This window comes from Triticum aestivum, chromosome 4A, assembly GCF_018294505.1.
Source record: "Triticum aestivum cultivar Chinese Spring chromosome 4A, IWGSC CS RefSeq v2.1, whole genome shotgun sequence".
In the NCBI taxonomy this organism is placed as follows: Eukaryota; Viridiplantae; Streptophyta; class Magnoliopsida; order Poales; family Poaceae; genus Triticum; species Triticum aestivum.
Genome location: NC_057803.1, coordinates 596,997,900 through 597,069,988, shown reverse-complemented (window position 1 = coordinate 597,069,988; position 72,089 = coordinate 596,997,900).

Genomic DNA, 72,089 nt, shown 5'->3' with positions numbered 1-72,089 from the left:
GTGCAGCAATGCTTAGCTCAGTGTCAACAATGATAGATCTCATCTGATCAAAAGTAGTTAAGAGCACAACAAAAGGCTATTGACTTTAAGGTCCATCAACTCGGTGTACTTTCATTTTACCGGTTTACAGAGGCTGTCGTAAACAGACTACACCGAGAGCAAGTGTTGTTGAGAAACCTGCCGACATTTTTTTTCGATAAAAGGGTCACATGGCCCCCATTTTCATTAAGAAAATATAAGTCTAGATACAACCACCACACCACTTTTTTCCATCAGACCTGCTGCATCACCTCATCAACTGATAAGCAACCTACATCCTAGACATATAACCATATCTACAGGATGCCAAATCACCCACTACCGGAGAGAGAAACCTGCCGACATGAGGCGCACGTGACACATTAGTCGGCAAGTGCAAGTGCAACTGCAAAGGGTGAGCTGAATCAAGCCTTTATCTACTACGGAGTAATATTTAGGTGAGCGGTGAGCCTGCAAGAGCAAGATCAACCGGCCCATGGCAGGCAGCAGCATGTGAAATGATGAATCAATAACCTCTGCTGATTGAGATTCCGCTGCCTAATTTGGCCTCTTTGGTGCATGTCTGCCGAGTAGCAATCCGAGTGGCAGCACTGAAGAATTGTTCGTATATTCCCTTCAACGGCATGCAACCGCCTAGTGACCACTAACCACAATAGTGTTTTTACTGCTAACAGCACAACTTATTAGGAAGTAGACAGAGAGAGTGTACATAACAGCTCCAGCAAGAGGAGAGAAAAAGTTGCTGACTTCTAAAAGAAATGCTCATATGAAATGTGAACAACTGTAGTAATCGGGATAATTAAATATTGCTGCTATAGCTGATGAAATATTACTACTATGACAAATGACAAGAGGTTGTAAGCCAAGGCAATCAGTTGCTTATCCTGGTTCCTTCATCTTTCCGGATGCAAGCTTTTGAGTTTACCAACAAAAAGGCTCATGTATGTACAATGTATGCAGATGTACACATTGTACAGTCGTTATCAGTCGTTATCAGGCACATATATGTGGTGATGGTACACGCCTCGAAACTATCGAACCAACATCGCCTGTCTTGAACTTGCATTAGATCGTCGTCCCATGGACTTGCGCCGACCCCGATGACTCTTCTAATAAGTAGCAAAAATCACAATTCTATGGTTAAGAAAATTACTAAGAAATCGCACACTTGTGATTTTTTGTGTAGAGTTTTACAAATAAAGAATATGATTGTGTGTGACACGGGGAAAAAACTGGAAAGATACACGTGTTAAACATTGTACATTACGGTAAGCTATAAACCGTATATGTGTATGGCGTGCGTGTAGTTGTTGGCGCGTGTGTAGTTGTTGTAACAATAAATTGGGCTGTTGAGATTGCATCTTATCTAGATTGTGTCTTGGAGATCAATCCACAGCCCAACAACCTGTTAATCTTGCGGCACCTCGCCTATATTAACACGCACGCGTCCCTGCTCAGTGCATACGCTTTAGCCTCAACTTTCTACATGGTATACAGAGCCTCTCTCTTCCAACGCATCTAGTATGTCATCCTCCTCCTCCTCCTTTGTCGCCATGGCCTCCCCTTCCCTCGCATCGCTTGGCCACACCATCACCGAGAAGCTCACCAGGGAGAACTTCCTGGTCTGGAAAGTGCAAGTCCTGCCGCATATCAAAGCGGCAGGGATGATGGGCTACATCGACGGCTCGATCAAGGAGCCGGCCGCCACCCTCGTCTCTGAGAAGGATCTTGGGGACGGGAAGAAGGAGATCGTCACCACGCCAAACCCGGAGTACGCCATCTGGGTCACGCAGGATCAACAGGTGCTCACGTTCCCGATTGCTTCTCTTTCTCGCGACGTTCTCATGCAAGTCTCCAACCACACTACTGCTGTTAGCATCTGGCAAGCTCTGTTCCAGAGTTTTTCATCGCAATCCAGGGCGCGTACCATCCAGCTCCGCTCCGCCCTGGGTAACACGCGCAAGGGAGACCTCTCGGATGCAGCATACTTCACCAAGATGAAGGGCATCGCCGATGAACTCGCCGCTGCTGGGAAGCCCCTTGGAGAGGACGATCTCGTCGACCAAATCCTCCAAGGTCTGGTGCATGAACCGGACTACAACGGTTTCGTTTCTGCCATCTCCACACGCACTGCCACGGACCAACAGGTTGGGCTCACGGAGCTCTTCTCGCTGCTCTTGGCGGCTGAGGCCCGCATCACCGCCCAACAGGCGGCCTTCTCCCCCCACCACTCCGCCAACCTTGCGTCTCGTGGTGGTGGCCGCGGCGGCGGTCATGGTGGTGGCGGACAGGGCGGCTACAATAACAACGGCGGCTACAACAACAACTCTGTCGGCGGTCGCGGCGGTCGCGGCGGTGGGAACCGCGGTGACCGTGGTGATCGCGAGCGATGCCAGATCTGCAAAGAAGAAGGGCACGGTGCGTGGCGCTGCCGAAAGCGCTACGACAAGAACTACAATAACAATGTCCGTAACCCCGCAGGAGGCGGCGGTGGCGGAAACGGTGGTGGCGGCAGAGGCAACGGCGGCGGTGGCAATTGGTATCTCGACACTGGTGCGACTGACCACCTCACCGGCGAACTGGAAAAACTGGCTGTTCGGGATCGCTACACTGGCAATGAACAGATCCACACTGCTAGTGGACAAGGTATGGATATTGCACACATTGGCCACTCGGTTTTATCTACTCCCTCCGGATCATTGAAACTAAATAATATCCTTCATGTTCCTAATTCTGAGCAAAGCCTTCTTTCTGCTTTTCAACTCATGAAAGACAATAATGCGTTTATTGAACTTCATCATGAAACCTTTTCTGTCAAGGATCAGGATACCCGGAGGACCATACATCAAAGCAAGAGTAGATGGCGCCTGTTTCTAGTCACCGGGCAGCACAGTGCTCCTCAACGGCAAGCACTTGGGGTGATCAAACCATCTACATCCCGGTGGCACAAGCGTCTAGGGCATCCTTCCCTTCCAGTTGTCCAGAAAATTGTTCGCGACTTTAATCTTCCCATGTCCAATAAACAGCATCATCTCCTCGTATGTGATGCATGTCAGATGGCCAAAAGCCATCAGGTACCTAATCCTCGCTCAGTTAGTGAATCCAAAGCTCCTTTAGAGCTAATTTTCTCAGATGTTTGGGGTCCTGGACCCATCTCTGTAGGCAGGCAAAAATACTATGTCAGTTTTATCGATGATTTCAGCAAATTTAGTTGGATATATTTGCTCAAAAATAAATATGATGTATTTCAGAAGTTTCACCTTTTTCAAGCCCATGTTGAACGATTGTTTAATCACAAAATTATTGCCATGCAAACAGATTGGGGTGGTGAGTATCAAAGTTTGAATTCTTTCTTTGAGCGCATTGGCATTACTCACCACGTCTCTTGTCCTCATGCACACCAACAGAACGGATCTGCTGAGCGGAAACATCGTCATATAGTGGAAGTTGGCCTCTCCCTTTTGGCACATGCGTTCATGCCCATAAAGTTTTGGGATGAAGCCTTTCTCATGGCCGTGTATCTCATTAATCGTATCCACAGTCGAGTCATCAAAAACCAAACACCACTAGAACGCCTCTTTGGTACTAAACCCAATTATAGTTTCCTTCGCATCTTTGGCTGTGCCGTGTGGCCAAATCTGCGCCCTTTTAACAAACACAAACTTGAGTTCCGTTCCAAGCAGTATACATTACGGTAAGCTATAAACCGTATATGTGTACGGCGTGCGTGTAGTTGTTGGCATGTGTGTAGTTGTTGTAACAATAGATTGGGCTGTTGAGATTGCATCTTATCTAGATTGTGTCTTGGAGATCAATCCACAGCCCAACAACCTGTAAATCTTGCGGCACCTCGCCTATATTAACACGCACGCGTCCCTGCTCAGTGCATACGCTTTAGCCTCAACTTTCTACAACACGAGGTATAGCACAACCATTGTTTTTGTTCATTTTGAGATTCTCACAAGTGTCAACCATGTTGATAATGTGTTAACGACAAGGGTGCATATATGCGTTCGTGTCTAGACGAGCATATTTCTGAGTGTCCCGATAAGCATGGCCCGTAGCACCGCTCGTTGGTTGCAACTAAGGTCCTTGTTTCATTCATAATATTGTATTAGCACTCTGTCACATTGGAATGAAAAGTCACTGTTTGACCCGCCAAAAAAAGACTTGAGATACAGTTTGGGAACTAGCTACTGTTCGAAGCTGTTGATGCCAGATCACATAAAATTTGAACAAAATCTTGCATGAAATTTCTCCCCTGAACTACTGTAGACTGTAGTTAATGGCAGCCGTTGCAGATGGATTCCGTTCCAAAAACAGCTCAGACGACAAGCTAGTAGCAAGACCCAAACACCACATAGGCCCGTCCAAATGAGGAGAGCAAGAGCTCCCCCATTGAGCTGCGTGAAAAGGCAAGCTCCTAGATCAGTCCGTCCCATCATTTTCAGTGCGCGCGCAGGCTCAGCCACTGCCAGTTCCGCACACCACGATCACTCCCAGTCCAGCCCCACTGTGGCTGCCGCAAGCCATGATTTTGCCTGTTCCCAGTAGCCAGTACTACGTGTATATGAGTCCAAGGAACTGAATTTCTGCGTGCTTGTAATTTTCTGTCTGAAAACCTGAATCCTGTCTCCCACATGGCGGGAAAAGGCATGCACGTGGAGTTCACGTGCATGGCTCTGCTAATCCATCAGCCAGCGTGCGTGCGTGCAGTGCAATGCTTGTCAACAATGATACTCAGGTGGTGTTTGGTTCTCTAGTCCTATGACTTTTTCTAGTCCCAACTAAAAAGTTCCTAGTCCCTAAAAAGTCCCTCCCTGTTTGTTTCCAAAGACTAAAAAGTCTCTAGTCCCTTCCTAGAGGTTATTAAATGACCATGTTGCCCATAATGTATAGAAAAATAACAATCAAACAACACCATGGGGTGGCGGGCCAATGGGTGCATGGAGGGGCATTGTTGGAAAAGTCTCAAAAAGACTCTCCTTGAGAGTCTTCTTCATTTAGTCCCAGATGCATAGTTTAGTCCCTAAAAAATTCCTCCCGTTTAGTAAAAAAGTCTTTAAAAAGGACTTTTTTTAGTCCCTACACAAAAAAGTCCCTGGAAACAAACACTCCCTCAGTGTACATCACCTCAGTGTACACGTGGAGTAGATCTGATCAAAAGTAGTAAAGCGCACAACAAAAGGCTATTGAATTTTAAGATCCATCAACTCAGTGTCACTACCGGAATCGCCCCCTATGCCGACAGCGAGGGCCGTCGGCATAGGCCTGAGTCCCGTCGGGGTAGACCTATGCCGACGGCCCCCGTCGGCATAGGGCCGTCGGCAACATATGTGTCGGCACAGCCAGGGAGGCCGTCGGCTTAGAAAAGTCGTCGGCATATATGATACGCCGACGGGGGCCGTACATCTTTGCCGACGGCCCCGGCTGTCGACAACTATCACGCCTAACGGCGGCCGCCGTCAAGTCTGCCCAATGACTGATCGCCATGTGGCACCCCTATGCCGACGGCCTAGCCGTCGGCTTAGTCAAAACCTATGCCGACGGCTAGACCGTCGGCATAGGGATGCCACGTGGCGACCAGCCGCTGCTCGTGGACCAGGTCTATGCCGACGGCCGGGCCGTCGGCATAGTTTGAAACTAAGCCGACGGCCAGGCCGTCGGCATAGTCCTTCATACAAAGCTCCCAGTAGCTGACACGTGGCACCTATGCCGACAGCGGCTAGGCCATCGGCATAGGTGCCACGTGTCAGCTACTGGGAGCTCATGCTAGTCCTATGCCGACGGCCTAGCCGTCGGCATAGTTTGCTTTTGCTTTTTTTTTTCTTTTTTCTGTTTGTTTTCAGATCAATTCAATTCAAATAGCAGCACATATCAGCAGATATATATGATGAGATAGACATATAAAACACAACGGGATATCATCCGGCACCATCACAACAATATATGCATAAGCATCATCACACACAAGTCTCTAAATGAACATCATCACAACCAACATAAGCATATAGAGAAGCACACAAGTCATCTAAATGATCATCACCACACACAAGTCATCTCAAGCATCATCACCACACAAGGATCATCGAGCACCGCGGAGGTCATCACCGTCAAGACGGCCAAAGCCCAGGTCGTCACTGCTAGCGGCAGCGCTACCGCCAAGACCGCCTCCGCCTCCATCTCTGCCTCCGCCTCCATGGATCAGAGTGGTCGGGCTCCGTGTCTCCGGAGTGCTGCGAAGACCACCGCCAACGGTAGATCCACATGTTCCCTGGATGTTGAAAAGACATATGCACGGGATATATGACTGTGTTGAAAGGTATGACATGCTTTGGGTGAATAGATTGGGGATGAACTAACCGGCGAGGGGCCAGCGCTCTGTGCCACAAACTCCTCAAAGCTCATCAGCACTGGTTGTGCTGGAGGGCATTGTGCTGGAGGGAACTGAGGACACCTGCCGGCCGCCATATCCTGAAAAGCCTGCTGCATCTGGCTATCCCTCTGCACTTGGTGTTCATAAAGCCTCTGATGCCACGCCATGGTCTCCTGGCGTGTGTACTCCATGTAGGCCTACGGTATGACATGATGGAACTCATAAAACTACTAAATGCGGAAAATGAAGTGAGCAATGAAGATAAGAGGGAAAATACTTACAGACTGTTGCTCCTGAAAGAGGGACAGTGTACTGGTCACTGGCTGGCTCGTGCGCTGGCTCAGGCTCGGGTCGATCCGACGAAGCTGTGTGTAGGAGATACTAGGAGTGATCACAGCATCGAGAACCGCCTCCCGACCGTGCTCCTTGGGCCCCATGCTCACCACCGCCCTCTCGTCCAGAGGCACTGCAATGGGGTCAGGTGTGTCAGGATGCAACTTCAGATACGCTTCGGAGTAGGCCTGCTTCCTCCCCGCGGTCTTCTTGCCGTAGTACTGGGGCTCGCCAGGCTTGGAGTCCTTCCGCGTATGGGCGATCTCCCACGCCTGCATGTCTGAGAGCGGCCGCTTCAGTTTCTCCTGCTGCACCACCAAACAGAGGTTAGTCATACATAAGAAAGTGATGGTAAATAGAAGAAGAAGAATGTTTAATGGGGTTAGTCATACATTAACTGCCTTGTGGAGATAGTGGTTTCGGTTTCCTTGAGCATGTACTCCCTCCGTCCCTCGGTTAGCCTTATTTTTGGTTCTCATAGCCGCCCAGGCTCCAGCCTCATCACACCAAAGATCCACCAATGTCGCCCAGGACTCGTCTTTTCCATAACACCAATTTGGACACACCTGCATAATAAAAGCATAATGGCATGTAGGTGTGTCCAAATTGGTGTTATGGAAGCATAAAGCATAAAGCATAATGTACCACAAGGTAATGAAAGCATAATATATGAAAGCATAATGAAAAATCTTTTATACTTACCGCCAAGAACTCGGGCCTCTCCAAGGTAATGCCCATCCTCCGCGCTTCTTCCTTGGTCATCTTCACACCAAGATAGTCGTGGTAGTATGTGGAGATGGCCACATAGCGCACCTCGTACTGCATCTGGCGGGACTTCTTCTTGCATTGGCGCAGCACGATCTGGTCCGCTCTAGCCCTGTGCTCCGGAAGAACTCGATAGAATGTCTACAATCATGCATGAAACAAGAATGGAAGAAGCCATGAGTTAAATCATTCATGAAACTAGAATGGACTTGTGCTTCTGAAGAGAACTCACCCAGAAAGTAGTGATCACGGCCTTGGCATGGGTCTCATGGTCCGCGTGGCGGGCCTCTTCCCAGTGGTCCCAACTCGTGGCCAAAACCTGACGGTCCGGCTGCCTGACTGGATCAGGACAGTACAACCCCGGCCAATATAACTTCAGCAAGACGGTGATGAGGCCGTTGGGAATACGGACCCCTTTAGAATATATTCAGTTGCTGCAAAAGAATGAACTATTAGCATGTGACAAGCAAAATAAATAACAACCGGAATAAGCATGTGACAAGCAAAATAATGAACCACTTACTCTTTTCCCGTGGGCTCAATGAGCCACTTCTGCTCCTCAGTAGCAGGAACCTGCTTTGGTAGCTTTGCATTGCCACGCAGCCACCCCTTCTTGTCGACCCCCTTCCCGTCACCACCATCATCCCCGCCACCACCCTCCTCCTCGCCTGCCTCCCCCTTCCCAACCTCCTCCTCCTCCTCCTCCTCGCCTGCCTCCTCCTCCACCTCCTCCTCCTCCTCCACCACCACCTCCTCCTCCTCCTCCTCCTCCTCCCTAGAGTGTACCTCACTAGAGGAGGGCCTCGAAGACAACACCCCTAAGTCGGTGAGGGTGCGCTCTTTCTGGCCGCGACCCCCTGTAGTGGCTCTCCCCCCAGCACCTCGTCCTCTAGAGGCTCTCCCCCCGCCCCCTCCTCCTCTAGGGGCACCTCTCCCTCGACCTCCCTGTGAGGAGTCATCGTCAAGTAGCCAAGGGGGAGAATTACGTGATCGACCACTCCGACTAGGCAGGCCGACGACCTTGCGTAGGAAACCCACGCCGTCGGCCTTCCCCTTGCCCATGTTCCATGAACCTGCATTGAAAAGAGAAAAAGCAATTAGTAAATTAATGAAATGAAGGAAAAGGCATGATAATAAACACATTAATAAAAATGCATAAAAAGGCATATTCCTAAACTATAGAAAAAAATATTTGAAACCTACATCTGCTAGAACCCATATGAATCATCACTGTTGTAACCTCTTTCTCGGTCCGTCTCATCATCACTATCAATCATATCATCTTCGTTGTCCGACAGAGGTGGAGGCTCTTCCTCGTCATCAGCGTCTTTGTTTAACTTTTCTAGCATAAGTATGTCATTTTCATTGACAATGGTCTCACCATCATTCCATGCATCATCGACGTTTGGGTCCACATTAACATCACCCAATGGTCTAGCGTCATCATTTCTAACCACATCATCATCATCATCATCATCAGGTCGCTCTTGATAGAACACTCCCTCGTATGTCATGGGGTTAATGTTGTAGTAATCGTCTTCATTCGGGTCTGGTAGCTTACCATGTGGCGACACCTTGAACACAACTTCCCAACCCTTTAGATACACTTTCTGGCATATGTAAGGCAGATAATATACTTGTGTAGCTTGGGTAGCCGCAATGAAGAGATCGGGTCCGACATAGACGGTTGATGGTTTAACTTCGACTAAACCAATGGAAGGCGTATGTTTTACCACCTCCTGCGGATCGAACCATCGGCATTTGAACACAGGCAGACTTAGGGTCTCACGCCCCTGGCGGAATTTAACCTCGTATATATTTTGTACCCTTCCGTAGTAGTCTACTGAATTTTGACCGGGGGTGTACACTCCAGTATTTATAGTTTTGGGATCGGGGCGGCTGTTTTGGTGCTCCTCTGTATGGAAGCGATACCCATTCACATCATACTTTTTACATGTCATGACGGCAGGGTCAAAACCCATGGAAACCCATCTCAATTCATCATCCATAGATATGTTCGGATCTTTTCCCTACAAGTATAATGGAAATTGTTGCGTGCATTAGTTCGGTTAACTAATAAATGTTGAAGTAGGTATTTAATAGGGGAGTGTGGAAAATTACTTTCTCCATGAACCAAGCAACAAATTTTTTACGTCCAGGGTTTCCATGACGGAGAAGAGTAAGTGCCTCCGCCTCAGTAGGAGGATTCACTCCCGTCCATTCCTCTTGAACGAAATCACTAAAAAAAGATAAGCGGTGTTAGACCGGGACTAAGTGAACATGAAACATGATGATGTGGAAGACATAAAGGAATGGTGTAGTGGTATTACCTCATCCACACTTCCTCAACTTCCTTGATGTTGTGCAAGATATAGAACATGAGGTCCTCCCACTCTTGTCGTGGCATGTTATAAGATTTCGAGGCCCCAGCCCTCCCACCTTGCGCGTTGAATAGATCAAGCCTGGGTTGATACTTGGGCTCTTCTATATTGTATCGAGGCACCTTGTTATGCAGATGGGGAACGTGGTCTGGATAGTATGATGTCCTGAGGTCTGACACCTCCTCTAGGATAACTGCCTCAGCTATGGAAGCTTCAATCTTAGCTTTGTTTCCACATTTCCGTCGGAGATGCCTGTTCTGCCTCTCAGGGCCGTACTGCCAGCGATATTGCACAGGGCCCCCCAACAATACCTCGTTCGCGAGGTGCAGAATGAGATGTGTCATCGGAGTAAAGAAGCCTGGCGGAAAGATCTTCTCTAGCTTGACTATCAACTCCGGTGCCTTCTTATGCAATTTTTCAATCACCTCTTTACTTACTTCTTTAGCACAGAGCGTGCGGAAGAAATGGCTAAGCTCAGCAAGCACTCGCCAGACATGCTCGGGGACATAGCCTCGAACCATCACCGGCATTATCCGCTCAATCCATACATGGTAGTCATGACTCTTCAGGACGGTCACTTTGCCCGTTGAAAGATTGATTGCCTTACGTATATTCAATGCATAACCATCGATGAACTTCAAAATTTGTTTCAGCCAGATAAGTACTTCTTTTTTTTCTAGCAGTTTAAGGACAAAGTCAGCATCTGGCTTGAACCAGTTTTTTCGACCGCCTGTGGGAGGCTTCATGTTCAGGCGTGGTCTATCACAAATTCTCTGTTGATCGGCTCTAGCTTTTACGTTATCCTTCATCTTATCAGGAATGTTGAGGATCGTGTGGAAAAGGGACTCTGCCACATTCTTTTCGGTGTGCATCACATCAATATTGTAAGGAAGTTTGAGGTCCTTGAAATAGGGAAGCTGCGAGAAGGGGGTAATGTGCGTCCAGTTGTGCGTCTCACCATATCCTTCGAAGCCTTTGGCTTTGGCTTTGCCTTTGCGTTTGACTTTAGGCTTGAGAGCTTTTAGCTGAGCAAGAACATCTGCCCCCGAAAATGTTGGAATCTCGGTTACTTCATGAACAACCCGGCCTTTCGTGAAGTTCTTCTTGTCTTCCCTGTCTGGATGGTCTGGAGGGAGGAACCGTCGATGCAGGTCAAAGGCTACATACTTGCCACCCTTACTCAGCCAAATCATTTGCAGAGCCTGCATGCACACTGGGCATGGCATCTTACCACTTGTACACCATCCGCAGAATAGAGCATAGCCGGGAAAGTCATGCATGCAATAGTGCAACCAAACTTTCATCAAGAAATTTCTCTGCAGATCCCGGTCGTATGTCAACCTCGGAAAGTACCAACAATGGTGCAAAGCATCCACAAGCGGTTGCATAAACACACCCAATTGCTTCCCCGGGTAGTCAGGCCCCGGAATGATGAGCGAGAAGAACATGGTCTTCCGTTGCATTAGGGCACCGGGAGGAGGATTGAGCGGAATTACAAACACAGGCCAGCAGCTGTATGGATTGGACGACATACCATATGGATTCAACCCATCACCTGATATGGCTATTCTACATTCCCAGCCTCGGCTGCTTCCTCGGGGTATTCTTCATCGAATGACTTCCATGCTTCCCCTCCCGATGGATGTATGATTTTTTTTGGATTGTACCTTATACCTTCCTTGTGCCACTTCATCATTTTGGCAGACTCCTTCGTGATGAAAAGGCGCTGCAGTCTTTTTATAAAATCAAGATACTGAAGAACCTTAACAGGGATGGTTCTGCTTTTTCTCATCATCCTCACCGACCACCTCAATGTACCGAGACGAACCGCACTTCCTACAGTACTTGTCATCCGCATACTCGTGCCTAAACAAAAGGCAATTCTTCGGGCAAACATCTATTTTCTCATAATCCATAGAGAGTGCATTCATGATTTTCTTTGTATCGTACATGCTTTTCGGCAGTTCATGACCCTCAGGGAGGCTGTTAGCCCATACTCCCAGGAATGCTTCGAAGCATTTCTGGCTACAGCCGTACTCAGCCTTGACTGCAATCAGTTGCGAGATGGCATCCAGCTGAGATATTTTCGCACCCGCATAAAGAGGTTTCTTCGACGAGGCCAAGACCTCCAAGAAGGCCTTTGCGGTTGCCTCCGGCTCCTCCGGTTCATTCTCTGAAGGTGTCGCATTTGCCGTTTCTGCAACAATGACATCATCTAGCATGTCCCTGACCCCGTCGTCCTCATATCCATCGATGCGTTGTCGTATCACCTCCTCTCTACCACGGTCCTGCTCGGCTATGTTTATCGGCGGCATGTCAAAGTTTGGCATATATCCGTGTGTGCGAAGGTGCTCACTCATGTCCGTCTGATTTCTACGATGACGTCTGGCACATCTCGCACAGGGGCATGGTGGGATAATTCTCATTGGACGACGGAATATCTCCTTCAAATACACATCGGTTTTCGCGATCCACTCTGATGTTACTCGATTCCGACGGATAAAACCACTGCACATCCACTGATTATCTGCCATCCTCTGCTTTTTTGCAAGCCACACAACATAATTAAGGATTCACTTAAATTAATCACATCAAATTTTCGGTTTCTACCGCGTTGAATCCACCTACATCTCTAATAGGTAAAGATGGGTCCTAATCCCACCCGAGGATGTGTAGATTGAGTACGTTCTCCATTCTACCCCGTTCCGAGACAAAATTTCGGCAGTACCTCCCCGCTGTTCTCCAAATACACGTCTCGGCAAAATGACGAGAGAATGTGCATCCGGAGAACAACAGGGAGGTGCCGCCGAAATCTTGTCTCGGAACGGGGTAGAGCATGAACAACGTACCCAATATACACATCCTCGGGCTGTCCGTGGAAAGTGCTGGACAATCCAAAAGAGCTGCGGTGATAAATATGCAATTGAATGCATATTTATCGATGCAACCCTTTCGGACGGGAGACCTAGGTTACGCGACTTGATGTGAAAATTTAATCTAGTTAAAAGAGGCTAGGAGGTGAAGGTGGATTCGTAGCTCACCCTCCGCTGTAGAGGAAGTAGTCGAGCAGCGGCAGGATCACGGACCAAACCCAGGCGACGAAGGCTCCAGGGAGATGAAATACCACAAAGCCTGTAAATTTTACCGAGTCAAAAAATTTGACGGCACCACATCACATAAAGCATTGACACTTCAAACTATGAAAAAAATCATATTGCTAATGACATCTAGTCAAGGTTTTAGATCATCATGATACTTCAAATCCTAATTTTCATCAAGTGTCAAATTTTGTTCTTCAATTTATTTTAGCAAGATCATCATGATAAAATAACTACTCATCAGATACCAATTTTGTCAACATCACAAAATGAAACTATAGCTATTTGACAACATCTCAAATATACCAATTTTGTTCTTCAAATTTGACAACATTTGACAACATGCATCTATCACATACATTTGACAACATTTGACAACATTTTTTTAGCAAGATCATCATGATAAAATAACTAACCAATATACATCAATCCATCCATTCATCCATACAACATGCATCTATCACATAACAAGCAGTAAAAATGCAAAAAAATGAAAAAAAAAAAGCTCATCGGGCCAGCCGGGACGGCGAGGCAGGGCGGCCGGGGCAGCGGGCGAGCAGGGGGCGGCGGTGGAGGGCCGAGGCAGGGGCGGCCGGGGTAGCGGGCGAGCAGGGGCGGCGGTGGAGGGCCGAGGCAGGGGCGGCCGGGGACGGGAGGGCCGGGCGCGCGGGCCGGCAGGAGCTGCGGCCGGCTCGCGGTCGGGGGGAGGCTGGTGCAGCGTTGGGGTCGGGGGAGGCCGGGGCGACGGCGGCTTCAGACGGCGACGGGGGAGGCAGGGGTGGAGATGGCGAGAACGGCGGGGAGGGGGGACGGGCGAGGGAAGGGAAGAGTGGCACGGGTGGAGCGGCGGCGGGCGGGCGGCGGGAGCGTTGCGGGCGGCGGGGAGCAGCGGCGGGCGGCGGCGGCAGCGCGGGTCGGGCTCGGGGGCGCGCGGGATCTGGCCGGGGACGAACGAGTGGAGGGGGTTGACTGGATATGGATAAGGCAACTATGCCGACGGCTAAGCCGTCGGCATATGTAGTGATGCCACGTGGCACCTATGCCGACGGCTTAGCCGTAGGCATAGTTTTTTTATTTTATATAAATTTTTTAATGTTTTATTATAGTTATATATTTATTCTTTTTTATTTTATATAGATTTTTAAAAAATTTTATAGTTATAATTTTCCTTTTTTATGTATTATTATTTCATATAGATTTTTTATTTTTTTAAACCGCTCAGCCCTCTCCTCTCCCGGAACCACACAGAGGGGAGGGGAAGGGAGGCGCCGAATTCGAGCAGCTTCGTCCGCCAAGGCCGTGGTAGATCCGACACGTCTGTTTCCCCCCTCCCGGTGCCGGCGGCGGCGCCGTCCTTTAGGGGGCCACACCCCGAAGATGCGTGTCGCCTCTTCGGACATGCCACAACACCACCCCGCATGTATGAGGGCCCGGTACGACGCTCCGGTGGCATTGCTACCCTTCAGGTCCCCCGTCCCGCCTAACCCTGTAGCGTTTGACCACGGGATCTAGCCCTTTGACTTTGCACGAACGGGCTTTGACCAGCGGACCTCCCCACCCGGTTGTGTTAGGTCAGACCATAGGAACACTTTGGAGCAACATCCGGGCCAGACCCACAGCAAGATCCCCTCCGTGTAGACCCGACGCGTCCGTTTCCCCCCTCCAGGTGACGGCAACTGCACCGTCCGTGAGGGGGGGCACACCCCGGAGACGCGTGACAGGCGTTTGCAACCGCCACAACACTTCCAGACTTGTGAGAGGCCGCCTACGCAAGATTTGGCGGCATGCTAGCCCCCGGAGGCCGCCGGCTATAGCCGTAGAGGCGCGAAGGGCAATCCGCGTAGAGGGAATTTTTCGGAGACTTCTCCATCACCAAAAATTATGAAAAAATAACATCGTTCCTATAGCACATGTGCCCGCGTCGTGCAAAAAAACTTATGATTTTATCGCGCTCCGAGTATTTAGTAATATTCACGCCGCATCGTTACCGCAGAACGTCTACTACCGTGTCATCGCCTGTGACGCCCCCGATTTAATCGTACACTAATCATACATGCAAACGTGTACGATCAAGATCAGGGACTCACGGGAAGATATCACAACACAACTCTACAAAAAAAATAAGTCATACAAGCGTCATATTACAAGCCAGGGGCCTCGAGGGCTCGAATACAAGAGCTCGATCATAGACGAGTTAGCGGAAGCAACAATATCTGAGTACAGACATAAGTTAAACAAATTTGCCTTAAGAAGGCTAGCACAAACTGGGATATAGATCGAAAGAGGCGTAGGCCTCCTGCCTGGGATCCTCCTAACTACTCCTGGTCGTCGTCAGCGGGCATCACGTAGTAGTAGGCACCTCCGGTGTAGTAGGGTTCGTCGTCGAAGGTGGCGTCTGGCTCCTGGGCTCCAACATCTGGTTGCGACAACCAGGTAGAAGGGACAGGGGGGAAAGAGGGAGAAAGCAACCGTGAGTACTCATCCAAAGTACTCGCAAGCAAGGAGCTACACTACATATGTATGCATTGGTATCAACTGGAATCAGGCTATCATATGTGGACAGAACTGCAGAATGCCGAAATAAGAGGGGGATAACTAGTCCTTTCGAAGACTACGCTTCTGGCAGCCTCCGTCTTGCAGCATGTAGAAGAGAATAGACTGAAGTCCTCCAAGTAGCATCGCATAGCATAATCCTAACCGATGATCCTCCCCTCGTGGCCCTGTGAGAGAGCGATCACCGGTTGTATCTGGCACTTGGAAGGGTGTGTTTTATGAAGTATCCGGTTCTAGTTGTCATAAGGTCAAGGTACAACTCCAAGTCGTCCTGTTACCGAAGATCACGGCTATTCTAATAGATTAACTTCCCTGCAGGGGTGCACCACATACCCCAACACGCTTGATCCCATTTGGCCGGACACACTTTTCGGGGTCATGCCCGGCCGCGATAGATCAACACGTCGCAGCCCCACCTAGGCACAACAGAGAGGTCAGCACGCCGGTCTAAACCTAAGCGCACAGGGGTCTGGGCCCATCGCCCTTAGCACACCTGCATGTTGCGAACGCGGCCGGAAGCAGAACTAGCCCCCTTAATACAAGAGCAGGCTTACCCATAACTACTCCCGCATAGATGGTTAGTGCGTATAGACCAAATGGCCAGACTCAGATCAAATACCCAGATCTCCTTAAGCGTGTTAAGTATCCGCGAACGCTGACCAGGGCCAGGCCCACCTCTCTCCTAGGTGGTCTGAACCTGCCCTGTCGCTCTGCCTCAAAGATCCACTCGCGGGTGCTCCTACGAGCCGACCCGTCTTTAATCACCACATGTATCAAGTATAAAGTACATAGTATAAACCCGCGATCACCTCCCGAGTGATCATGGCCCGATAGAATAGCACAGCAAACGGACAAGAATGTAGGGCCACAGATGGAAATACTAGCATCCTATACTAAGCAAGTAGGATTGCAGGTAAAGGTATCAACAGTAGTAGCAAGGACAGGCTATGCATCAGGATAGGAATAACGAAAGCAGTAACATGTTACACTACTCTAATACAAGCAGTATAGAGGAGAGTAGGCGATATCTGGTGATCAAGGGGGGGCTTGCCTGGTTGCTCTGGCAAGAGAGAGGGGTCGTCAACACCGTAGTCGTACTGGGTAGCAGCGGCGTCGGTCTCGGTGTCTAGCGAGAGAAGAGGGGGAAGAAACCATAAATATAATGCAAACAGATGCATAATGATGCATGACATGACAAAACGTGATGCTAGGTGTGCCCTAACGCGGTATGAGGGAGTACCGGTGAAGGGGAAAATCATCCGGGAAAGTATCCCCCGGTGTTTCGCGTTTTCGGGCAGAGGAGCCGGAGGGGGAAAGTTGCGAGTTTGATATGTTAGGGGGTGCGTGGCGAACGAACGGGCTGCGTATCCGGGTTCGTCTCGTCGTTCTGAGCAACTTTCATGTACAAATTATTTTCATCCGACTTACGATTTATTTTCTATGAATTATTAAAGTTTTTAAATCATTTCGGAAAAACAGAATTAATTTAAATAGATAACAGGGTTATGACATCATCATGACATCAGCATGATGTCAGCGGTCAACAGGGCTGTTGACTGGGTCAAACTTACATGTGGGGTCGTTCTGTCATAGACCTAACTGAACTACCAGTTTTAATTAACTAAATTAGGTAGTTAGGCTAATTTAAACAGAGTTAATTACGTTAATTAATTGATTTGCTAATTAATTAATTGATTAATTTTATTTGTTATTAAAATTCATTCTAAATAGGGGTGGGCCCCTGTGGTCAGTGGCACAAGGCCACGCCATGACTATGGCACACACACAGGGGGCCATCGATGGCCATGGTGTGGCCAGGGGAGGCACTGGCCGCGCCGGAGAGGCCGGCGAGCGAGGGCGGAGGCGAGCAGCGCCTGGCAGCGACGGCCGTGGCGGATGCGGCGCAGGCGGGCGGCGGCGTGCGCGTGTGGAGGAGGACGCGGTCACTGTGGCGATGGTTGTCGCGAGCAGGAGCGAGGTGCCAGTGCAGGCCGCAGAGCACGGCGAGCTCGACGGGTGGGGAAGAGGGCGGCAGCACGGTGGGGTAGAGCAGCAGCAGAGGGTCGGCCACGTCGCGGGTGCAGCGCGTGCAGGCTGTAGTGGTGGAGGGCGAGTGCGCCCTGGAGCGGCGGGCACGACGTCGGGCGAGGCGTACGGTGTTCGACAGGGGGAGAGGGGAGGAGGATGCCAAGGGCCTCACCGGCGATGGAGGGAAGCGAGGGCGGCGAGGTTCGTTGACGGCCGTTGAGGAGGAAGACGAGGACGGTCCGGCGAAGGAAGGGGCGGTGGAGCGGCGCCGACGTTGTGGCCGAGCACGGCGGCGACGGGTGGCGCGGGATTGATCCCCTCCCCGATCCAGAACCAGCCGAGTGGGAGGGGTCCGGGGAGGAGGATGAGTCATCGGGCGAGGGGGTTCTCCGACGAGGTGGGTCGCGGGGCGCCGTTGTCGGGGATCAGCGGTGGGGTCGGCGGTGGCGGTCGACGCGGGCGTCGGGGTCGAGGGGGAAGCACCCCCGATCCAGAACGAGGGGAGAGAGTGGGGAAACGAGAGGGAGAGTGGGGATCGTGGGATGGGGGCGACGGGATCGGGGTCGAGCCCGATCCAGATCGTGGGGGCGGCGGGGAGGAGTGAGAGTGGTGCTAGGGTTGACTGGGAGGGGAGTCGGGTTAAGGAGCCATGGGGGGTGGGCCGGACTGGTCGGGACTTGGCCCAGTTGGGTCGGGGGCTGCTGGGCCGGAGCCCTGGGGGGGTTCTTTCCTCTTTTTTTTGTGTTAGTTCTGTTTTTGTTTTGATTCTTTTTCTTATTTTCTTTTCTGTTTTATTTCTAGTTTCTTTTAATTTTTAGTTTTACAAAAATCACCACTAGTACCTAATTTAGTATTTATAAACAAACTGTTGTCACATCAATTCTTAACCCACAATATAATATTTTTAATATTTTTTAAAAAAATCCAAGAGGTATTTGTTCAATTGTTTTCACTACGGTTTTAATTAGTTTAGAGCCCTTAAACAATTTATCAAGGTTTGGTTTCTCCATCGCATTTACACATGATTTATCTGACCCACCTTGAACATTTTGGTTTCATGGTTTGAAAACTTTTGTTGTTTGCCTATATTTTAAATTTGAATTTGAATCATTTTGAACTAGAGTGATTTTATCAACAGCAACCGAGGTGATGTGGCATCATTAGTAAAGGTTTACTGTAGCTTAATTATCCGGGCGTCACAATTCTCCTCCACTACAAGAAATCTTGTCCCGAGATTTAAGAGGGGAGTAAGGGGGAAGGGATTTGGATACGAAATTCTAACGAGTCTTCTCAGTCTTAGTTGCTCTTCTCGAAGAGGTCGATTCATTATGTTGATGTCTTCATTTCTCTGCTTCAGGTCATCATGATGAAGTCGGCATCCTTTCTTCAGGAACTCCATCATACTTACGAAAAATGATAAGGGGTATCTCCAGAATAATTGACCTCTACAAGGTGACGTATCTGGTAGAGAACATCAAGGAGGGTGGCGGATAGTAGCTCTCGAATCGAAACTTAAGAAAATATCAAGAGCAAAGTAAAGAGGTAACCTGGGAAGTTTCGAGCGGGCAGGCAATCGTTCGATGCCTGTTATAGGGCGTGAAAGGGTCAAAGCAACGGGAATAAGTATTGTGTCCGATATCAGACCTGAAGGTGGCTCGTGAATTACATACGAGTCCACGCGCGAGGATCAACCTTGGAAACAGGGGGTGTACATGAGAGTCAGGTTTCGATCCTGGGAAACTGTGGGTTATGGGCCCACCATGTGGTTTTTTTAATAGGAGCAGTGACATCTTGCACGGTCATGATAGCAAGGCGTGTCAGGGAGTACCATGTCAGCTATGTCGGCAACAACGTTGGTACCAAGGGCGAGGGATGAAGAGAACCATTTTCCTGCTCGTTGAACGAGGCGGGCCAATAGGAAAGGTTCCCGTCCATCGGTGGCTACCGAAATGTCATCAACAACAGTAACAGGGTCTTGCTGACAGAATTGTTCACCGAGGCATATACATAAGCAGGAGAATATTACTGCTTAGATCATATAGATCACAAGAAAGGTTAAACCAAATAATGGAAAGGATAATGTGTTTAAACACATATATCAGGGGTATATCCTCCCCAAGGACAAGCATAGCATGATATCCATGACAGGATAGAAAGTAGAAAACTCTTTAGGTACGGGAGAGAATTTTCATGCCATTACCCATACAACGGTGTTTGGATAATTGAGCAGGAAACATTTAGCATTGGGCTTCAAATGTTCCTGTTGAAAATCGGAGTACCATAGACATGCCTCGAGATAGCATTGACATGGTCAACAGGTGAAGATCAGAATTTGGAAACAAAAAGGATCCATCAAGAACAACTTATAGAATAAGTCTTACAATTTCCTCATGGAAGAATGGCCAATATTGCTAAAAGGAAGAACTATAACAATAGGTCCTCCGGCCAGGTGTGCTGGCATGACATCACCTTACCAGGTCATATGAGGATCAATGTTATAAATCTTGAAAGTATGTTCCAACCATCATATCTGACCGAGATTCAGATCTGATCGGTGTTAGGAAACCTCAGACTCAAGATGCCTGAGAAGAAAAGGTGCAAGACAAATTGACGAGACGACATTGTAAGATTCTCAGGAATTGAACTGTGGGAGCAAGTTCCGAATCATGAGTTCATTATTAAATCAAGGATAGAATGAGGAGGTGGCTAATGGAATCAGCGACAATTCATCGAGATTAACAAAAGATGGATTTCCATAATTAAGTGAACAAGGAGATAACATTTGTCAGATCAAATGATATAAGGAAGTATGTGTTGGGTTTCGTAGTAATTTCAAAAAAATTCCTACGCACACGCAAGATCATGTGATGCATAGAAACGAGGGGGAAGAGCGTTGTCTACGTACCCAACACAGACCGACTGCGGAAGCGCTGACATGACGTAGAGGAAGTAGTCGTACGTCTTCACGATCCAACCGATCATGCACCGAAACTACGGCACCTCCGAGTTCGAGCACACGTTCAGCTCGATGACGATCCCCAGACTCCGATCCAGCAAAGTGTCGGGGAAGAGTTCCATCAGCACGACGGCGTGGTGACGATCTTCATGAACTACAGCAGCAGGGCTTCGCCTAAACTCCGCTACAATATTATCGAGGAATCTGGTGGCAGGGGGCACCGCACACGGCTAAGGAATAGATCACGTGGATCAACTTGTGTGTCTTTGGGGTGCCTCTACCTCAGTATATAAAGGAGCCAAGGGGGGAGGGGGTGCCGGCCAGGAGAGAGAGGCGCAGGAGGAGTCCTACTCCTTCCGGGAGTAGGACTCCCCTCCAATCCTATTCCAACTAGGATTCCCCAAGTGGGAAAGAGGGAGAAGGGTGGCCGGCCACCTCTCCTAGTCCTAATAGGACTAGGGGAAGGGGGGAGGCGCGCAGCCCTTGTGGGCAGCCCTTTCACCTTTCCACTAAGGCCCATGAAGGCCCATATGGCTCCCGGGGGGTTCCGGTAACCTCCCGGTAACCCGGTAAAATCCCGATTTCACCCGGAACACTTCCGATATCCAAATATAGGCTTCCAATATATCAATCTTTACGTCTCGACCATTTTGAGACTCCTCGTCATGTCCGTGATCACATCCGGTACTCCGAACAACCTTCGGTACATCAAAATGCATAAACTCATAATATAACTGTCATCGTAACCTTAAGCGTGCGGACCCTATGGGTTCGAGAACAATGTAGACATGACCGAGACATGTCTCCGGTCAATAACCAATAGCGGGACCTGGATGCCCATATTGGCTCCTACATATTCTACGAAGATCTTTATCGGTCAGACCGCATAACAACATACGTTGTTCCCTTTGTCATCGGTATGTTACTTGCCCGAGATTCGATCGTCGGTATCCAATACCTATTTCAATCTCGTTACCGGCAAGTCTCTTTACTCGTTCCGTAATACATCATCTCACAACTACCATATTAGTTGTAATGCTTGCAAGGCTTATGTGATGTGTATTACCGAGAGGGCCCAGAGATACCTCTCCGACAATCGGAGTGACAAACCCTAATCTCGAAATACGCCAACCCAACATCTACCTTTGGAGACACCTGTAATGCTCCTTTATAATCACTCAGTTACGTTGTGACGTTTGGTAGCACCCAAAGTGTTCCTCCGGCAAACGGGAGTTGCATAATCTCATAGTCATAGGAACATGTATAAGTCATGAAGAAAGCAGTAGCAACATACTAAACGATCGTGTGCTAAGCTAATGGAATGGGTCATGTCAATCAGATCATTCAACTAATGATGTGACCTCGTTAATCAAATAACAACTCATTGTTCATGGTTAGGAAACATAACCATCTTTGATTAACGAGCTAGTCAAGTAGAGGCATACTAGTGACACTCTGTTTGTCTATGTATTCACACATGTATTATGTTTCCGGTTAATACAATTCTAGCATGAATAATAAACATTTATCATGATTATAAGGAAATAAATAATAACTTTATTATTGCCTCTAGGGCATATTTCCTTCAGTCTCCCACTTGCACTAGAGTCAATAATCTAGATTACACTGTAATGATTCTAACACCCATGGAGCCTTGGTGCTGATCATGTTTTGCTCATGGAAGAGGCTTAGTCAACGGGTCTGCAACATTCAGATCCGTATGTATCTTGCAAATCTCTATGTCTCCCACCTGGACTAGATCCCGGATGGAATTGAAGCGTCTCTTGATGTGTTTGGTCCTTTTGTGAAATCTGGATTCCTTTGCCAAGGCAATTGCACCAGTATTGTCACAAAAGATTTTCATTGGACCCGATGCACTAGGTATGACACCTAGATCGGATATGAACTCCTTCATCCAGACTCCTTCGTTCGCTGCTTCCGAAGCAGCTATGTACTCCGCTTCACATGTAGATCCCGCTACGACGCTTTGTTTAGAACTGCACCAACTGACAGCTCCACCGTTTAATGTAAACACGTATCCGGTTTGCGATTTAGAATCGTCCGGATCAGTGTCAAAGCTTGCATCAACGATACCTTTTACGGTGAGCTCTTTGTCACCTCCATATACGAGAAACATATCCTTAGTCCTTTTCAGGTATCTAAGGATGTTCTTGACCGCTGTCCAGTGATCCACTCCTGGATTACTTTGGTACCTCCCTGCTAAACTTATAGCAAGGCACACATCAGGTCTGGTACACAGCATTGCATACATGATAGATCCTATGGCTGATGCATAGGGAACATCTTTCATATTCTCTCTATCTTCTGCAGTGGTCGGGCATTGAGTCTTGCTCAACCTCACACCTTGTAACACAGGCAAGAACCCTTTCTTTGCTTGATCCATTTTGAACTTCTTCAAAATTTTGTCAAGGTATGTGCTTTGTGAAAGTCCAATTAAGCGTCTTGATCTATCTCTATAGATCTTAATGCCTAATATGTAAGCAGCTTCACCGAGGTCTTTCGTTGAAAAACTTTTATTCAAGTATCCCTTTATGCTATCCAGAAATTCTATATCATTTCCAATCAGCAATATGTCATCCACATATAATATTAGAAATGCTATAGAGCTCCCACTCACTTTCTTGTAAATACAGGCTTCTCCAAAAGTCTGTATAAAACCAAATACTTTGATCACACTATCAAAACGTTTATTCCAACTCCGAGAGGCTTGCACCAGTCCATAAATGGATCGCTGGAGCTTGCACACTTTGTTAGCTCCCTTTGGATCGACAAAACCTTCCGGTTGCATCATATACAACTCTTCTTCCAGATATCCATTCAGGAATGCAGTTTTGACATCCATCTGCCAAATTTCATAATCATAAAATGCGGCAATCGCTAACATGATTCGGATGGACTTAAGCATCGCTACGGGTGAGAAGGTCTCATCGTAGTCAATCCCTTGAACTTGCCGAAAACCTTTTGCGACAAGTCGAGCTTTGTAGACAGTAACATTACCATCAGCGTCAGTCTTCTTCTTAAAGATCCATTTATTCTCAATTGCTTGCCGATCATCGGGCAAGTCAACCAAAGTCCATACTTTGTTCTCATACATGGATCCCATCTCAGATTTCATGGCTTCAAGCCACTTTGCGGAATCTGGGCTCACCATCGCTTCTTCATAGTTCGTAGGTTCATCATGATCTAGTAGCATGACTTCCAGAACAGGATTACCGTACCACTCTGGCGCGGATCTTACTCTGGTTGATCTACGAGGTTCAGTAGTATCTTGATCTGAAGTTTCATGATCATTATCATTGGCTTCCTCACTAACTAGTGTAGGTGTCACTGAAACAATTTTCTATGATGAACTACTTTCCAGTAAGGGAGCAGGTACAGTTACCTCGTCAAGTTCTACTTTCCTCCCACTCACGTCTTTCGAGAGAAACTCCTTCTCTAGAAAGGATCCATTCTTAGCAACGAATGTCTTGCCTTTTGATCTGTGATAGAAGGTGTACCCAACAGTTTCCTTTGGGTATCCTATGAAGACACATTTCTCCGATTTGAGTTCGAGCTTATCTGGTTGAAGCTTTTTCACATAAGCATCGCAGCCCCAAACTTTAAGAAACGACAACTTTGGTTTCTTGCCAAACCATAGTTCATAAGGCGTCGTCTCAACGGATTTTGATGGTGCCCTATTTAACGTGAATGCGGCCGTCTCCAAAGCATAACCCCAAAACGATAGCGGTAAATCAGTAAGAGACATCATAGATCACACCATATCTAGTAAAGTACGATTACGACGTTCGGACACACCATTACGCTGTGGTGTTCCGGGTGGCGTGAGTTGCGAAACTATTCCACAGTTTTTCAAATGTACACCAAACTCGTAACTCAAATATTCTCCTCCACGATCAGATCGTAGAAACTTTATTTTCTTGTTACGATGATTTTCAACTTCACTCTGAAATTCTTTGAACTTTTCAAATGTTTCAGACTTATGTTTCATTAAGTAGATATACCCATATCTGCTTAAATCATCTGTGAAGGTGAGAAAATAATGATATCCGCCACGAGCCTCAATATTCATCGGACCACACACATCGGTATGTATGATTTCCAACAAATCTGTTGCTCTCTCCATAGTCCCGGAGAACGGTGTTTTGGTCATCTTGCCCATGAGGCACGGTTCGCAAGTACCAAGTGATTCATAATCAAGTGGTTCCAAAAGTCCATCAGTATGGAGTTTCTTCATGCGCTTTATACCGATATGACCTAAACGACAGTGCCACAAATAAGTTGCACTTTCATTATCAACTCTACATCTTTTGGCTTCAACATTATGAATATGTGTATTACTACTATCGAGATCCAATAAGAATAGACCACTCTTCAAGGGTGCATGACCATAAAAGATATTACTCATATAAATAGAACAACCATTATTCTCTGATTTAAATGAATAACCGTCTCGCATTAAACAAGATCCAGATATAATGTTCATGCTCAACGCTGGCACCAAATAACAATTATTTAGGTCTAATATTAATCCCGAAGGTAGATGTAGAGGTAGCGTGCCGACCGCGATCACATCGACTTTGGAACCGTTTCCCACGCGCATCGTCACCTCGTCCTTTGCTAGTGCCCGCTTATTCCGTAGTCCCTGTTTCGAGTTGCAAATATTAGCAACAGAACCAGTATCAAATACCCAGGTGCTACTGCGAGCTCTAGTAAGGTACACATCAATAACATGTATATCACATATACCTTTGTTCACCTAGCCATCCTTCTTATCCGCCAAATACTTGGGGCAGTTCCGCTTCCAGTGACCAGTCTGCTTGCAGTACAAGCACTCAGTTTCAGGCTTAGGTCCAGACTTGGGTTTCTTCTCTTGAGCAGCAACTTGCTTGCCGTTCTTCTTGAAGTTCCCCTTCTTCTTCCCTTTGCCCTTTTTCTTGAAACTAGTGGTCTTGTTAACCATCAACACTTGATGCTCCTTCTTGATTTCTACCTCCGTAGCTTTCAGCGTTGCGAAGAGCTCGGGAATAGTCTTGTTCATCCCTTGCATATTATAGTTCATCACAAAGCTCTTAGCTTGGTGGCAGTGATTGGAGAATTCTATTAATGACGCAATCATCCAGAAGATCAACTCCCAATTGAATCAAGTGATTATTATACCCAGACATTTTGAGTATATGCTCACTGACAGAACTGTTCTCCTCCATCTTGCAGCTATAGAACTTATTGGAGACTTCATATCTCTCAATCCGGGCATTTGCTTGAAATATTAACTTCAACTCCTGGAACATCTCATATGCTCCATGACGTTAAAAACGTCGTTGAAGTCCCGATTCTAAGCCGTAAAGCATGGCACACTGAACTATCGAGTAGTCATCAGCTTTGCTCTGCCAGATGTTCATAACATCTGGCGTTGCTCCAGCAGCAGGCCTGGCACCCAGCGGTGCTTCCAGGACGTAATTCTTCTGAGCAGCAATGAGGATAATCCTCAAGTTACGGACCCAGCCCGTGTAATTGCTACCATCATCTTTCAACTTTGCTTTCTCAAGGAACGCATTAAAATTCAACGGAACAACAGCACGAGCCATCTATCTACAATCAACATAAAAAGCAAGATACTATCAGGTACTAAGTTCATGATAAATTTAAGTTCAATTAATCATATTACTTAAGAACTTCCACTTGGATAGACATCTCTCTAATCTTCTAAGTGATTACGTGATCCAAATCAACTAAACCATGACCGATCATCACGTGAGATGGAGTAGTTTTCAATGGTGAACATCGTTTATGTTGATCATATCTACTATATGATTCACGCTCGACCTTTCGGTCTCTGTGTTCCGAGGCCATATCTGCATATGCTAGGCTCGTCAAGTTTAACCTGAGTATTCTGGATGTGCAAAACTGGCTTGCACTCGTTGTAGATGGACGTAGAGCTTATCACATCCGATCATCACGTGGTGTCTGGGCACGACGAACTTTGGCAACGGTGCATACTCAGGGAGAACACTTCTTGATAATTTAGTGAGAGATCATCTTATAATGCTACCGTCAATCAAAGCAAGATAAGATGCATAAAAAGATAAACATCACATGCAATCAATATAAGTGATATGATATGGCCATCATCATCTTGTGCTTGTGATCTCCATCTTCGAAGCACCGTCATGATCACCATCATCACCGGCGCGACACCTTGATCTCCATCGTAGCATCGTTGTCGTCTCGCCAATCTTATGCTTCCACGACTATCACTACCGTTTAGTAATATTACATCGCGATTGCATTGCATAGAAAAAACGACAACCATATGGCTCCTGCCAGTTGCCGATAACTCGGTTACAAAACATGATCATCTCATACAATAAAATTCAGCATCATGCCTTGACCATATCACATCACAACATGCCCTGCAAAAACAAGTTAGACGTCCTCTACTTTGTTGTTGCATGTTTTACGTGGCTGCTACGGGCTTAAGCAAGAACCAATCTCACCTACGCATCAAAACCACAACGATAGTTTGTCAAATAGACTCCGTTTTAACCTTCGCAAGGACCGGGCGTAGCCATACTTGGTTCAACTAAAGTTGGAGAGACAGTCGCCCGCAAGCCACCTGTGTGCAAAGCACGTCGGGAGAACCGGTCTCGCGTAAGCGTACGCGTAATGTTGGTCCGGGTCGTCTCGTCCAACAATACCGCCGAACCAAAGTATGACATGCTGGTAGGCAGTATGACTTGTATCGTCCACAACTCACTTGGGTTCTACTCGTGCATATAACATCAACATAAATAACCTAGGCTCTGATACCACTGTTGGGTTTCGTAGTAATTTTAAAAAATTTCCTACGCACACGCAAGATCATGTGATGCATAGCAACGAGGGGGAAGAGCGTTGTCTATGTACCCAACGCAGACCGACTGCGGAAGCGCTGACACGACATAGAGGAAGTAGTTGTACGTCTTCACGATCCAACCGATCAAGCACCGAAACTACGGCACCTTCGAGTTCGAGCACACGTTCAGCTCGATGACGATCCCCGGACTCCGATCCAGCAAAGTGTCAGGGAAGAGTTCCGTCAGCACGACGGCGTGGTGACGATCTTGATGAACTACAGCAGCAAGGCTTCGCCTAAACTCCGCTACAATATTATCGAGGAATCTGGTGGCAGGGGGCACCGCACACGGCTATGGAATAGATCATGTGGATCAACTTGTGTGTCTTTGGGGTGCCTCTACCTTAGTATATAAAGGAGCCAAGGGGGGAGGGGGCGCCGGCCAGGAGAGAGAGGCGCAGGAGGAGTCCTACTCCTTCCGGGAGTAGGACTCCCCTCCAGTCCTATTCCAACTAGGATTCCCCAAGTGGGACAGAGGGAGAAGGGTGGCCGGCCACCTCTCCTAGTCCTAATAGGACTAGGGGAAGGGGGGAGGCGTGCAGCCCTTGTGGGCAGCCCTTTCACCTTTCCACTAAGGCCCATGAAGGCCCATATGGCTCCCGGGGGGTTCCGGTAACCTCCCGGTAACCCGGTAAAATCCCGATTTCACCCGGAACACTTCTGATATCCAAATATAGGCTTCCAATATATCAATCTTTACGTCTCGACCATTTTGAGACTCCTCGTCATGTCTGTGATCACATCCGGTACTCCGAACAACCTTCGGTACATCAAAATGCATAAACTCATAATATAACTGTCATCGTAACCTTAAGCGTGCGGACCCTACGGGTTCGAGAACAATGTAGACATGATCGAGACATGTCTCCGGTCAATAACCAATAGCGGGACTTGGATGCCCATATTGGCTCCTACATATTCTACGAAGATCTTTATCGGTCAGACCGCATAACAACATACGTTGTTCCCTTTGTCATTGGTATGTTACTTGCCCGAGATTCGATTGTCGGTATCCAATTCCTAGTTCAATCTCGTTACCGGCAAGTCTCTTTACTCGTTCCGTAATACATCATCTCACAACAACCATATTAGTTGTAATGCTTGCAAGGCTTATGTGATGTGTATTACCGAGAGGGCCCAGAGATACCTCTCCGACAATCGGAGTGACAAATCCTAATCTCGAAATACGCCAACCCAACATCTACCTTTGGAGACACCTGTAATGCTCCTTTATAATCACTCAGTTACGTTGTGACGTTTGGTAGCACCCAAAGTGTTCCTCCGGCAAACGGGAGTTGCATAATCTCATAGTCATAGGAACATGTATAAGTCATGAAGAAAGCAGTAGCAACATACTAAACGATCGTGTGCTAAGCTAATGGAATGGGTCATGTCAATCAGATCATTCAACTAATGATGTGACCTCGTTAATCAAACAACAACTCATTGTTCATGGTTAGGAAACATAACCATCTTTGATTAACGAGCTAGTCAAGTAGAGGCATACTGGTGACACTCTGTTTGTCTATGTATTCCACATGTATTATGTTTCCGGTTAATACAATTCTAGCATGAATAATAAACATTTATCATGATTATAAGGAAATAAATAATAACTTTATTATTGCCTCTAGGGCATATTTCCTTCAGTATGCTCACGGAAAACATACACAATTAAACATTGGTTGATAGGTGCGCCCAAAATATGGGTTGGGTTGCACGACCAATGTCATAATGGTGATTCAATAATCAATAGTCTAAGAACGAATGGCCGACCATTAACTTCAAAGCAATAGGGTTGCTAGAAGTGCAGAATCCAAACAACACCGTTCACTTGTTGTTACCCCGGTTGGAATCAACGCGAGGACCAAGAAAGAATGGTGATGATGAGAAGTATCACTATACCAAGAATTCTTAGGAGGTGGTGAAATTATCACAACATTCTTGACATAAAAGATGGTAATACTCCAAGGTAAAGGAGAACAAATGCTGGATAGCAAGGATCTCAAGGTATAACACAAAACACGAACAAGTTTGTGTTGAACGGAAGGCAATCGAGGGGTCGATGATAACACAAATCATCGAGGGCAAGGATGGTATTTCTCATCAGGAATTCAATTGATATCCTTGAGGAGCTCGAAATGTTGATGATGATCATGACAATTTCTGTCGAGAGGTTTCATGGAGATGTAATCGGTCGGCGATGACATCAAGTCAAACGAATGGTGAAGCGAAAGGTTATTGGAACCATGGGTACGACACAAACTTGAAATCAAGTTTGTTGTTTGAGGTGAAACAATAAGACAAGGAAGATCGACGTAAGCTTAGCCCATCGTGAAAATTGTGCTCCAGAAAGAAGGACCAGGTAGCACAGTTAAAATTTGGCACGATAATGATATAGCCGAGTAGGCTCGGAATGACGAGATCGAGTTCAGACTCGTAAGTAATGAAGGTTACCAAGAGTTGTTGAATCGTAGTGCGGACTCAATTCAGTTGTCGGTGTCCTTGAGGGGTTCTAACAACTGAGAACCCGTTGGAAAAATGGAATCGGCAAGAATATTAGTTGATGAAGAACTCATAAGAAGTTATGTATCCCGTGGTACCCTCGAGATACCAGGGGGGTAATACTCGACGGCAGATCAAAGTAGAGGTTGGACTGGGGTATTGCTCTGCAGAAGAAAAGTGCTTAAACTTGCACGAGAAACGGTACCTAAAAGAGAACATGGTCGAAACCACGATTGTAAAAGGCCAGATCCCAGATATAATATGAACTTATACCAAGGGAGTAATTAATTTAAGAGAAGCTTTAATGATAAGATCTACATCGTGTCCATGGGCATGAACACAAAGTTTAAGGTCGACTCCCACTTCTCCAATGCATAACCTTTGATTCACTTCTCACGTTCGATGAAGTTGCAGTGTTGAAATTTTATCTGGCGAAGCACCAGAAGAGTATGACTCGTGAAAACTTCCGGGTTCACATGGTTTAGAGAAGGCATATGTTCAACCCATAGGGGCTTCTTGGAAACAATACCACAAGTTTCAAGAGTAACTAACACAAGTCCGAAAACAGAGCATGGTTGACAAAGCATAGGATACAATTTACCAAAGGCATTATGTACCCGTGGAAAGGCTCACAAGGTTATTGAATATGAAGGACGGGGTCAGATGAAATCCAACAATGGATCGGGTAATCCACAACGGAGCTGATGTGAGTATCGGTACTCAATCAGACGAAGAAAGAATGCATGGTTATCATTTTATAGAACATCTGAATAATTCGAGGTTTAGATACCAAAGGAATTATGATGTCCAAAACAAGGGATCAGAAGCAGACGCTCTGATCAAGAATGGATCAATTGAATATACCAGAGGCACAATCGACGACAGATAATTTGGTCGAGAACCAGCTCATGTTCAAAATGACGTCTGAGCCGGAAAGATAATCCTAGGACTCGACTGATGATTGTGAACATTCGCACTCATATTGAATCAACAAACTCAAAATGATAATGACAGGGGATGCCATTAAGATTACGAGACTTATGGGATTAACCATAATGCAAGCAAGCAAGAATTTCAGGAGCAATAGGTTGCTGAGGATCTTCGGAAGACCAAATGGTATTTCAAAGAATTTTGTGAACTGCATGAATATCTGGGGATGAGAGGATACTCGATAAATGCGAGTAATTATCCGTAGTGGTATGCATGTGGCAAAGAACTGCAAGGCAGTAGGCACAAAGTATTCTCGGGGTATCTTATAATAACAAGATCGACTGGGAATAAAAGTAAGCACGACAGGTCTAAATACTTGTCCATAGGGATATTTCGGTGGTAGGGAATTGCAAAAGCAACGTCATAAGGTTTCGGGAGAACATCAGAGAGTATTGTCAGAATCTTCTGTTGAAGTAGTCGATCATCTGGCCTGAATGGGGCTCTCCGGGAGGAAGTATTTTCGAGAACCTAAAGTTAGATTTTAGTCAAATCATTTAACCCGAATAGAAGAAAGATCAGAGTCCCGGAGTAAGGATCGAGGAGTAAAAGATCCTAATACCACCCAGATGGCGACGTGGGCCCATGGGCCGCACAGCCATGTTAGAAAAACAGTTTTCATCGACTAGACTCAACTTCGGCCAAGGAGTTGGAAAGGGGATTCCTGTCGGCTCTGATACCAACTTGTGACGCCCCTGATTTAATCGTACACTAATCATACACGCAAACGTGTACGATCAAAATCAGGGACTCACCGGAAGATATCACAACACAACTCTACAAAAAAAATAAGTCATACAAGCATCATATTACAAGCCAGGGGCCTCGAGGGCTCGAATACAAGAGCTCGATCATAGACGAGTCAGCGGAAGCAACAATATCGGAGTACAGACATAAGTTAAACAAATTTGCCTTAAGAAGTCTAGCACAAATTGGGATACAGATCGAAAGAGGCACAGGCCTCCTGCCTGGGATCCTCCTAACTACTCCTGGTCGTCGTCAGCGGGCATCACGTAGTAGTAGGCACCTCCGGTGTAGTAGGAGTCGTCGTCGAAGGTGGCGTCTGGCTCCTGGGCTCCAACATCTGGTTGCGACAACCAAGTAGAAGGGATAGGGGGAAAGAGGGAGAAAGCAACCATGAGTACTCATACAAAGTACTCGCAAGCAAGGAGCTACACTACATATGTATGCATTGGTATCAACTGGAATAAGGCTATCATATGTGGACAGAACTGCAGAATGCCGAAATAAGAGGGGGATAACTAGTCCTTTCGAAGACTACGCTTCTGGCAGCCTCCGTCTTGCAGCATGTAGAAGAGAATAGACTGAAGTCCTCCAAGTAGCATCGCATAGCATAATCCTAACCGATGATCCTCCCCTCGTCGCCCTGTGAGAGAGCGATCACCGGTTGTATCTGGCACTTGGAAGGGTGTGTTTTATTAAGTATCTGGTTCTAGTTGTCATAAGGTCAAAGTACAACTCCAAGTCGTCCTGTTACCGAAGATCACGACTATTCGAATAGATTAACTTCCCTGCAGGGGTGCACCACATACCCCAACACGCTTGATCCCATTTGGCCGGACACACTTTTCGGAGTCATGCCCGGCCGCGAAAGATCAACACGTCGCAGCCCCACCTAGGCACAACAGAGAGGTCAGCACGCCGGTCTAAACCTAAGCGCACAGGGGTCTGGGCCCATCGCCCTTAGGACACCTGCACGTTGCGAACGCGGCCGGAAGCAGAACTAGCCCCCTTAATACAAGAGCAGGCTTACGTTCCAATCCGGCGCGCGCCGCTCAGTCGCTAACGTCACGAAGGCTTCGGCTGATACCACGATGCCGGGATACCCATAACTACTCCCGCGTAGATGGTTAGTGCGTATAGACCAAATGGCCAGACTCATATCAAATACCCAGATCTCGTTAAGCGTGTTAAGTATCCGCGAACGCTGACCAGGGCCAGGCCCACCTCTCTCCTAGGTGGTCTGAACCTGCCCTGTCGCTCCGCCTCAAAGATCCACTCGCGGGTGCTCCTACGAGTCGACCCGTCTTTAATCACCACATGTATCAAGTATAAAGTACATAGTATAAACCCGCGATCACCTCCCGAGTGATCACGGCCCGATAGAATAGCACAGCAGACGGACAAGAATGTAGGGCCACAGATGGAAATACTAGCACCCTATACTAAGCAAGTAGGATTGCAGGTAAAGGTATCAACAGTAGTAGCAAGGACAGGCTATGCATCAGGATAGGAATAACGTTTTTGGGCAGAGGAGCTGGAGGGGGAAAGTTGCGAGTTTGATATGTTAGGGGGTGCGTGGCGAACGAACGGGCTGCGTATCCGGGTTCGTCTCGTCGTTCTGAGCAACTTTCATGTACAAATTATTTTCATCCGACTTACGATTTATTTTCTATGAATTATTAAAGTTTTTACATCATTTCGGAAAAACAGAATTAATTTAAATAGATAACAGGGTTATGACATCATCATGACATCAGCATGATGTCAGTAGTCAACAGGGCTGTTGACTGGGTCAAACTTACATGTGGGGTCGTTCTGTCATAGAGCTAACTAAACTACCAGTTTTAATTAACTAAATTAGGTAGTTAGGCTAATTTAAACAGAGTTAATTAAGTTAATTTATTGATTTGCTAATTAATTAATTGATTAATTTTATTTGTTATTAAAATTCGTTCTAAACAGGGGGTGGGCCCCTGTGGTCAGTGGCACGAGGCCACGCCCTGGCTATGGCACACACACAGGGGGGCATCTATGGCCATGGTGTGGCCAGGGGAGGCACTGGCCGCGTCGAAGAGGCCGGCGAGCGAGGGCAGAGGCGAGCAGCGCCTGGCAGCGACGGCCGTGGCGGATGCGGCGCAGGCGGGCGGCGGTGTGCGCGTGTGGAGGAGGACGCGGTCGCTGTGGCGATGGTTGTGGCGAGCGGGAGCGAGGTGCCAGTGCAGGCCGCAGAGCACGGCGAGGTCGACGAGTGGGGAAGAGGGCGGCAGCGCGGTGGGGTAGAGCAGCAGCAGAGGGTCGGCCACGGCGCGGGTGCAACGCGTGCAGGCTGTAGTGGTGGAGGGCGAGTGCGGCCTGGAGCAGCGGGCACGACGTCGGGCGAGGCGGACGGTGTTCGACAGGGGGAGAGGGGAAGAGGAGGCCGAGGGCCTCACCGGCGATTGAGGGAAGCGAGGGCGGTGAGGTTCGTTGACGGCCGTTGAGGAGGAAGACGAGGACGATACGGCGAGGGAGGGGCGGTGGAGCGGCGCCGACATTGTGGCCGAGCACGGCGGCGACGGGTGGCGCGGGATTGATCCCCTCCCCGATCCAGAACCAGCCGAGTGGGAGGGGTCCGGGGAGGAGGACGAGTCGTCGGGCGAGGGGGTTCTCCGGCGAGGTGGGTCGCGGGGCGCCGTTGTCGGGGATCAGCGGTGGGGTCGGCGGTGGCGGTCGACGCGGGCGCCGGGGTCGAGGGGGAAGCGCCCCCGATCCAGAACGAGGGGAGAGAGTGGGGAAACGAGAGGGAGAGTGGGGATCGTGGGATGGGGGCGATGGGATCGGGGTCGAGTCCGATCCAGATCGTGGGGGCGGCGGGGAGGAGTGGGAGTGGTGCTAGGGTTGACTGGGAGGGGAGTCGGGTTAAGAAGCCATGGGGGGTGGGCCGGCCTGGTCGGGACTTGGCCCAGTTGGGTCGGGGGCTGCTGGGCCGGAGCCCTGGGGGGTTCTTTCCTCACTTTTTTTGTGTTAGTTCTGTTTTTGTTTTGATTCTTTTTCTTATTTTCTTTTCTGTTTTATTTCTAGTTTCTTTTAATTTTTAGTTTTACAAAAATCACCCCTAGTACCTAATTTAGTATTTATAAACAAACTGTTGCACATCAATTCTTAACCCACAATAAAATATTTTTAATATTTATTAAAAAATCCAAGAGGTATTTGTTCAATTGTTTTCACTACGGTTTTAATTAGTTTAGAGCCCTTAAACAATTTATCAAGGTTTGGTTTCTCCATCGCATTTACACATGATTTATCTGACCCACCTTGAACATTTTGGTTTCATGGTTTGAAAACTTTTGTTGTTTGCCTATATTTTAAATTTGAATTTGAATCATTTTGAACTAGAGTGATTTTATCAACAGCAACCGAGGTGACGTGGCATCATTAGCAAAGGTTTACTGTAGCTTAATTATCCGGGCGTCACATCGCCGTCCGTGAGGGGGGCCACGCCCCGGAGATGCGTCCCGCCTCTTCAGACATGCCACCACACCACCCCGCATGTATGAGGGCCCGGTGCGACGCTCCGGTGGCATTGCTACCCCCCAGTGCCCCCGTAACGCCTAACCCTGTAGCGTTTGACCACGGGATCTAGCCCTTTGACTTTGCACGGACGGGCTTTGACCAGTGGACCTCCCCACCCAGTTGTGTTAGGTCAGCCCATAGCAACACTTTGGAGCAACATCCGGGCCAGACCCACAGCAAGATCCCCTCCGTGTAGACCCCACGCGTCCGTTCCCCCCCTCCAGGTGCCGACAGCAAGGCCGTAGGCATAGATGGCAACCACTTTTTTCGAAAAAATAGTCCCACCTCGCCCAGGGACAAGCAATTTGACCTGCTTAAATAGTTCACTAATCCATACGTTATAAGTTCCACCCATAGCCCCACCCATAGCTACACCCCGACCCAACCCAACACTAGATTCCCTCCCGTTACACCGCACCCGCACCATCCCCCCCTCTAAGTGACAGTTGCTCTGCCTTCCGTGGAGGGGGGGCCACACCACGGAGCCCCAAGACGGGCGTCTACGACCCAACCCAACACTAGATTCCCTCCGGTTCCACCGCACCCACACCATCCCCCTCCAAGTGACGGCAGCTCTGCCTTTCGTGGAGGGGGCCACACCATGGAGCCCCAAGACGGGCGTCTACGCATGCCAGAACACTTTCACACATGCATCGGGACCCGTGCGATGTTTCGGTGGCATAGCTACACCCCGAAGGCCACCCCGAATCCTAGTTGACGAGTAGATCTAGCCCTTTGACTTTCGCTGGGCGGGCTTTGACCGGTGGACTCTTCCACCTGGTTGTGATAGGTCAGCCCATAGCAACATCCCCGAACACGGTCTGGACCCAACCCAACACTAGATTCCCTCCAGTTCCACCGCACCCGCACCATCCCCCCTCTAAGTGACGGCTGCTCTGCCTTCCGTGGAGGGGGGCCACACCACGGAGCCCCAAGACGGGCGTCTCCACATGCCAGAACACTTTCACACATGCATCGGGACCCGTGCGATGTTTCGGTGGCATAGCTACACCCCGAAGGCCACCCCAAATCCTAGTTGACCAGAAGATCAAGCCCTTTGACTTTCGACGGACGGGCTTTGACCGGTGGACTCTTCCACCTGGTTGCGATAGGTCAGCCCATAGCAACGTCCCCGAACACGGTCTGGACCCAACCCAACACTAGATTCCCTCCGGTTCCACCGCACCCGCACCATCCCCCCCCCCCCTAAGTGACGCCTGCTCTGCCTTCCGTGGAAGGGGGCCACACCACGAAGCCCCAAGACAGGCGTCTACGCATTCCAGAACACTTTCACACATGCATCGGGACCCGTGCGATGTTTCGGTGGCATAGCTACACCCCGAAGGCCACCCCAAATCCCAGTTGACCAGTAGATCTAGCCCTTTGACTTTCGCTGGACGGGCTTTGACCGCTGGACTCTTCCACCTGGTTGTGATAGGTCAGCCCATAGCAACATCCCCGAACACGGTCTGGACCCAACCCAACACTAGATTCCCTCCGGTTCCACCGCACCCGCACCATCCCCCTCTAAGTGACGGCTGCTCTGCCTTCCGTGGAAGGGGGCCACACCACGGAGCCCCAAGACGGGCGTCTACGCATTCCAGAACACTTTCACACATGCATTGGGACCCGTGCGATGTTTCGGTGGCATAGCTACTCCCCGAAGGCCACCCCGAATCCCAGATGTCCAGTAGATCTAGCCCTTTGACTTTCGCTGGACGGGCTTTGACCGGTGGACTCTTCCACCTGCTTGTGATAGGTCAGCCCATAGCAACATCCCCGAACACGGTCTGGACCCAACCCAACACTAGATTCCCTCCAGTTCCACCGCACCCGCACCATCCCCCTCTAAGTGACGGCTGCTCTGCCTTCCGTGGAGGGGGGCCACACCACGGAGCCCCAAGACGGGCGTCTACACATGTCAGAACACTTTCACACATGCATCGGGACCCGTGCGATGTTTCGGTGGCATAGCTATACCCCGAAGGCCACCCCGAATCCTAGTTGACCAGTAGATCTAGCGTTTTGACTTTCGCCGGGCGGGCTTTGACCGGTGGACTCTTCCGCCTGGTTGCGATAGGTCAGCCCATAGCAACATCCCCGAACACGGTTTGGACCCAACCCAACACTAGATTCCCTCCGGTTCCACCGCACCCGCACCTTCCCCCCTCCAAGTGACGGCGGCTCTGCCTTCCGTGGAGGGGGCCACACCATGGAGCCCCAAGACGGGCGTCTACGCATGCCAGAACACTTCCACACATGCATCGGGACCCATGCGATGTTTCGGTAGCATACCTACACCCCGAAGGCCACCCCGAATCCCCCCTCTAACCAGATTCCCTCCATGTCGATCGTTTGCCCCCTCCGTGACACGGCGGCAGTGACGTCCATGAGGGGGGCAATCGATATACCATCGGGGCATGTTTTTTGTTTAGATAAGGCACATTTATGTTGTGAAAAAATACAAAATAATAAATATATAAACTAAAAATAAAAAAATAAAGGTATGCCGACGGCAAGGCCGTCGGCATAGCTGCGCACACGGAGCTACGATCCCACGGATCGATGACATGGCATTGCACGCGGATTGATGACGTGGCAGATAGCATGGGCTAGGACTATGCCGAGGCATAGCCGTCGGCATATCTCTGCCACACCACAGGCCCTCACTTCCTCGGATCGATGACGTGTCGACGGCGCGGATCGGTGATGTTAGCAATTCTATGCCGACGGCCTAGCCGTCGGCATAGTTATGCCGACGGCCGCCGTTATCCCCGTCGGCGTAGTTTTGACGCCGTCAAACGGTCGCCGCTAATCGGGTAGGTGGGCCCTTTCTATGCCGACGGCCTCTTCTATGCCGACGGTCCCCGTAGGCGTACCGCGAGCTGTCCCGACGGCCGTAATATGCCGACGGCCCCCGTCGGCATAGATACACATATGCCGACGGCTATTCTACGCCTACGGCCTGCCCTTGGCCGTCGGCATATGTCCATTTATGCCGACGGGCGCCGTCGGCATAGATGAGGCCGTCGGCAACTAGATAATTTCTGGTAGTGTGTACTTCCATTTTACTGGTTTAAATAGGCTATCGTCAAGAGATTACACCGAGAACAAGTGTGGTTTGCGCCTGCCGAATTTTCCCACATGAGGCGCACGTGACACATCAGTCCGCAAGTGCAAGTGCATGGCAAGTGGTCAGGTGAACAAGCCTTTTATCTACTAGTTTAGCCACCAGTAGCTGTGTACGTTTAGGTAAGTGGTGAGCCTGCAAGATCAAGATCAGGCTAGGGGAGGAGATGTAATGCAATGCAAACCCCCATGGCAGGCAGCATGTGATGAGGATGAGGAGGAATCAATTGAGATTCTTCTGCCTAATTTGGGTTCTTTGGTGGATGCCTGCCGAGTAGCAATCTGAGTGGCAGCAGGCAGCGATCTAAGCAAAATTGATATATTCCCTTCAACGGCATGCAACCGGCTAGTGAGGGGCGGTGGAGCGGCGCCGACGTTGTGGCCGAGCACGGCGGCGACGGGTGGCGCGGGATTGATCCCCTCCCCGATCCAGAACCAGCCGAGTGGGAGGGGTCCGGGGAGGAGGACGAGTCGTCGGGCGAGGGGGTTCTCCGGCGAGGTGGGTCGCGGGGCGCCGTTGTCGGGGATCAGCGGTGGGGTCGGCGGTGGCGGTCGACGCGGGCGCCGGGGTCGAGGGGGAAGCGCCCCCGATCCAGAACGAGGGGAGAGAGTGGGGAAACGAGAGGGAGAGTGGGGATCGTGGGATGGGGGCGATGGGATCGGGGTCGAGTCCGATCCAGATCATGGGGGCGGCGGGGAGGAGTGGGAGTGGTGCTAGGGTTGACTGGGAGGGGAGTCGGGTTAAGAAGCCATGGGGGGTGGGCCGGCCTGGTCGGGACTTGGCCCAGTTGGGTCGGGGGCTGCTGGGCCGGAGCCCTGGGGGGTTCTTTCCTCACTTTTTTTTGTGTTAGTTCTGTTTTTGTTTTGATTCTTTTTCTTATTTTCTTTTCTGTTTTATTTCTAGTTTCTTTTAATTTTTAGTTTTACAAAAATCACCCCTAGTACCTAATTTAGTATTTATAAACAAACTGTTGTCACATCAATTCTTAACCCACAATAAAATATTTTTAATATTTATTAAAAAATCCAAGAGGTATTTGTTCAATTGTTTTCACTACGGTTTTAATTAGTTTAGAGCCCTTAAACAATTTATCAAGGTTTGGTTTCTCCATCGCATTTACACATGATTTATCTGACCCACCTTGAACATTTTGGTTTCATGGTTTGAAAACTTTTGTTGTTTGCCTATATTTTAAATTTGAATTTGAATCATTTTGAACTAGAGTGATTTTATCAACAGCAACCGAGGTGACGTGGCATCATTAGCAAAGGTTTACTGTAGCTTAATTATCCGGGCGTCACATCGCCGTCCGTGAGGGGGGGCCACGCTCCGGAGACGCGTCCCGCCTCTTCAGACATGCCACCACACCACCCCGCATGTATGAGGGGCCGGTGCGACGCTCCGGTGGCATTGCTACCCCCCCCCCACTGCCCCCGTCACGCCTAACCCTGTAGCGTTTGACCACGGGATCTAGCCCTTTGACTTTGCACGGACGGGCTTTGACTAGTGGACCTCCCCACCCGGTTGTGTTAGGTCAGCCCATAGCAACACTTTGGAGCAACATCCGGGCCAGACCCACAGCAAGATCCCCTCCGTGTAGACCCCACGCGTCCGTTCCCCCCCTCCAGGTGCCGACAGCAAGGCCGTAGGCATAGATGGCAACCACTTTTTTCGAAAAAATAGTCCCACCTCGCCCAGGGACAAGCAATTTGACCTGTTTAAATAGTTCACTAATCCATACATTATAAGTTCCACCCATAGCCCCACCCATAGCTACACCTCGACCCAACCCAACACTAGATTCCCTCCGGTTTCACCGCACCCGCACCATCCCCCCCTCTAAGTGACAGTTGCTCTGCCTTCCGTGGAGGGGGGGCCACACCACGGAGCCCCAAGACGGGCGTCTACGACCCAACCCAACACTAGATTCCCTCCGGTTCCACCGCACCCAGACCATCCCCCCCTCCAAGTGACGGCAGCTCTGCCTTCCGTGGAGGGGGCCACACCATGGAGCCCCAAGACGGGCGTCTACGCATGCCAGAACACTTTCACACATGTATCGGGACCCGTGCGATGTTTCGATGGCATAGCTACACCCCGAAGGCCACCCCGAATCCTAGTTGACGAGTAGATATAGCCCTTTGAATTTCGCCGGGCGGGCTTTGACCGGTGGACTCTTCCACCTGGTTGTGATAGGTCAGCCCATAGCAACATCCCCGAACACGGTCTGGACCCAACCCAACACTAGATTCCCTCCAGTTCCACCGCACCCGCACCATCCCCCCTCTAAGTGATGGCTGCTCTGCCTTCCGTGGAGGGGGGCCACACCACTGAGCCCCAAGACGAGCGTCTACACATGCCAGAACACTTTCACACATGCATCGGGACCCGTGCGATGTTTCGGTGGCATAGCTACACCCCGAAGGCCACCCCGAATCCCAGTTGACCAGAAGATCAAGCCCTTTGACTTTCGACGGACAGGCTTTGACCGGTGGACTCTTCCACCTGGTTGCGATAGGTCAGCCCATAGCTACATCCCCGAACACGGTCTGGACCCAACCCAACACTAGATTCCCTCCGGTTCCACCGCACCCGCACCATCCCCCCCCTCTAAGTGACGGCTGCTCTGCCTTCCGTGGAGGGGGGCCACACCACGGAGCCCCAAGACGGGCGTCTACGCATGCCAGAACACTTTCACACATGCATCGGGACCCGTGCGATGTTTCGGTGGCATAGCTACACCCCGAAGGCCACCCCGAATCCCAGTTGACCAGTAGATCTAGCCCTTTGACTTTCGCGGACGGGCTTTGACCGGTGGACTCTTCCACCTGGTTGTGATAGGTCAGCCCATAGCAACATCCCCGAACACGGTCTGGACCCAACCCAACACTAGATTCCCTCCGGTTCCACCGCACCCGCACCATCCCCCCTCTAAGTGACGGCTGCTCTGCCTTCCGTGGAGGGGGGCCACACCACGGAGCCCCAAGACGGGCGTCTACGCATGCCAGAACACTTTCACACATGCATCGGGACCCATGCGATGTTTCGGTGGCATAGCTACACCCCGAAGGCCACCCCGAATCCCAGTTGACCAGTAGATCTAGCCCTTTGACTTTCGCTGGACGGGCTTTGACCGGTGGACTCTTCCACCTGCTTGTGATAGGTCAGCCCATAGCAAAATCCCCGAACACGGTCTGGACCCAACCCAACACTAGATTCCCTCCGGTTCCACGCACCCGCACCATCCCCCCTCTAAGTGACGGCTGCTCTGCCTTCCGTGGAGGGGGGCCACACCACGGAGCCCCAAGACGGGCGTCTACACATGCCAGAACACTTTCCACACATGCATCGGGACCCGTGCGATGTTTCGGTGGCATAGCTATACCCCGAAGGCCACCCCGAATCCCAGTTGACCAGTAGATCTAGCCCTTTGACTTTCGTCGGACGGACTTTCACCGGTGGACTCTTCCACCTGGTTACGATAGGTCAGCCCATAGGAACATCCCCGAACACAGTCTGGACCCAACCCAACACTAGATTCCCTCCGGTTCCACCGCACCCGCACCATCCCCCCCTCTAACTGACGGCTGCTCTACCTTCCGTGGAGGGGGGCCACACCACGGAGCCCCAAGACGGGTGTCTACGCATGCCAGAACACTTTCACACATGCATCGCGACCCATGCGATGTTTCGGTGGCATAGCTACACCCCGAAGGCCACCCGAATCCCAGTTGACCAGTAGATCTAGCCCTTTGACTTTCGCCGGACGGGCTTTGACCGGTGGACTCTTCCACCTGGTTGTGATAGGTCAGCCCATAGCAACATCCCCGAACACGGTTTGGACCCAACCCAACACTAGATTCCCTCCGGTTCCATCGCACCCGCACCATCCCCCCCTCTAAGTGACGGCTGCTCTGCCTTCCGTGGAGGGGGGCCACACCATGGAGCCCCAAGACGGGCGTCTACGCATGCCAGAACACTTTCACACATGCATCGGGACCCGTGCGATGTTTCGGTGGCATAGCTACACCCCGAAGGCCACCGCGAATCCCAGTTGACCAGTAGATCTAGCCCTTTGACTTTCGCCGGACGGGCTTTGACCGGTGGACTCTTCCACCTGGTTGCGATAGGTCAGCCCATAGCAACATCCCCGAACACGGTCTGGACCCAACCCAACACTAGATTCCCTCCGGTTCCACCGCACCCGCACCATCCCCCCTCTAAGTGACGGCTGCTCTGCCTTCCGTGGAGGGGGGCCACACCACGGAGCCCCAAGACGGGCGTCTACACATGCCAGAACACTTTCACACATGCATCGGGACCCGTGCGATGTTTTCGGTGGCATAGCTATACCCCGAAGGCCACCCCGAATCCCAGTTGACCAGTAGATCTAGCCCTTTGACTTTCGTCGGACGGGCTTTGACCGGTGGACTCTTCCACCTGGTTGCGATAGGTCAGCCCATAGGAACATCCCCGAACACGGTCTGGACCCAACCCAACACTAGATTCCCTCCGGTTCCACCGCACCCGCACCATCCCCCCTCTAACTGACGGCTGCTCTACCTTCCGTGGAGGGGGGCCACACCACGGAGCCCCAAGACGGGTGTCTACGCATGCCAGAACACTTTCACACATGCATCGCGACCCGTGCGATGTTTCGGTGGCATAGCTACACCCCGAAGGCCACCCCGAATCCCAGTTGACCAGTAGATCTAGCCCTTTGACTTTCGCCGGACGGGCTTTGACCGGTGGACTCTTCCACCTGGTTGTGATAGGTCAGCCCATAGCAACATCCCCGAACACGGTTTGGACCCAACCCAACACTAGATTCCCTCCGGTTCCATCGCACCCGCACCATCCCCCCCTCTAAGTGACGGCTGCTCTGCCTTCCGTGGAGGGGGGCCACACCACGGAGCCCCAAGACGGGCGTCTACGCATGCCAGAACACTTTCACACATGCATCGGGACCCGTGCGATGTTTCGGTGGCATAGCTACACCCCGAAGGCCACCGCGAATCCCAGTTGACCAGTAGATCTAGCCCTTTGACTTTCGCCGGACGGGCTTTGACCGGTGGACTCTTCCACCTGGTTGCGATAGGTCAGCCCATAGGAACATCCCCGAACACGGTCTGGACCCAACCCAACACTAGATTCCCTCCGGTTCCACCGCACCCGCACCATCCCCCCTCTAAGTGACGGCTGCTCTGCCTTCCGTGGAGGGGGGCCACACCACGGAGCCCCAAGACGGGCGTCTACACATGCCAGAACACTTTCACACATGCATCGGGACCCGTGCGATGTTTCGGTGGCATAGCTATACCCCGAAGGCCACCCCGAATCCCAGTTGACCAGTAGATCTAGCCCTTTGACTTTCGCCGGACGGGCTTTGACCGGTGGACTCTTCCACCTGGTTGCGATAGGTCAGCCCATAGCAACATCCCCGAACACGGTTTGGACCCAACCCAACACTAGATTCCCTCCGGTTCCACCGCACCCGCACCATCCCCCCTCTAAGTGACGGCTGCTCTGCCTTCCGTGGAGGGGGGCCACACCACGGAGCCCCAAGACGGGCGTCTACGCATGCCAGAACACTTTCACACATGCATCGCGACCCGTGCGATGTTTCGGTGGCATAGCTACACCCCGAAGGCCACCCCGAATCCCAGTTGACCAGTAGATCTAGCCCTTTGACTTTCGCCGGACGGGCTTTGACCGGTGGACTCTTCCACCTGGTTGCGATAGGTCAGCCCATAGCAACATCCCCGAACACGGTTTGGACCCAACCCAACACTAGATTCCCTCCGGTTCCACCGCACCCGCACCATCCCCCCTCTAAGTGACGGCTGCTCTGCCTTCCGTGGAGGGGGGCCACACCACGGAGCCCCAAGACGGGCGTCTACGCATGCCAGAACACTTTCACACATGCATCGGGACCCGTGCGATGTTTCGGTGGCATAGCTACACCCCGAAGGCCACCCCGAATCCCAGTTGACCAGTAGATCTAGCCCTTTGACTTTCGCCGGACGGGCTTTGACCGGTGGACTCTTCCACCTGGTTGCGATAGGTCAGCCCATAGCAACATCCCCGAACACGGTTTGGACCCAACCCAACACTAGATTCCCTCCGGTTCCACCGCACCCGCACCATCCCCCCCTAAGTGACGGCTGCTCTGCCTTCCGTGGAGGGGGCCACACCACGGAGCCCCAAGACGGGCGTCTACGCATGCCAGAACACTTCACACATGCATCGGGACCCATGCGATGTTTCGGTGCATAGCTACACCCGAAGGCCACCCCGAATCCTCCTCTAACCAGATTCCCTCCATGTCGATCGTTTGCCCCCTCCGTGACACGGCGGCAGTGACGTCCGTGAGGGGGGCAATCAATATACCATCGGGGCATGTTTTTTGTTTAGATAAGGCACATTTATGTTGTGAAAAAATACAAAATAATAAATATATAAACTAAAAATAAAAAAATAAAGGTATGCCGACGGCAAGGCCGTCGGCATAGCTGCGCACACGGAGCTACGATCCCACGGATCGATGACATGGCATTGCATGCGGATTGATGACGTGGCAGATAGCATGGGTTTGAAAACTTTTGTTGTTTGCCTATATTTTAAATTTGAATTTGAATCATTTTGAACTAGAGTGATTTTATCAACAGCAACCGAGGTCACGTGGCATCATTAGCAAAGGTTTACTGTAGCTTAATTATCCGGGCGTCACATCGCCGTCCGTGAGGGGGGGCCACGCCCCGGAGACGCGTCCCGCCTCTTCAGACATGCCACCACACCACCCCGCATGTATGAGGGCCCGGTGCGATGCTCTGATTGCATTGCTACCCCCCCCCCCCCAGTGCCCCCGTAACGCCTAACCCTGTAGCGTTTGACCACGGGATCTAGCCCTTTGACTTTGCACGGACGGGCTTTGACCAGTGGACCTCCCCACCCGGTTGTGTTAGGTCAGCCCATAGCAACACTTCGGAGAAACATCCGGGCCAGACGCACAGCAAGATCCCCTCCGTGTAGACCCCACGCGTCCGTTTCCCCCCTCCAGGTGCCGACAGCAAGGCCGTAGGCATAGATGGCAACCACTTTTTCGAAAAAATAGTCCCACCTCGCCCAGGGACAAGCAATTTTACCTGTTTAAAGAGTTCAATAATCCATACGTTATAAGTTCCACCCATAGCCCCACCCATAGCTACACCCCGACCCAACCCAACACTAGATTCCCTCCGGTTTCACCGCACCCGCACCATCCCCCCCTCTAAGTGACAGTTGCTCTGCCTTCCGTGGAGGGGGGCCACACCACGGAGCCCCAAGACGGGCGTCTACGACCCAACCCAACACTAGATTCCCTCCGGTTCCACCGCACCCACACCATCCCCCCCTCCAAGTGACGGCAGCTCTGCCTTCCGTGGAGGGGGCCACACCATGGAGCCCCAAGACGGGCGTCTACGCATGCCAGAACAGTTTCACACATGCATCGGGACCCGTGCGATGTTTCGGTGGCATAGCTACACCCCGAAGGCCACCCCGAATCCTAGTTGACGAGTAGATCTAGCCCTTTGACTTTCGCCGGGCGGGCTTTGACCGGTGGACTCTTCCACCTGGTTGTGATAGGTCAGCCCATAGCAACATCCCCGAACACGGTCTGGACCCAACCCAACACTAGATTCCCTCCGGTTCCACCGCACCCGCACCATCCCCCCTCTAAGTGACGGCTGCTCTGCCTACCGTGGAGGGGGGCCACACCACGGAGCCCCAAGACGGGCGTCTACACATGCCAGAACACTTTCACACATGCATCGGGACCCGTGCGATGTTTCGGTGGCATAGCTACACCCCGAAGGCCACCCCGAATCCCAGTTGACCAGTAGATCTAGCCCTTTGACTTTCGCCGGACGGGCTTTGACCGGTGGACTCTTCCACCTGGTTGCGATAGGTCAGCCCATAGCAACATCCCCGAACACGGTCTGGACCCAACCCAACACTAGATTCCCTCCGGTTCCACCGCACCCGCACCATCCCCCCCTCTAAGTGACGGCTGCTCTGCCTTCCGTGGAGGGGGCCACACCACGGAGCCCCAAGACGGGCGTCTACGCATGCCAGAACACTTTCACACATGCATCGGGACCCGTGCGATGTTTCGGTGGCATAGCTACACCCCGAAGGCCACCCCGAATCCCAGTTGACCAGTAGATCTAGCCCTTTGACTTTCGCTGGACGGGCTTTGACCGGTGGACTCTTCCACCTGGTTGTGATAGGTCAGCCCATAGCAACATCCCCGAACACGGTCTGGACCCAACCCAACACTAGATTCCCTCCGGTTCCACCGCACCCGCACCATCCCCCCTCTAAGTGACGGCTGCTCTGCCTTCCGTGGAGGGGGCCACACCACGGAGCCCCAAGACGGGCGTCTACGCATGCCAGAACACTTTCACACATGCATCGGGACCCGTGCGATGTTTCGGTGGCATAGCTACACCCCGAAGGCCACCCCGAATCCCAGTTGACCAGTAGATCTAGCCCTTTGACTTTCGCCGGACGGGCTTTGACCGGTGGACTCTTCCACCTGGTTGCGATAGGTCAGCCCATAGCAACATCCCCGAACACGGTTTGGACCCAACCCAACACTAGATTCCCTCCGGTTCCACCGCACCCGCACCATCCCCCCTCCAAGTGACGGCGGCTCTGCCTTCCGTGGAGGGGGCCACACCATGGAGCCCCAAGACGGGCGTCTACGCATGCCAGAACACTTTCACACATGCATCAGGACCCTTGCGATGTTTCGGTGGCATAGCTACACCCCGAAGGCCACCCCGAATCCTAGTTGACGACTAGATCTAGCCCTTTGACTTTCGCCGGGCGGGCTTTGACCGGTGGACTCTTCCGCCTGGTTGCGATAGGTCAGCCCATAGCAACATCCCCGAACACGGTTTGGACCCAACCCAACACTAGATTCCCTCCGGTTCCACCGCACCCGCACCTTCCCCCCTCCAAGTGACGACGGCTCTGCCTTCCGTGGAGGGGGCCACACCATGGAGCCCCAAGACGGGCGTCTACGCATGCCAGAACACTTCCACACATCCATCGGCACCCATGCGATGTTTCGGTAGCATAACTACACCCCGAATCCCCCCTCTAACCAGATTCCCTCCATGTCGATCGTTTGCCCCCTCCGTGACACGACGGCAGTGACGTCCGTGAGGGGGGCAATCGATATACCATCGGGGCATGTTTTTTGTTTAGATAAGGCACATTTATGTTGTGAAAAAATACAAAATAATAAATATATAAACTAAAAATAAAAAAATAAAGGTATGCCGACGGCAAGGCCGTCGGCATAGCTGCGCACACGGAGCTACGATCCCACGGATCGATGACATGGCATTGCACGTGGATTGATGACGTGGCAGATAGCATGGGCTAGGACTATGCCGAGGCATAGCCGTCGGCATATCTCTGCCACACCACAGGCCCTCACTTCCTCGGATCGATGACGTGTCGACGGCGCGGATCGGTGATGTTAGCAATTCTATGCCGACGGCCGCCGTTATCCCCCGTCGGCGTAGTTTTGACGCCGTCAAACGGTCGCCGCTAATCGGGTAGGTGGGCCCTTTCTATGCCGACGGCCTCTTCTATGCCGACGGTCCCCGTAGGCGTACCGCGAGCTGTCCCGACGGCCGTAATATGCCGACGGCCCCCGTCGGCATAGATACACATATGCCGACGGCTATTCTACGCCTACGGCCTGCCCTTGGCCGTCGGCATATGTCCATTTATGCCAACGGGCGCCGTCGGCATAGATGAGGCCGTCGGCAACTAGATAATTTCTGGTAGTGTGTACTTCCATTTTACTGGTTTAAATAGGCTGTCGTCAAGAGATTACACCGAGAACAAGTGTGGTTTGCGCCTGCTGAATTTTCCCACATGAGGCGCACGTGACACATCAGTCCGCAAGTGCAAGTGCATGGCAAGTGGTCAGGTGAACAAGCCTTTTATCTACTAGTTTAGCCACTAGTAGCTGTGTACGTTTAGGTAAGTGGTGAGCCTGCAAGATCAAGATCAGGATAGGGGAGGAGATGCAATGCAATGCAAACCCCCATGGCAGGCAGCATGTGATGAGGATGAGGAGGAATCCATTGAGATTCTTCTGCCTAATTTGGGTTCTTTGGTGGATGCCTGCCGAGTAGCAATCTGAGTGGCAGCAGGCAGCGATCTAAGCAAAATTGATATATTCCCTTCAACGGCATGCAACCGGCTAGTAAACCAGGACAGTGTTTTCGCTCGCAATAGTACAACTTGGAAAGTAAAAGGACGGAATGTACATTTATTCATGGTCTGCGTCTCTAGTGAACAAGAGGAAAGAAAATAGTTACTGACTTTTAAAGGAAAAATACTCATAGAAATGTCAACGAGTGTAGTAATGAGCACGATTGGAAAGCCCAAGTTACATAACGAAATGTAGTACAGTAGTGAAATTTTATAGAGGCTAATCAAATGTTAGGGCATTTCTAACCGATCCTTTAAAAGGCTATAGATGAGTAAAATTCTCATTTCTCTCTAAACCGCACCTCGCCAATCCCTTATCCGCTATAGAGGAGTAAAATTTTTACTCCGAGCCCAACCGAAGGAGTAAAATTCTCTTGGTTTCCCTCGCAACTCTCCCCGACCGCCGGCTGCAGGATTTGGGCCGCCGCCACCACTGGCTCTGCTCCAGGCCACCGCCAGTGCCACGTCCCACCCCTTCGCCGCCGCCCTCCCGTCGTCCACGTACGTCTCTAGATCCATGGAGTCTACGCCGGCGGCAGTCATGGAGATGTCAGACGAGTTGGCCCTCCTTGAAGAGCTCGTTGAATTCGAGCGCCTAGGCTGGGTCGAAGGTGTCGATGGCCACCGGCCGGAACTCCTGCAGGTGCCGCAGCGGCAGCATGCTGGCCTTGCCGAGGTGGCCCAGCTCCGGGCTGGCTCGCGCACGCCGTTGTACTCGACCTGCACGGTGACGGTGACAGCGGTCTTCACGTGCGTTGCTGATGCTCACTCTGTTGTGGGGCAAGGACGGCGACGCTCCTCTTCTGCTTATCATCTGCTCTCTTCGACTACCTCGTCAACAGCGACGACTGCTGCGCATCCTGATGTTCACCTACGCGCGGCTTCTCGTTGTTCACCTGCGCACGGCTTCGATTCGTCAGGCTCGACAGGAAAGGCGGCAGCGGACGGAAGGATCAAGTCACCGCTGAGAAGAGCGAGGCGGCATCGACCGACTCCTCAAGTGCATGCGCTCGTTGGTGGTTTCTGCTTTCAGTTTCATTGCAGCTAGCCTCTCCTCAATTGCCGGTAGTCCTTGACGCTGCAAAATATTATAAATAACGGTAGGAAAAAACATGATGCAAAATGGACGTATTAACTCTCCCAAGCTTAGGCCTCACTTTCCCTCAAGCGAATGCCAAACTCGACAATCATGACCACATGTTTATAGAGAGAGGTGTCGACAAAACAAAATATGAACATGGTAGCATCATGATCATTATTATAACAACAATATACCATCATAAAACTTCTCATGATCAAATAACTATTCATCCACAATGCTAAAGTATGAACCATAAACTTTCTTGAAAACCAACAAACTATGTTCTTAGTCATTGAAACAGTTCATCATATTTTCAGAAAGAGTCTATGTAAGAGTTTTTGTTTAGCAAGTTCCACATACTCTACTGTCGTATACTCTTCTATGATTGCTGACACTCATGACATATTTTTGGAACAAATGTTTTAATCAGGCACATAGAAAGATGGGGGTTTATTGTTTTCACCTCGAGGATAATGTCAACAATAATAACTCATGATTACCTATATCCAACTAGATATATGTGCCTGGATCTTTCCCTACCACATGATACTTGTCAAGTAGAGAATAAGTAAGAATAGAATAAGGATGAACGTTATTGGCTCTTACATAATAAAGAACTGAAAACTAAAAGATTGACCCTTCGCGGAGAGAAGCAGAGGTTGTCATGCTTTTTTATGTGCAAAATCTTAATGGAAATGAACGTCATTTTATATTGCCCCTTGTGTTTAATGACGAGCGGCTCGCGAACAACGTCTGGCTGGAGCAGATTTCTTGGCACATGTGCAGGCTTAATGGAGGAAGGCAGGCAGTCTATGGCCATTAGAATGCGGAGAGGATGCGTGTTCAGCCGAGCGTGCATCGGGTGGTGCTCTCTCGGCTGGCGGTAGGTTATGATACCCTACCGCCATAAGGCCTGGGGTAATCACAATACTAAGTTTTAGTACTGAAATTAGTGATATAGAACCAAGTCAGGTGTTAGTCATGCTATTTTTTAGTACTCAAATTAATACTGAAATACTAACAAGGATAATCGCAATACTAAAATTTATACCGAAATTAGTGATATAGAAGTGAGTCAGGTGATCGTCGTTTTGTTTGTTAGTACTGAAATCAGTATTGAAGTATTAAAGCGGATAATCGCAATATTGAATTTTAGTACCGAAATGAGTGACATAGTCGGGTCATCTTGATGTTGTATTTCAGTACTAAAATCAATATTGAAATATTAAGGTGGATAATCACAATACTGAATTTTAGTATCAAAATTAGTAATATACAACTCAGTCAGGTCATCGTGGAGCTATTTTCCAGTATTGAAATATCAACGTGGTTAATCTCAATGCAATATTTTAGTACCAAAATTAGTGATATAGAATTGAGTCATGCGTTCATCCGGCTGTTTTTCAGTACTGAAATCAGTACTGCAATATTTACATGGATAATCACAGTATCGAATATTAATAACAAATTAGTGATATACAGTTAAGTCTCGTGATCATCGTTTTGTTTTTAAGTCTTGAAATCAGTATTGAAATATTAAGTGGATAATCGCAATACTGAATTTTAATATCAAAATTAGTGATAGACAACTGAGTGTGATGATCGTCATTTTATATTTCAATACTGAAATCAATATTGATATATTAATGTGGATAATCACAATACTGAATTTTAGTACTGAAATTAGTGATACACGACTGAGTCGGATCATCGTGGTGCTGTATTTCAGTATTGAAATCAGTACGGAAATGTTAACATGTATAATCATAATACTAAGTTTTAATACCAAAATTAGTGATATAGAATTGAGTCAGGTGTTAGTCGTGCTATTTTTGAGTACTCAAATCAATACTGAAATACTAACATAGATAATCGCAATACTAAATTTTATACCGAAATTAGTGATATAAAACTGAGTCGGGTCATCGTAGTGTTATTTTTAGTATTAAAATTAGTATTGAAAAATGAAAAAAGTCCATTTTACTACCCTGAACAAAGTTGATGGTTCACATTACCCCCTGATCTTTATTTCAGTTCCCTTTACCCCCTGAACAATCCCAAACCGGACAAAAGACCCCCTTGGGTGGTTTGTCTCAACATGCAGCTGATGTGGCACTGGTCAATGATGGTTTTGACCTGCGGGTGGGGCCACGAGGATTAACTTAAGTGAAACAGGAAATTAGCCCATGGTTAATTAGGAAATGGGACCCGCTTGGCAGTGACTCAGGGGGCGCTCGGTGAATAAATTAGCCCGCGAGGCGGCGCTTGATGTCGAGCAGGTCGCGGCGGAGGTTGTCGTCAATGGGGAACCGCGCGTCAATGGCCAGGAACTCATGGGCTGCGGTGGCGGCGGCCGCGAGGTCGTTGGCCGCCAGGGCGCGGCGCGCAGCATCGAGCGTGCGGGAACTGTCGAGCGCGGCCTCGACACGGGCCAGGGCGGACTCGGCGCGCGAGTGCGCCGCATCGAGGTGGCGGATGCGGGAGGAGAGCACCTCGGTGAGCACGGCGGTGGAGGAGGATGACTCCCTGAGCGCGGTGGCGTCGGAGGCGGCGAGCGGGAGGAACGGCGGGGCAGAGCGGAGCAGGGAGGCGGCTGCACGGTCGAGGTCGGGGCGGTGGGCGAGGAACGCGTTGAGGCGGGCGTCGAGGGCGCGCTGGTAGGCGACGCACTCGTGGAGCAGGCGGGTGGCGGCACCGGCGTCGGTGAGGTCGCAGAGGGCGGCGAGGGAGGCCGGGTCGCCGAAGTCCAGGGACGGGGCGGCGTCGGCGGACGCGTCGGCAGCCGCGGATGAGTCCGGGCGAGGGGAGCGCGGGGTGGGCGCGGCGGACGGCACGACCATGGATGCCGGGGGGCAGGGTGGATCTCAGTGAGTTCAGATGTGCGGGAAGGGAGAGGGAAGAGAAGGGAGAAAGGAGAAGCAGGGCGTCAGGGCAGCAGCTTGGAACTTTGACGGTTGCCGGCGTCATCCAGATGCGGCGGGGTCGCGGGCAGTGCTCGGGCTGGAGGCAGCTGCGACGGGAGGCTCGGGAGGAGCTCCTCTGTCTCAACCCAGCATGACGAGGGAGACTCGCCTGCAGGTCGAAACCGCCCATTGACCATTGCCACGTCAACAATCAGTCAAGTCAAACTATCCAGGGACTGATTTTGTCCGGTATGAGATTGTTCAGGGGGTAAAAAGAACCGAAATAAAGATCAGGGTTTTATGTGAACCACCAACTTTGTTCAGGGTAGTAAAATGGACTTTTTTCTTGAAAAATTAACGTGAAGAATCACAATACTGAATTTTAGTACCAAAATTAGTGATATACAAGTGAGTCGGGTCAACTTGTTTTGTATTTCAGTACTGAAATCAGTATTGAAATATTAAGGTGGATAATCGCAATACTGAATTCCAGTACCGAAATGAGTGATATAGAACATAGTCGGGTCATCTAGGTGCTCTAGTTCAGTATTGAAATCAGTACTGAAATATTAACGTGCATAATCATAACACTGAATTTTAGTACCGAGATAAGTGATATACAATCGAGTCGGGTCATCGTGGTGTGGTTTTTCAATTTAAATATTAACGTGGATAATCACAATACTAAGGTTTAGTACTGAAATTAGTGATATAGAACCGAGTCAGGTGTTAGTCATGCTATTTTTGAGTACTCAAATTAATACTAAACTACTAACATGGATAATCGCAATAGTAAAATTTATACGGAATTACTAATGTAGAAGTGAGTCGGGTGATCGACGTTTTGTTTTTCAGTACTGAAATCAGTATTGAAGTACTAAAGTGGATAATCGCAATACTAAATTTTAGTGCCGAAATGAGTAACATAGAACATAGTCGGGTCATTTTGGTGTTGTATTTCAGTATTGAAGTCAATATAGAAATATTAAGGTGGATAATCACAATACTGAATTTTAGTATCGAAATTAGTAATATACAACTTTGTCAGGTCATCGCGGTGCTGTTTTTCAGTATTGAAATATTAACATGGTTAATCTCAATGCTATATTTTAGTACCAAAATTAGTGATATAGAATTGAGTCATGCATTCATCAAGCTGTTTTTCACTACTGAAATCAATACTGCAATATTTACATGGATAATCGCAGTACCGAATATTAGTAACAAATTTGTGATATACAGCTAAGTCTCATGATCATCGTTTTATTTTTAAGTCTTGAAATTAGTATTGAAATATTAAATGGATAATCGCAATTCTGAATTTTAATACCAAAATTAGTGATATACAACTGAGTGTGATGATCATCATTTTATATTTCAGTACAGAAATCAATATTGATATATTAATGTGGATCATCACAATATTGAATTTTACTACTGAAATTAGTGATACACGACCGAGTCCGGTCATCGTGGTGCTGTATTTAAGTATTGAAATCAGTACAAAAATGTTAGCATGTATAATCATAATACTGAGTTTAAATACCAAAATTAGTATTATAGAACTAGGTCAGGTGTTAGTCGTGCTATTTTTTAGTACTCAAATCAATACTGAAATACTAACATAGATAATCGCAATACTGAATTTTATACCGAAATTAATGATATAAAACTGAGTCACGTCATCGTAGTGTTGTTTTTAGTATTAAAATCAGTATTGAAAAATTAACGTCAAGAATCATAATACTGAATTTTAGTACCAAAATTAGTGATATACAAGTGAGTCGGGTGATCTTGTTTTGTATTTCAGTACTGAAATTAGTATTGAAATATTCAGGTGGATAATCACAATACTGAAAGTCACTACCGAAATGAGTGATATAGAACATAGTCGGGTCATCTTGGTGCTCTAGTTCAGTATTGAAATTAGTACTGAAATATTAATGTGGATAATCAGAACACTGAATTTTAGTATCGAAATAAGTGATATAATATCGAGTCGGGTCATCATGGCGTGGTTTTTCAATATGAAATATTAACATTGATAATCACAATACTAAGGTTTAGTACTAAAATTAGTGATATAGAACCGAGTCAGGTGTTAGTCATGCTATTTTTGAGTACTCAAATTAATACTGAAATACTAACATGGATAATCGCAATAGTAAAATTTATACCGGAATTAGTGATATAGAAGTGAGTCGGGTGATCGTCGTTTTGTTTTTCAGTACTGAAATCAGTATTTAAGTATTAAAGTGGATAATCGCAATACTGAATTTTCGTGCCGAAACGAGTGATATAGAACAAAGTCGGGTCATTTTAGTTTAGTATTTCAATACTGAAATCAACATAGAAATATTAAGGTGGATAATCACAGTACTGAATTTTAGTATCAAAATTAGTGATATACAACTAGGTCGGGTCATCACGGTGTTGTTTTTCAGTATTGAAATATTAAGGTGGTTAATCTCAATGCTATATTTTAGTGCCGAAACTAGTGATATAGAATTGAGTCATCTTTTCGTCTAGCTGTTTTTCACTACTGAAATCAATACAGCAATATTTACATGGATAATCGCAGTACCGAATATTAGTAACAAATTTGTGATATACAGCTAAGTCTCGTGATCATCGTTTTGTTTATAAATCTTGAAATAAGTATTGAAATACTAAGTGGATAATCGCAATACTGAATTTTAATACCAAAATTAGTGATATACAACTGAGTGTGATGATCGTCATTTTATATTTCAATACAGAAATCAATATTGATATATTAATGTGGATAATCACAATACTGAATTTTAATACTGAAATAAGTGATACACGATCGACTCGGGTCATCGTGGTGCTGTATTTCAGTATTAAAATCAGTACGGAAATTTTAACATGTATAATCATAATACTGAGTTTAAATACCAAAATTAGTGATATAGAACTGAGTCAGGTGTTAGTCGTGCTATTTTTGAGTACTCAAATCAATACTGAAATACAAACATGGATAATCGCAATACTGAATTTATACCGAAATTAGTGATATAAAACTAGGTCACGTCATCGCAGTGTTGTTTTTAGTATTAAAATCAGTATTGAAATATTAATGTGAAGAATCACAATACTGAATTTTAGTACCAAAATTAGTGATATACAAGTGAGTCAGGTGATCTTATTTTGTATTTCAGTACTGAAATCAGTATTGAAATATTAAGGTGGATAATCGCAATACTAAATTTCAGTATCGAAATGAGTGAGATAGAACATAGTCGGGTCATCTTGATGCTCTAGTTCAGTATTAAAATCAGTACTGAAATATTAACATGGATAAGCAAAACATTGAATTTTAGTATTGAAATAAGTGATATACAATCGAGTCGGGTCATCGTGGTGCGGTTTTTCAATATTAAATAATAACATGGACAATCACAATACTAAGGTTTAGTAAAGAAATTAATGATATAGAACCAAGTCAGGTGTTAGTCATGCTATTTTTGAGTACTCAAATTAATACTGAAATACTAACATGGATAATCGCAATAGTAAAATTTATACCGAAATTAGTGATATAGAAGTGAGTCGGGTGATCTTAATTTTGTTTTTCAGTACTGAAGTCGGTATTGAAGTATTAAAGTGGATAATCGCAATACTGAATTTTAGTACCGAAATGAGTGATATATAACATAGTCGGCTCATCTTGGTGTTGTATTTCAGTACTGAAATCAATATTGAAATATTAAGATGGATAATCACAATACTGCATTTTAGCATCGAAATTAGTAACATACAACTCAGTCGGGTCATCGTGGTGTTGTTTTTCAGTATTGAAATATTAACATGGTTAATCTCAATGCTATATTTTAGTACCGAAATTAGTGATATAGAATTGAGTCATGTGTTCATCTAGTTGTTTTTCAGTAGTGAAATCAATACTGCAATATTTACATGGATAATCGCAGTACCGAATATTAGTAACAAATTTGTGATATACAGCTAAGTCTCGTGATCATTGTTTTGTTTTTAAGTCTTGAAATCAGTATTGAAATATTAACTGGATAATCACAATACTGAATTTTAATACCAAAATTAGTGATATACAACTGAGTGTGATGATCGTCATTTTATATTTCAGTACAGAAAGCAATATTGATATATTAATGTGGATAATCACAATACTGGGTTTTAATACTGAAATTAGTGATACACGACCGAGTCGGGTCATCGTGGTGCTGTATTTCAGTATTGAAATTAGTACGAAAATGTTAACATGTATAATCATAATACTGAGTTTAAATACCAAAATTAGTGATATAGAACTGGGTCAGGTGTTAGTCGTGCTATTTTTTAGTACTCAAATTAATACTGAAATACTAACATAGATAATCGCAATACTGAATTTTATACCGAAATTAGTGATATAAAACTGAGTCACGTCATCGTAGTGCTGTTTTAAGTATTAAATCAGTATTGAAAAATTAACGTGAAGAATCACAATACCGAATTTTATACTAAAATTAGTGATATACAAGTGAGTCGGGTCATCTTGTTTTGTATTTCAGTACTGAAATCAGTATTGAAATATTAAGGTGGATAATCGCAATACTGAATTCCAGTACCGAAATGAGTGATATAGAACATAGTCAGGTCATCTTGGTGCTCTAGTTCAGTATTGAAATCAGTACTGAAATATTAACATGGATAATCAGAACACTGAATTTTAGTACCGAAATAAGTGATATACAATCGAGTAGGGTCATCGTGGTGTGGTTTTTCAATATTAAATATTAACGTGGATAATCACAATACTAAGGTTTAGTACTGAAATTAGTGATATAGAACCGAGTCAGGTGTTAGTCATGCTATTTTTGAGTACTCAAATTAATACTGAAATACTAACATGGATAATCGCAATACTAAAATTTATACCGAAATTACTGATGTAGAAGTGAGTCGGGTGATCGTCGTTTTGTTTTTCAGTACTGAAATCAGTATTGAAGTATTAAAGTGGATAATCGCAATACTGAATTTTAGTGCCGAAATGAGTGATATAGAACATAGTCGGGTCATCTTGGTGTTGTATTTCAGTACGGAAATCGATATAGAAATATTAAGGTGGATAATCACAATACGGAATTTTAGTATCGAAATTAGTAATATACAACTCAGTCGGGTCATCGCAGTGTTGTTTTTCAGTATTGAAATATGAAGGTGATTAATCTCAATGTTATATTTTAGTGCCAAAATTAGTGATATAGAATTGAGTCATGCGTTCATCTAGCTATTTTTCACTACTGAAATCAATACTGCAATATTTACATGGATAATCGCAGTACCGAATATTAGTAACAAATTTGTGATATACATCTAAGTCTCGTGATCATCGTTTTGTTTTTAAGTCTTGAAATCAGTATTGAAATATTAAGTGGATAATCGCAATACTGAATTTTAATACCAAAATTAGTGATATACAACTGAGTGTGATGATCGTCATTTTATATTTCAGTACAGAAATCAATATTGATATATTAATGTGGATAATCACAATACTGAATTTTAATACTGAAATTAGTGATACACGATCGAGTCGGGTCATCGTGGTGCTGTATTTCAGTATTGAAATCAATACGGAAATGTTAACATGTATAATCATAATACTGAGTTTAAATACCAAAATTAGTGATATAGAACTGAGTCAGGTGTTAGTCGTGCTATTTTTGAGTACTCAAATCAATACTGAAATACAAACATGGATAATCGCAATACTGAATTTTACACCGAAATTAGTGATATAAAACTGAGTCACGTCATCGTAGTGCTGTTTTTAGTATTAAAATCAGTATTGAAAAATTAATGTGAAGAATCACAATACTGAATTTTAGTACCAAAATTAGTGATATACAAGTGAGTCGGGTGATCTTGTTTTGTATTTCAGTACTGAAATCAGTATTGAAATATTAAGGTGCATAATCACAATACTGGATTTCAATATCGAAATGAGTGATGTAGAACATAGTCGGGTCATCTTGGTGCTCTAGTTCAGTATTGAAATCAGTACTGAAATATTAACGTGGATAAGCAAAACATTGAATTTTAGTATCAAAATAAATGATATACAATCGAGTCGGGTCATCGTGGTGCGATTTTTCAATATTAAATAATAACGTGGACAATCACAATACTAAGGTTTAGTAAAGAAATTAATGATATAGAACCAAGTCAGGTGTTAGTCATGCTATTTTTGAGTACTCAAATTAATACTGAAATACTAACATGGATAATCGCAACAGTAAAATTTATACCGAAATTAGTGATATATAAGTGAGTCGGGTGATCTTCATTTTGTTTTTCAGTACTGAAATCGGTATAGAACATAGTCGGGTCATCTCGGTGTTGTATTTCAGTACTGAAATCGATATTGACATATTAAGGTGGATAATCACAATACTGAATTTTAGTATCGGAATTAGTAACATACAACTCAGTCGGGTCATCGTGGTGTTGTTTTTCAGTATTGAAATATTGACATGGTTAATCTCAATGCTATATTTTAGTAGAGAAATTAGTGATATAGAATTGAGTCATGCGTTCATCTAGCTGTTTTTCACTACTGAAATCAATACTGCAATATTTACATGGATAATCGCAGTACCGAATATTAGTAACAAATTTGTGATATACAGCTAAGTCTCATGATCATTGTTTTGTTTTTAAGTCTTGAAATCAGTATTGAAATATTAAGTGGATAATCGCAATATTGAATTTTAATACCAAAATTAGTGATATACAACTAGTGTGATGATCGTCATTTTATATTTCAGTACAGAAATCAATATTGATACATTAATGCGGATAATCACAATACTGAATTTTAATACTAAAATTAGTGATACACGACCGAGTCGGGTCATCGTGGTGTTGTATTTCATTATTGAAATCAGTACGAAAATGTTAACATGTATAATCGTAATACTGAGTTTAAATACCAAAATTAGTGATATAGAACTGGGTCAGGTGTTAGTCGTGCTATTTTTGAGTACTCAAATCAATACTGAAATACTAACATAGATAATCGCAATACTGAATTTTATACCGAAATTAGTGATATAAAACTGAGTCACGTCATCGTAGTGCTGTTTTTAGTATTAAAATCAGTATTGAAAAATTAACGTGAAGAATCACAATACTAAATTTTAGTACCAAAATTAGTAATATAGAAGTGAGTCGGGTCATCTTGTTTTTTATTTCAGTACGAAAATCAGTATTGAAATATTAAGGTGGATAACCGCAATACTAAATTTCAGTACCAAAATGAGTGATATAGAACATAGTCGGGTCATCTTGGTGCTCTAGTTCATTATAGAAATCAGTACTGAAATATTAACGTGGATAATCAAAACACTGAATTTTAGTATCAAAATAAGTGATATACAATCGAGTCGGGTCATCGTGGTGTTGTTTTTCAATATTAAATATTAACATGGGTAATCACAATACTAAGGTTTTGTACTGAAATTAGTGATATAGAACCCAGTCATGTGTTAGTCATGCTATTTTTGAGTACTCAAATTAATACTGAAATACTAACATGGATTATCACAATAGTAAAATTTATACCGAAATTAGTGATATAGAAGTGAGTCGGGTGATCGTCGTTTTGTTTTTCAGTACTGAAAGCAATATTGAAGTATTAAAGGGGATAATCGCAATACTGAATTTTAGTGCCGAAATGAGTGATATAGAACATAGTCGGGTCATTTTGGTGTTGTATTTCAGTACTGAAATCAATATAGAAATATTAAGGTGGATAATCACAATACTGAATTTTAGTATCGAAATTAGTAATATACAACTCGGTCGGGTCATCACGGTGCTGTTTTTCAGTATCGAAATATTAAGGTGGTTAATCTCAATGCTATATTTTAGTAGAGAAATTAGTGATATAGAATTGAGTCATGCGTTCATCTAGCTGTTTTTCACTACTAAAATCAATACTGCAATATTTACATGGATATTCGCAGTACCGAATATTAGTAACAAATTTGTGATATACAGCTAAGTCTCGTGATCATCGTTTTGTTTTTAAGTCTTGAAATTAGTATTGAAATATTAAGAGGATAATCACAATTCTGAATTTTAATACCAAAATTAGTGATATACAACTGAGTGTGATGATCGTCATTTTATATTTCAGTACAGAAATCAATATTGATATATTAATGTGGATAATCACAATACTGAATTTTAGTACTGAAATTAGTGATACACGACCGAGTCGGGTCATTGTGGTGCTGTATTTCAGTATAGAAATCAGTACGGAAATGTTAACATGTATAATCATAATACTGAGTTTAAATACCGAAATTAGTGATATAGAACTGAGTCAGGTGTTAGTCGTGCTATTTTTGAGTACTCAAATCAATACTGAAATACTAACATAGATAATCGCAATACTGAATTTTATACCGAAATTAGTGATATAAAACTGAGTCACGTCATCATAGTGCTGTTTTTAGTATTAAAATCGGTATTGAAAATTAACGTGAAGAATCACAATACTGAATTTTAGTACCAAAATTTGTGATATACAAGTGAGTCGGGTGATCTTGTTTTATATTTCAGTACTGAAATCGGTATTGAAATATTAAGGTGCATAATCGCAATACTGAATTTCAGTATCGAAATGAGTGATATAGAACATAGTCGGGTCATCTTGGTCCTCTAGTTCAGTATTGAAATAAGTACTGAAATATTAACATGGATAAGCAAAACATTGAATTATAGTATCAAAATAAGTGATATACAATCGAGTCGGGTCATCGTGGTGCGGTTTTTCAATATTAAATAATAACATGGACAATCACAATACTAAGGTTTAGTAAAGAAATTAGTGATATAGAACCAAGTGAGGTGTTAGTCATGCTATTTTTGAGTACTCAAATTAATACTAACATACTAACATGGATAATCGCAATAGTAAAATCTATACCGAAATTAGTGATGTAGAAGTGAGTCGGGTGATCTTCGTTTTGTTTTTTCAGTACTGAAATCAGTATTGAAGTATTAATTTGGATAATCGCAATACTGAATTTTAGTGCCGAAATGAGTGATATAGAACATAGTCGGGTCATCTTGGTGTTGTATTTCAGTACTGAAATCAATATTGAAATATTAAGGTGGATAATCACAATACTGAATTTTAGTGTCGAAATTAGTAACTTACAACTCAGTCGGGTCATCGTGGTGCTATTTTTCAGTATTGAAATATTAACATGGTTAATCTCAATGCTATATTTTCGTACCGAAATTAGTGATATAGAATTGAGTCATGCGTTCATCTAGCTGTTTTTCAGTACTAAAATCAATACTGCAATAATTACATGGATAATCACAGTACCGAATATTAGTAACAAATTTGTGATATACAGCTAAGTCTCGTGATCATCGTTTTGTTTTTAAGTCTTGAAATCAGTATTGAAATATTAAGTGGATAATTGCAATACTGAATTTTAATACCAAAATTAGTGATATACAGCTGAGTGTGATGATCGTCATTTTATATTTCAGTATAGAAATAAATATTGATATATTAATGTGGATAATAACAATACTGAATTTTAGTACTAAAATTAGTGATACACGACCGAGTTGGGTCGTCGTGGTGTTGTATTTCAATATTGAAATCAGTACAAAAATGTTAACATGTATAATTATAATACTGAGTTTAAATACCAAAATTAGTGATATAGAACTGGGTCAGGTGTTAGTCGTGCTATTTTTAAGTACTCAAATCAATACTGAAATACTAACATAGATAATCGCAATACTGAATTTTATACTAAAATTAGTGATATAAAACTGAGCCGGGTCATCATAGTGTTGTTTTTAGTATTAAAATCAGCATTGAAATATTAACGTGAAGAATCACAATACTGAATTTTTGTACCAAAATTAGTGATATACAAGTGAGTCGGGTGATCTTGTTTTTTATTTCAGTACTGAAATCAGTATTGAAATATCAAGGTGGATAATCGCAATACTGAATTTCAGTGCCGAAATGAGTGATATAGAACTGAGTCAGGTGTTAGTCGTGCTATTTTTGAGTACTCAAATCAATACTGAAATACAAACATGGATAATCGCAATACTGAATTTTATACCGAAATTAGTGATATAAAACTGAGTCACGTCATCGTAGTGTTGTTTTTAGTATTAAAATCAGTATTGAAAAATTAATGTGAAGAATCACAATACTGAATTTTAGTACCAAAATTAGTGATATACAAGTGAGTCGGGTGATCTTGTTTTGTATTTCAGTACTGAAATCAGTATTGAAATATTAAGGTGCATAATCGCAATACTGGATTTCAATATCGAAATGAGTGATGTAGAACATAGTCGGGTCATCTTGGTGCTCTAGTTCAGTATTGAAATCAGTACTGAAATATTAACGTGGATAAGCAAAACATTGAATTTTAGTATCGAAATAAATGATATACAATCGAGTCGGGTCATCGTGGTGCGGTTTTTCAATATTAAATAATAACGTGGACAATCACAATACTAAGGTTTAGTAAAGAAATTAATGATATAGAACCAAGTCAGGTGTTAGTCATGCTATTTTTGAGTACTCAAATTAATACTAAAATACTAACATGGATAATCGCAATAGTAAAATTTATACCGAAATTAGTGATATATAAGTGAGTCGGGTGATCTTCATTTTGTTTTTCAGTACTGAAATCGGTATAGAACATAGTCGGGTCATCTTGGTGTTGTATTTCAGTACTGAAATCGATATTGACATATTAAGGTGGATAATCACAATACTGAATTTTAGTATTGAAATTAGTAACATACAACTCAGTCGGGTCATCGTGGTGTTGTTTTTCAGTATTGAAATATTGACATGGTTAATGTCAATGCTATATTTTAGTAGAGAAATTAGTGATATAGAATTGAGTCATGCGTTCATCTAGCTGTTTTTCACTACTGAAATCAATACTGCAATATTTACATGGATAATCGCAGTACCGAATATTAGTAACAAATTTGTGATATACAGCTAAGTCTCATGATCATTGTTTTGTTTTTAAGTCTTGAAATCAGTATTGAAATATTAAGTGGATAATCGCAATATTGAATTTTAATACCAAAATTAGTGATATACAACTAGTGTGATGATCGTCATTTTATATTTCAGTATAGAAATCAATATTGATACATTAATGCGGATAATCACAATACTGAATTTTAATACTAAAATTAGTGATACACGACCGAGTCGGGTCATCGTGGTGTTGTATTTCATTATTGAAATCAGTACGAAAATGTTAACATGTATAATCGTAATACTGAGTTTAAATACCAAAATTAGTGATATAGAACTGGGTCAGGTGTTAGTCGTGCTATTTTTGAGTACTCAAATCAATACTGAAATACTAACATAGATAATCGCAATACTGAATTTTATACCGAAATTAGTGATATAAAACTGAGTCACGTCATCGTAGTGCTGTTTTTAGTATTAAAATCGGCATTGAAAAATTAACGTGAAGAATCACAATACTAAATTTTAGTACCAAAATTAGTAATATAGAAGTGAGTCGGGTCATCTTGTTTTTTATTTCAGTACGAAAATCAGTATTGAAATATTAAGGTGGATAACCGCAATACTAAATTTCAGTACCGAAATGAGTGATATAGAACATAGTCGAGTCATCTTGGTGCTCTAGTTCATTATAGAAATCAGTACTGAAATATTAACGTGGATAATCAAAACACTGAATTTTAGTATCAAAATAAGTGATATACAATCGAGTCGGGTCATCGTGGTGTTGTTTTTCAATATTAAATATTAACATGGGTAATCACAATACTAAGGTTTTGTACTGAAATTAGTGATATAGAACCCAGTCATGTGTTAGTCATGCTATTTTTGAGTACTCAAATTAATACTGAAATACTAACATGGATTATCACAATAGTAAAATTTATACCGAAATTAGTGATATAGAAGTGAGTCGGGTGATCGTCGTTTTGTTTTTCAGTACTGAAAGCAATATTGAAGTATTAAAGGGGATAATCGCAATACTGAATTTTAGTGCCGAAATGAGTGATATAGAACATAGTCGGGTCATTTTGGTGTTGTATTTCAGTACTGAAATCAATATAGAAATATTAAGGTGGATAATCACAATACTGAATTTTAGTATCGAAATTAGTAATATACAACTCGGTCGGGTCATCACGGTGCTGTTTTTCAGTATCGAAATATTAAGGTGGTTAATCTCAATGCTATATTTTAGTACCGAAATTAGTGATATAGAATTGAGTCATGCGTTCATCTAGCTGTTTTTCACTACTAAAATCAATACTGCAATATTTACATGGATATTCGCAGTACCGAATATTAGTAACAAATTTGTGATATACAGCTAAGTCTCGTGATCATCGTTTTGTTTTTAAGTCTTGAAATTAGTATTGAAATATTAAGAGGATAATCACAATTCTGAATTTTAATACCAAAATTAGTGATATACAACTGAGTGTGATGATCGTCATTTTATATTTCAGTACAGAAATCAATATTGATATATTAATGTGGATAATCACAATACTGAATTTTAGTACTGAAATTAGTGATACACGACCGAGTCGGGTCATTGTGGTGCTGTATTTCAGTATAGAAATCAGTACGGAAATGTTAACATGTATAATCATAATACTGAGTTTAAATACCGAAATTAGTGATATAGAACTGAGTCAGGTGTTAGTCGTGCTATTTTTGAGTACTCAAATCAATACTGAAATACTAACATAGATAATCGCAATACTGAATTTTATACCGAAATTAGTGATATAAAACTGAGTCACGTCATCATAGTGCTGTTTTTAGTATTAAAATCGGTATTGAAAATTAACGTGAAGAATCACAATACTGAATTTTAGTACCAAAATTTGTGATATACAAGTGAGTCGGGTGATCTTGTTTTATATTTCAGTACTGAAATCGGTATTGAAATATTAAGGTGCATAATCGCAATACTGAATTTCAGTATCGAAATGAGTGATATAGAACATAGTCGGGTCATCTTGGTCCTCTAGTTCAGTATTGAAATCAGTACTGAAATATTAACATGGATAAGCAAAACATTGAATTATAGTATCAAAATAAGTGATATACAATCGAGTCGGGTCATCGTGGTGCGGTTTTTCAATATTAAATAATAACATGGACAATCACAATACTAAGGTTTAGTAAAGAAATTAATGATATAGAACCAAGTGAGGTGTTAGTCATGCTATTTTTGAGTACTCAAATTAATACTAACATACTAACATGGATAATCGCAATAGTAAAATCTATACCGAAATTAGTGATGTAGAAGTGAGTCGGGTGATCTTCGTTTTGTTTTTCAGTACTGAAATCAGTATTGAAGTATTAATTTGGATAATCGCAATACTGAATTTTAGTGCCGAAATGAGTGATATAGAACATAGTCGGGTCATCTTGGTGTTGTATTTCAGTACTGAAATCAATATTGAAATATTAAGGTGGATAATCACAATACTGAATTTTAGTGTCGAAATTAGTAACTTACAACTCAGTCGGGTCATCATGGTGCTATTTTTCAGTATTGAAATATTAACATGGTTAATCTCAATGCTATATTTTCGTACTGAAATTAGTGATATAGAATTGAGTCATGCGTTCATCTAGCTGTTTTTCAGTACTAAAATCAATACTGCAATAATTACATGGATAATCACAGTACCGAATATTAGTAACAAATTTGTGATATACAGCTAAGTCTCGTGATCATCGTTTTGTTTTTAAGTCTTGAAATCAGTATTGAAATATTAAGTGGATAATTGCAATACTGAATTTTAATACCAAAATTAGTGATATACAACTGAGTGTGATGATCGTCATTTTATATTTCAGTATAGAAATAAATATTGATATATTAATGTGGATAATAACAATACTGAATTTTAGTACTAAAATTAGTGATACACGACCGAGTTGGGTCATCGTGGTGTTGTATTTCAATATTGAAATCAGTACAAAAATGTTAACATGTATAATTATAATACTGAGTTTAAATACCAAAATTAGTGATATAGAACTGGGTCAGGTGTTAGTCGTGCTATTTTTAAGTACTCAAATCAATACTGAAATACTAACATAGATAATCGCAATACTGAATTTTATACTAAAATTAGTGATATAAAACTGAGCCGGGTCATCATAGTGTTGTTTTTAGTATTAAAATCAGCATTGAAATATTAACGTGAAGAATCACAATACTGAATTTTTGTACCAAAATTAGTGATATACAAGTGAGTCGGGTGATCTTGTTTTTTATTTCAGTACTGAAGTCAGTATTGAAATATCAAGGTGGATAATCGCAATACTGAATTTCAGTGCCGAAATGAGTGATATAGAACATAGTCGGGTCATCTTGGTGCTCTAGTTCAGTATTGAAATCAGTACTGAAATATTAACGTGGATAATCAGAACACTGAATTTTAATATCGAAATAAGTGATATACAATCGAGTCGGGTCATCGTGGTGCGATTTTTCAATATTAAATAATAACGTGGATAATCACAATACTAAGGTTTAGTAAAGAAATTAATGATATAGAACAAGTCAGGTGTTAGTCATGCTATTTTTGAGTACTCAAATTAATACTGAAATACTAACATGGATAATCGCAATAGTAAAATTTATACCGAAATTAGTAATATAGAAGTGAGTCGGGTGATCTTCGTTTTGTTTTTATTAAAGTGGATAATCACAATACTGAATTTTAGTACCGAAATGAGTGATATAGAACATAGTCAGTTCATCTTGGTGTTGTATTTCAGTAATGAAATCAATATTAAAATATTAAGGTGGATAATCACACTACTGAATTTTAGTATCAAAATTAGTAATATACAACTCAGTCGGGTCATCATGGTGCTGTTTTTCAGTATTGAAATATTAACATGGTTAATCTCAATGCTATATTTTAGTACCGAAATTAGTGATATAGAATTGAGTCATGCGTTCATCTAGCTGTTTTTCAGTACTGAAATCAATACTGCAATATTTACATGGATAATCGCAGTACCGAATAGTAGTAACAAATTTGTGATATACAGCAAAGTCTCGTGATCATCGTTTTGTTTTTAAGTCTTGGAATCAGTATTGAAATATTAAGTGGATAATCGCAATACTGAATTTTAATACCAAAATTACTGATATACAACTGAGTGTGATGATCATCATTTTATATTTCAGTACAGAAATCAATAGTGCTATATTAATGTGGGTAATCACAATACTGAATTTTAGTACTGAAATTAGTGATACACGACCGAGTCGGGTCATTGTGGTGCTGTATTTTAGTATTGAAATCAGTACAAAAATGTTAACATGTATAATCATAATACTGAGTTTAAATACCAAAATTAGTGATATAGAACTGGGCCAGGTGTTAGTCGTGCTATTTTTGAGTACTCAAATCAATACTGACATACTAACATAGATAATCACAATACTGAATTTTATACCGAAATTAGTGATATAAAACTGAGTCAGGTCATCGTAGTGCTGTTTTTAGTATTAAAATCAGTATTGAAAAATTAACGTGAGGAATCACAATATTGAATTTTAGTACCAAAATTAGTGATATACAAGTGAGTCGGGTGATCTTGTTTTGTATTTCAGTACGGAAATCAGTATTGAAATATTAAGGTGGATAATCGCAATACTGAATTTCAGTACCGAAATGAGTGATACAGAACATAGTCGGGTCATCTTGGTGCTCTAGTTCAGTATTGAAATCAGTACTGAAATATTAATGTGGATAATCAGAACACTGAATTTTAGTGTCGAAATAAGTGATATACAATCGAGTCGGGTCATTGATACGTCTGCAACGTATCTATAATTTTTGATTGCTCCATGCTATATTATCTACTGTTTTGGACTATATTGGGCTTTATTTTCCACTTTTATATTATTTTTGGGACTAACCTATTAACCGGAGGCCTAGCCCAGAATTGTTGTTTTTTGCCTATTTCAGAGTTTCGAAGAAACGGAATATCAAACGAAGTCCAAACGGAATAAAACCTTCGGGAACGTGATTTTCTCACCGAACGTGATCTAGGAGACTTGGACCCTGCTCCAAGGAACACAACAGGCGGTCATGAGGGTGGGGGGCGCCCCCCCTAGGGCGCGCCCCTGCCTCGTGGGCCCCTCGTTGCTCCTCCGGCATACTTCTTCCTCCTATATATACACATGTACCCCCAAACGATCAGAACAGGAGCCAAAAACCTAATTCCACCGTCGCAACTTTCTGTATCGACGAGATCCCATCTTGGGGCCTGTTCCGGAGCTCCGCCGGAAGAGGGCCGTCATCACGGAGGGCTTCTACATCATCATAGCCTCTCCGATGAAGTGTGAGTAGTTTACCTCAGACCTTCGGGTCCATAGTTAGTAGCTAGATGTCTTCTTATCTCTCTCTGAATCTCAATACAAAGTTCTCCCCCTCTCTTGTGGTGATCTATTCGATGTAATCTTCTTTTTGCGGTGTGTTTGTTGAGACCGATGAATTGTGGGTTTATGATCAAGTCTATCTATGAATATTGTTTGAATCTTCTCAGAATTCTTTTATGTAAGATTGGTTATCTTTGCAAGTCTCTTCGAATTATCCGTTTGGTTTGGCCAACTAGATTGGTAGTTCTTGCCATGGGAGAAGTGCTTAGCTTTGGGTTCGATCTTGCAGTGTCCTTACCCAGTGACAGAAGGGGCAGCAAGGCACATATTGTATCGTTGCCATCGAGGATAACAAGATGGGGTTTATTTCATATTGCATGAATTTATCTCTCTACATCATGTCATCTTGCTTAAGCCGTTACTCTGTTTTTAACTTAATACTCTAGATGCATGTTGGATAGCGCTAGATGAGTGGAGGAATAGTAGTAGATGCAGAATCATTTCGGTCTACTTGTCACGGACGTGATGCCTATATACATGATCATGCCTAGATATTCTCATAACTATGCTCAATTATGTCAATTGCTCAACAATAATTTGTTCACCCACCGTAGAATACTTATGCTCTTGAGAGAAGCCACTAGTGAAACCTATGGCCCCCGGGTCTATTCTCATCATATCAATCTCCATCACTTTAATCTTGCTTTGCTTTTTAATTTGCTTTTACTTTTTACTTTGCATCTTTATACCAAAAATAACAAAAATATTATATCTATCAGATCTCACTCTCGTAAGTGACCGTGAAGGGATTGACAACCCCTAATCGCGTTGGTTGCGAGTAGCTATCGTTTTGTGCAGGTACGAGGGACTTGAGCGTGACCTCCTACTGGATTGATACCTTGGTTCTCAAAAACTGAGGGAAATACTTACGCTACTCTGTTGCATCATCCCTTCCTCTTCGGGGATAACCAACGCAAGCTCAAGACGTAGCAAGAAGGATTTATGGCGCCGTTGCCGGGGAGTCTACGCCAAGTACCCATCACAATCCCTATCTCTCGCATTACATTATTTGCCATTTGCCTCTCGTTTTCCTCTCCCCCCCAATTCACCCTTGCCGTTTTATTCGCCCTCTCTCTCTCTATCCTCCCTCTCTATTTGCCTTTTTCCCTCGCCATGTCAGAACCAAGAAGAGTTGGGGGTTCTCTCCCAAGTTCTAGTGCTTTAGACAATCCTGCTATCTTATCTAAACTCATGAATTGGAATGCTATAGAACAACTTGCCGGAGTTATCAATGAGAACCTTAGTAATTTTGATGAAGATGATTCTGGAATTTTTCGTTATTTACTTGATGAATCTTTGAAAGATGCTTGGGATAGGCTGTTAAAGATCCGGGCTAGCTATGTACCTCAATATCAAATTGAGGTTTACTTAAAAAGCTTTTATGTTGGGCTACCCGCTTCGTTCAAACAAGTTTTAGATTCTATTTTCGAGGGGGGTTTTCTTGAAGGGGACCCCATAGATAACTATGAGAGAATGAAAACTATATTGGGCATCCCATTAATGAGAAAACTGAAATCACATCTCTCTTGCTTTCTTACCAAAACGAATCTATTAAAGAGATAAAAGCTACCCTTGATGCTAATTTCCGCAACATTCTTAATCTTTATTCTACCATTAATGGACATGTACTCTGTCAACATAGAAAGATTAATTCCATAGATAACAAGTTTGCTCTTTTTTTCTCTAAAACCAAAGATGGCAATACCTAGATCTATCCTCGCTTTTATGCCTAGCTAGGGGCGTTAAACGATAGCGCTTGTTGGGAGGCAACCCAATTTTATTTTTATTCCTTGCTTTTTGCTCCTGTTTAGTAATAAATAAATTATTTAGTCTCTTTTTTGGTTGTGTTTTTTGTGTTTAATTAGTGTTTTTTCCAAGTAGAACCGTTGGGAAGACTTGGGGAAAGTCTTGTTGAACTTGCTGTAAAAAACAGAAACTTTAGCACTCACGAGAACTGCTTTCATTTTTATTTGGAGAGTGATATTTAGTTAATTCTTTTTGCAGATGATTAATAGATAAATGACTCACGTCCAGAAATTTATTTTAGAATTTTTGGGGTTCCAGATCTTGTGCTAGCTATAGATTACTACAGACTGTTCTGTTTTTGACAAATTCTGTTTTTCGTGTGTTGTTTGCTTATTTTGATGAATCTATGGCTAGTAAAATAGTTTATAATCCATAGAGAAGTTGGAATACATTAGGTTTAACACCAATATAAATAAAGAATGAGTTCATTACAGTACATTGAAGTGGTCTTTTGTTTTCTTTCGCTAATGGAGCTCACGAGTTTTCTATTTTGAGTTTTGTGTTGTGAAGTTTTCAAGTTTTGGGTGAATTCTTTTGATGGATCATGGAACAAGGAGTGGAAAGAGCCTAAGATTGGGGATGCCCATGGAACCCCCAAGATAATACAAGGACACCAAAAAGTCAAATCTTGGGGATGCCCCGGAAGGCATCCCCTCTTTCGTCCACTTCCATCGCTAATTTACTTGGAGCTATATTTTTATTCACCAACATGATATGTGTTTTGCTTGGAGCGTCTTGTATTATTTGTGTCTTTGTGTATTAGTATGCCACAATCATCCTTGCTGTACACACCTTTTGAGAGAGCCATACATGAATTAAAATTTGATAGAATACTCTATGTGCTTCACTTATATCTTTTGGGCTAGATAATTTTGCTCTATGTGCTTCACTTATATCTTTTGAGCTAGATAATTTTGCTCTATGTGCTTCACTTATATCTTTTGAGCATTATAATTTTGCTCTATGTGCTTCACTTAGATCTTTTAGAGCACAGTGGTGGATTTGTTTTAAAGAAACTATTGATCCCTCATACTTCACTTAAATTATTTTGAGAGTCTCTTAATAGCATGGTAATTTGCTTAATAATAATATGCTTGGTATTCAAGATTTG